Genomic DNA, 72,089 nt, shown 5'->3' with positions numbered 1-72,089 from the left:
TTATGATCTCTTGTATATCCCCAAATGCTGGGTCATGTGAACACACACTTAATACCTTGAGATATGCAGACCGGTATGTGTTTTCCTATTGCAAACTTGAGATATATTCATAACTGGGTGCACTTTTTCCATGCGCATGCATATTTTCAGATATTAACCATTTCTTCCTAATAATGTGAACAGAGTTAAAAGTCTATCCAAGAGTGGAAATCCTAGAAAGGACCAGGCCACAAATCCAGTACCACCAGCAATTAAAGAGGTTTCATCCACATCTTCACTTCCAGCTAGTGTTGGTGCAGATGATTTTAATGGTCAATGTCAAGAGGTAAAAACAATGGACATGGGCAGGAAAGTTGTCGAAAAGGAAAGTTCTTTGTACAGCTCCGCTGCTGATGTTGACAAACAATCAAGTTTTTCTTCTAGTTATCCATTCAATGGGCGAGAGGAAAAAAGCTCAACTTCTGCCCCAATAGACAGGGAAAGGTTTGAAGTAAAGAATTCTTACGGTGGTGATTCTACCAGTCAAAAGATGAACTCTTATTCCATAGATGTTACAAATGAGAAAGTGCAAAGGGTGTCTCCCCCACGCAGAAAAGGGACTAAGGAGGAGAAATCTGAAAGATCTGTAAATTGGGTAAAACGGGATGCCAATGGTTCTGATCATTCCACTGCAAGCTCCAAGCAGCAGAGCACAGGAAATTATAGCATTACCACTGGATCGGGGCAGTCTGAAACAGAATCCTCTTCTGATGTGAATATCAGTGCAATACTTGAGGTTTGTCAAATTTTTGGATTTCCCTTGTCCCAGTTTAAAAGTTGATTGTAATGCTTTTGAGTATCTGTTTAATTTGTACTTCTGCAGGAGGAAGAAGCACTAATTGCTGCTCATAGGAAGGAAATTGAAGACACAATGGAGATTGTTCGTGAAGTGAGTTAAACCAATAACTAAAACATTCTTCTTGTAGACTAGTTTGTTGGAGCTCATCTTGTGTTGCTTTCTGTTATTAGGAAATGAAACTACTGGCAGAAGTGGACCAGCCAGGAAGTCTTATTGACAACTACGTAACCCAGTTGAGTTTCGTGCTTTCTCGCAAAGCAGCTAGTCTCGTTAGTCTCCAAGCACGCCTTGCAAGATTCCAACATCGACTAAAAGAACAAGAGATACTAAGTAGAAAAAGAGTGCCCCGTTGAGAGGCTCCATTTCTCTTGTTCAGTGATGATGTGTATGTTCTTGATGTAATATCTCCGTGTTTGTTAGCAATATAGTTTTAAAGGCTTTTGTTCATTTTATTAAAAAAAAAAAAGGATCTTTTGTTGGGTATTCAAATTAAATTTACTCAAATGTATATTTGTCCCTCGTGTGATATTGTGTCCACCTTAATGCCCTTGCAAATTGGATTTAAGTGTAAATTATTTTTTATTCCGCCATCTTAGTCTTTTATTGCCATATTATTACAAAGCCTAACTATAATAATTAAATTTTAAAAGTGTAATTCTTTTAGTTGCATGTTATCACTTATCGTATCGTATAATTTGACTATTTTAAATTTAAGAATATTGTAGACAGAAAAGTATAAAATTATAATGTTTAATAATATACTTTGTAATACTCTTTTTCCACATTTTATTAGTTAACATTTGAGTTTTACCAGTTTGAGAAATAGAATGAGTTTTACTAGTCTGAGAATAAAATTTATCAAATGAAGGATGAAACTTACAAATTTAGACTTAAATATGATTTTTACCATTTAGGAGAGTGTTGGAAAGAAATTGTTAAGAAAATACGGACCTAAACTTGTAAACTGTTATTCTGTGAGTGCATTTAATTGAACTCATGTAAATTTGGTATAATGTTAACATATTTAGTTTAACTCGGTTTCATTTAGTACAAGATGTTGCTTTACGGAAACTTGGTGATGGCTAATTGCTTCATCCTTGATTGCTGAAATATACGTTGACACTTGACACTGAATGTTTTTGAATAATGAGCATCTCTTTTTGACTGCAAATTATGACCATCTCTAATCTTTGCATAACCTGACAGACACTAGCTATCTTAGGTGTTTTGAGCCGTAAACCAGGGAGAATTTTATATCCACGGCGGAAACCAATTTACTTGCAATCTGATTTATTTTACAATGTTGATAAATTACAAAAAAATTGGCACAAGAAACACCCATTCTCTCATATCTTGTCTCTGCTTCATCCCGTCACATTCTTGTTCATACTGTCAACTTAGTACGAGCATTGTAAACGCAGTAACCATTTCCACCTTCACGATACAATCACATGATGAGATGAGAAGGAGACACTTGTCAGCGTCTTTTGTGGATCTTTGTATGAGCAAGATTCACATTGTCACTTGACACTTGTATAACTTGATACTACTTCATGTGACGCTACAGCACACATCCCATATCTTCGAATCAATATGTTTCTTTTTCATAACCAAAGCAGAAGGAAATTAACAAGGATTGAAAATTAGATGTCGGCTAGTTTACAATTATATTCTTCCGCTTAAAACGGAAACGTATATTCAACAAAATCATCAAAAATGTTGCAAAAGATTTTAAACTTATTAAGAGGTTACGGGAGAGTTAGAGTTGCATGCACATTTACGTATAGATCCTTTGATCTTGTCTCGCCGAAAATCCGATTGTTGAAAATAATGTATTAAGGCCAATAGTGACTTTTGATGTAATTATTTTTAAAAATAACAAACCTAGTGTACATATCAATTTCTGATTAGGTGACAAGTAAAAAAAATTCACAGGAGAAATCAATGGGTATCGAAATAATTATATTTTATTCAATATTTGTTTCTTTATTGTTCTCTTTATTTTAAAAAATACAAATCCTCTTGAATTATTAAATTAAGTAGGATTTGTCTCCACGTTCCAACGTCTAGGATCTACAGTTAAGGAGATCTTAAGTGCCAATCGTGAAAAAATGTGGAAGTGAGACAAGCCGAAATATTCTCTCCTGATAGCCTGGACCCTTTTTTGTTTATCTATCGTTGGAGCCAGTCATATATTTTTCTGTGTCACAAAATTGAAAGCTTAAAGCTGCTTGTTCACAATTTGTTTTGTTTAGAAAATTGGCTGCCTCAGAAAATCGGGTGAAAGAAAATCACATTCCTATGCTCTTTCCATCAACTTGTTCGTGACTATTTTACACTTTCGGAATCAAAATGAATATATTTTTATTTTTTTTACTTCATTTCATTTTGATCAACATTTTAAGTAGATCACTAATGAAGCAATAAATAAAGTGTGATATGATTGATAGGTAATGTTATTCTTTAAATAAATAATCATGAATTTGATAAAATTGTTGAAATTCTTAACTATAATTATGTTATGCCATTATAGATGCTATTAAAAAGATAAAAATAAAAAGTAAATAATCTTTTGTTTCTAATTCCTACACAAGCAGTGACCTGTCTTTTGTTATCAACAAGGGGGGTGAAAAAATTAAAATAGAAAGTAAATACTACTAGTTCCCCATTTATACATAAATAGACTGATACACGTAAAATAAAAATTTAGAAATAACATTACTTATGTGAAGTAAGGGGACCACAGTGCCCACGCGTCGTGCAAAGTACCATTTCAAAGCACTAAGCAGAAAGTCATGGCACCGACATCTCAAGTCCAAATTCAAATCTTCTCAACACTTCTTCTACCTTCCCTAATTCAATTTTATTTTCCAAATAACACGCATTTCAATCTTAAAAGAAACCCCAGCAGTGCCACAAATATAATAATAATACTATTATTTACTCAACAGAAATTCAAATGTAACAGCAAGAAAAAAAGCAATTAAAAAAAAAAAAAAAGGTAGATGTACAACGAACGTGTGAAAAGAAAAGGTAACGAGAAAGGAGAGGCAGATCCAGAAGGTTTCAGTCATCGGAATCGTCGCCGCCGAAGATGGAGAGGCGGCGGTTGAACAAGAGGAAGAGAATGAGGATGAGGAAGAGTGCGACGCCGAAGGGGGAGCCGCTGAGGCGGTGGATGGTGTCGGGTTCGCCGGTGGAGAAGAGGGCGGAGACGAAGGAGCCCCGATCGGAGGAGAGGAACTGAATGGTGAGAAGGAGAAGGATGGGCAGAAGGAGTAGGCCGAATGGGCTTAGCAGGTCCGATAATGCCTGCGTTATGGCCTGGCCCTGATCCCCAAGGAAGAAGGGCACTATGAGCACGATTGCCACCACCAGAGCCAGGAGGATCCCGTGTGGCGCACCTCCACCTTGTTGTCTCTCTGGTATCATCACTCTCTGCTTTCTCTTTCTCTTTCTCTTCTGGGACACTAACAAAGCTTGGATTTCTGAGTTTTCTTTTGCTCTTTAAAATACTATGTGTTGGATGCTTCGGGACCCGTGTTTCTATTTTTTTCTTACTCTTTCCTGCCATGTGCTTCCAAGACAGACCAATGGGAAACACGAGAATTACCAATTTCACACTTGACAAAACTTTATTCAAATATCACTTTAATATATTTTTAGTTTCTGTATTTTAATATCTGTAAGTCCGTTTTTATAAGATATTTTATTTATTTTTAGTTTCTGTGAGTATGTCTTTTTTTTTTAATTTTATTCCTTATAAAGATTATAAATAAAAAATTAAAACCTTAAAGTATTTAATGAAGAACAATACTAAATTTTTTATAACATTCTATCTATGTTTTACTTCCTTTGTTCCATATTATGTAATGTTTTAAATTAGTTTTTTAAGAGGAGTTTTTTAGCAATTAAAAAATATGCTCAAAAGAATAATTTTAGAAAATGAGATGTTAGTATTTTTAAGGGGAGTTTACTTCATATTCACTGTTTTTTTTTTTGTCCATTACTTTATATGTACTGTTAGTATTAAAATTTTTGCATTATCAATTAATTAAAAAGTATACAAATATAAATTTTAAAATAATTATCATAAAAAATACCAATCTTAATATATGATTGAATAGCATATAAAAACTGTTAACACGATTATTAATAAAATAAAGTAATCCTCTTCTAAGAAATAAGGAAATAAAAACGTGAGGGTTTTAGAAATTGGGCCGAAGGGAGCTTCGCCTTTAGAACCAGGTCATGGAACGTATACTAGGCTTGGCCCTTGCGCCTTTAGATGCATGTATTTTTTTATTTTTTTTATAGGTAAGCAACGTTTATTTTCTTTTCTTACATATTAAAGTTTAAATCATTTTAAAGTTATCTAAAGTCTTGCTTCATTAACACTCTTCTCTAGAAAAACCTCTTAACACTTAGGTATTAATTGAGTAATTAAGACTGGGTAAAACCATTTATCGTGTATGCTTTTACAATTATCATTTGAGTTAATTCTGTTTTTTTCCCTTAACATATCATGGGATAACCGTTTTCTTTCTACACTTTTAACAACCAACTCATGTTACAATTAATGAGAATTTCTATGGTACCTCTAAAAATTGTGAAGATTTTGATACTGTTTTTTTTTTTAATCAACAAAATTATCATGCCATATGTTCTCTCATTAATTAAATATTTTTTTTCAATTAGTCCTTGATTAGTTTTGTAAAATTAAAATTACAACTATTATAAATATGAAACTTTTATTAAACTTAAGTTTAAAAGTATGAACCCTAATCTCCTTCGGTGTATTAATATTGATACAGAATCACAATTCTATTTTTCTTGAGCGTAGCAATCATTCTAATTTATATTTAATCAGGTTTTTAAATTAAAATAGTTGTAACTTTAGATTTTTTTTAAAAACTTATTTGAAAAAATAAAAAATTATCTAATTAATGAGAAGATAAATAACATGACAATTTTATTAGTTAAAAAAAACAACGGTATCAAAACTCTCATAATTTTTGGGCACCATAAAAACTCTATAATTAATATCCTTAGAGGAGATATAAGTTGGATTTGATGATTAAGAGGGAAAGGAAGGAGAGGTATGTTGGGAGTTTGATCCTTCCTGCTATCGAAAATTAATATTTTAACCACTAATATTTATAAATAAAAAAATTAATAATGTTAGAGGATTAATCAACATATAAAATTAAACCTCTTGAGATCCATTATATTTGTGTCTCCTTTTAACCAAATAATTGTTGCGCTTAATACACACAATTAAAGCTCTATTAAATCACTTTGATCTACCAAGTCTGTTTATAAATCATGAAGTGTGGATTTGAAAACTACGTACAAACTACAAAGTACTCCATATTAATAACAAAACTGAGATTTTTAACTAAACGTTTTTCAATTAAAAGTCTTTGTTAAAAATAAGATGGTGATTGAACAAAAGCTAACGAACATCGATGGGAGTTCAAATAGCAACACTTTATAAGCAACTCATCTATAAAGCTAACTTCAATAAAGAAACTCTTATAAGTTGGAAATTATAATACTCCAACTTACTTTTTGTAATGTCGCCCATTTCTATTATTTTAAGCAATCTACCCAACTTTTCACTTTGAATTAATAACTTAAAAAATATTAAATGAATTTCATAATATATTTGACAATTTTATATATTATAATTCAAATTTTTAAATATATTTTATAACTTTTATATATTTAAATATATTTATTTGTTATAAATTTTAATAATAATGTAATTTATATATTAAAATAGATATTAATTATAAAATTTAATTATATAAACTAAATATGTAATGCACGAACTAAAAGGTTAATAAATATAATATATTAACTTGCATTTTTGGGGGTGTAAGATATTCTTGCTACTAGGAATGAAACAATGCATCTGAAAATATTTAATGCTACAACCAGATATGGTATACTCGCCACATACCACCACTGTCTAGTGTCCGGTGGTATATATCCAGCCATTAACATTCAACACTTCTTCCACTCCCTTAGTTGAAATACATTATTTCTTTTTAAATTAAACACGAACATATTTCCTGATGTAAGGGTCATTATCCTGTTAATTAACTGGCCAGGCTCTAGAATTCAGAACCAATTTTCTTAGGATGTGGATCCTCTGAAGTTCAAAAATGAACAGAAGCTGGTGCAGTTTGGATCCAACGCTTTTCATAAACAACATGCATTTATTTGAAATTTTTATCAAACAAATTTAGTGTTTTAAGGACCAAGATCATACAGATTGGAAAGTAACATCAGAAAAAAAAGTCTGAATCCAAGATCAGATATATATAACAGTGTGCAAATCAAATCATCTTAATTAAATTAGGCTGATTATAACAAAATCAAATAAACAAATTCGATTTAGTTCTCAACGCTAAATAATCTTACATCCTTTAAACTTCTTCCTTTTCTCGTAAGATTTCTTTGTAAAAACTTAATCAAGTACTTATATTTGAAACTAAAAGTAGACGTTATATAATATTAATTAATATACTATTTTTAGCTGTAATTTATTTATGAAATGATGTAAAATCTGTCACGGTACTAGAAAATCTACGGTAACCAAATAGCTTACAATTTGGTTCGGATAATATTAATAGATTGGGACTTGTTTACGGTGGATATCTTAAGTTGTTAGTTAAAGAATTAAATAAAAAAATATTTATTATGAAAATCATGAATCATATAATTTTATGAATCTTAATAAAAAAATATTTTTTTAATTCTTTAACCAATATCTTAAAAATACTTGTGAGCTTTTTTACCTAAAAAGATAAAGATGGAATCTTACTAATAATTCTTTTGCACATTTTAATAAAATAAAAAATTTGTATGTTTAATTCCTTAATTAACTAATATATGAAAGATTATGGTTAACATTTATGATAAAATAATAGAGTAAGAATTAACTAATGTTTGTATGGATGCAAGAAATATCATCATGGGCATATTGGTGAACACATGCCACTTGGCTTGCATGAAGCGTACGTTTTAGCTAGTGGTGGACTCGCTTTGCTTGTATTAAAAAAGGAAACCAAAAAAGGGGGGAAATGGAAACCACCAATTCCGCGCATGCATATGCATGTTGGAGCGATTATAAAGCCAATTTTCATCATTCATAGAACACAAAACACAAACACTCCAAAATGATTCATAGAACACAAACACCAGATCTCCCTAACCGCACCTCAGATTCACCGCCAAAATCAACGAACCGCATCGGTTACATGTTTCGCGAGCGCGTGCCGTTCCTGCTCGTGGGCGTGGCCATTGCCAGCGTCTTCTTCCAGCTCCTCCCTTCTCGATCCATAGTGTCGGCTCCTCACGACTCGTTCCTCGAGACCGAGTTGGCTCTGCCGACTCGGCGGGTGCTGTTGGAAGGGTCGACGACTCAGGAGAAGAAGGGAAGGGTCCCTCTCGGGGTGAGAGGCAAGAAGCAGAAGAGGGTCCTGGTGACCGGTGGAGCCGGTTTCGTTGGAAGCCATCTGGTGGACCGTCTGATTGAAAGGGGCGACAGCGTGATCGTGGTAGATAACTTGTTCACGGGAAGGAAAGAGAACGTGCTGCACCACATGGGGAACCCAAACTTCGAACTCATTCGCCACGACGTCGTTGAACCCATCCTTCTCGAGGTTGACCAGATCTACCACTTGGCTTGCCCCGCTTCTCCTGTCCATTACAAGTTCAACCCCGTCAAGACAATCATATCCTTCCTTCACTTTCTTTTTTATTTTCTATATTTTTTACAACTTTTCTTTCTTTGTATTAATTTATTGACGAATTGGATTGGTTGATATTGGAATCCTTGATTCTTATCTTGTTTTGGAGTGTGCACAAGACAAATGTGGTGGGCACGCTCAACATGTTGGGATTGGCAAAGAGAGTGGGTGCTCGTTTTCTGATTAGTAGCACCAGTGAGGTTTACGGTGATCCACTTCAGCACCCTCAGGCTGAGACCTACTGGGGAAACGTTAATCCCATTGGTACGTAATGTTCTGTATGTATTTTAATTTAAATACTCTTTCAAATCTTGCACCTTTTTTTTTATCAGACATGCATGCATTGTTTATACGCTAAGAAACTTTTTTACTATAATTAACAATTTTTTAAATCTCTTTTCGTTACGTATGTTATTTATATATGTCATTCCATATTTTTCTTTGCTCCTTTTCATCTCTCTTTGTCATTGAATAAATATAATTTGTGTTTATATATTTGATGGACTTGCATTAATTGCATGGTACTGGTGTACGTAGGTGTAAGGAGCTGTTATGACGAGGGAAAGCGCACTGCAGAGACTTTGGCAATGGATTATCACAGAGGTGCTGGTATTGAGGTTGGTTCTTCACAATTACACACCACATCTTCGTTTAAAAGTATATGCCATGGTACGTATTAAATGTGGCTGCAGAAATGCAAATTAAGAGCTTAAACGTAAATGTTGCGTAGGTAAGGATTGCTCGAATCTTCAACACTTATGGACCGAGAATGTGCCTTGATGATGGGCGTGTAGTCAGTAACTTCGTCGCTCAGGTAATGCTTTGGCATATGCTTTTCTAGTTAATTTTTTTTCCCCTTTTTGGGAGGTTATTTATTGGGTATTCTTACTCTGCTCACTGTTGTCGTACATTTAACTTATTATGCCAGCCATTTTAAATCTATGCAGGCTTTGAGGAAGGAGCCATTGACTGTTTATGGCGATGGAAAGCAGACACGAAGCTTTCAATATGTCTCAGACCTGGTAAATTTTTTCATAGCATATGCAGCTTTTCTGACTATCAAGAAAATAATGGGAATATTCATTAAATAGGTAACATAAAAGGTAATATAATTTAATTTGAGTAACGTTGTTTTTACTCTCTCCTTTCTCCACAACATTTTCAAAAATTAGGAAATAGACAAAAAGAGAAAAGAAATAAATATAAAATAAATTAATATTGTAATACGATTATTTTTTTTTTAGGGTATTGTAATACGAATATTGAAACTCATTCCTTTTATATTTCAGATACGTTATTCCAAAATGGCTATCCACCATTCATTAGCAAGTAATTTTAACATTTGATGATACTCAAATTTCAACATACTTTAAATAATATATACCATCGTATTCGTATTATATATTAATAAACTTGATTGTCTAAAAGACTATTTGAACTGTGGTGTAGACTTCTGGTTTTGATGAATTCTGAATCTCTCCACTCTCGCCCTAACTTAAGTTATCTCGGTATACATAATCTGAATGGCCTAGAGAGTAGAGAGCGATGAAAATGATTAACGTGAACCTCTCTCTACTCTATATGACAGGTAGAAGGCTTAATGCGGCTGATGGAAGGTGAGCATGTTGGTCCTTTCAATCTCGGCAACCCTGGTGAATTCACCATGCTTGAACTGGCTCAGGTACTCTATTTTTCTCTGTACTTAACTGCCATCAACATAATGCATGTGCATGCAAATTTAAGTCCCATTAATTCCATATAAATATATAATCACAAGAAGATAACATAAATAAAAAACAACTAAACAGTGATATTTCTTTGTTTGTGCAGGTGGTGCAAGAGACTATAGACCCAAATGCGAAGATAGAGTTTAGACCTAACACAGAAGATGACCCACATAAGAGGAAGCCCGACATCTCCAAAGCGAAGGAGCTTCTTGGTTGGCAGCCCACTGTGTCCCTCCGTGAGGGACTTCCTCTGATGGTCTCTGATTTCCGGCAAAGATTGTTTGGTGACTCAAAACTCACTGGCGGCAAAGGTGCATCCGAAGCAGCATAGATTAATATAAAAACTATGTGAGGTAGAAAAGAGAATTAAAAGTTAGCAAAAATAAACATTATATATATAACAAAATTTGGCTTGAGTAGCTCATTTTGAATTACATTAGATATCTATATATTAGGCATTCAGTGAGATTTATATATACTATACCTCTGACAGCGAAATAAACAGCATACCTACCAATAGAAGAAGGTACATTTTTTTTGTTGTATTTGTATATGTGTTTTGCAATCATATACTGAGGTTTTTCCTCTTCTTCTTTTGTACAGTTCTTCTGATTTACTTTATCTCAAGTACCAAGATTTTATTAGATGGGAAAAATATATGGACACCCAATACTAATCATAAAATTAATTATTTGATAAATATCTCCAGAGGGCTAGACATCGGTTGAAATATGTGGCTAGGAGTTCAAAGCCCTGTGAGAGATTATATATACTTTACAACCTTAGTGTGTATTCATATAACTTTAATACAAAGGAGTTGCCTTTATATATATATATATGGGCTTAATCTTATTCATTATATTGTACAGATTGGATTTAAGTCCATGTAACGTAAGAGATTCCAAATCACGTAGGCCATTTTGCATAGCACCACACACGGTATAATATTAGAAGACTGATTTTAATAAACTCATGTGACATGATCATGTAGCCACATAATTGATGAAAATGCACATTTTCTTCATTAACATTCTGTGGCCACATAAATTAATTGTTACACGTGCATGCAAACAAGTTGAATTGCATGTCCAAAATATATTCATTCTAGGCTGGCAAACATAATGACTTTACGTGCCAACACAAACTGTAAATATTTATTTAAACCTTCCAAATATTCCTACAAATACATAAGCGAAAATTAAAGGACTAATTAACTAACAAATGAAGAGGGAAATTATCACAAACTAAAACAAAATTTTAGAGAAACAAAAACTAAAATAAAATATAAAATATCTACAAAATTTCTGTACATATTTTTTACACTTAACACACTTTAGAACAAACAAATCACTCCCGAATTAATTATAAATATGGCTAAATATATTGCATTTCAACGAGTTAATTCATCTTATCTTAACGCATATTTGTCTCCTTATAATTAATATATTGTTACACTTTTTGCATTTTTTATTTCTTTTTAAATTATACATTTATGATTTATATCTTTTCTTGGTAAATTGAATGGGGATTTCGGATCACTTTAGACACAACCGTCAGTGTACTATATTTTTAAATTTTAGGCTATCGATAGACTTAATGACTAAAAAAACATCTCCATCTCTTTAAATACAGTAGATAGCAGTAGATAAGATTGGAAAGATGTCCAAATCATGTAGGTGGCCCGATTTTATTTTTATCATTTCAATCCTTGTCATGGTTGCGTTGAATTTGAGAAGTAATGCAAAATAAACCATATGTGAATTATTATGTCGTGCGAACCTTGTTGTGTTGGCGGAAATGAATTAAACTTTCGCATTGGTGATAAGAAAATATTTATAATTTAGAAATGAACCTAATTAATATATGCAAAGAACTATTTTTCTTGTTAGTTGTGCGGGTAGCAATGAAAGTAATCGCCGTTTATTTTGATAATTTTTTAATATATTTTTATAAATTTCTCTTTTTTGCAGAATTTTTATAAATTTCTTCAAGTTGTATCTATTTGATTTTGATATTTATCCAAAGTGATAAATTAAAATTTTCACATAACTTTATCGTTTAAAACTCTCACAGTCTCACATACAGAGATCGAACTATTTTACTGTTTTTTTAGTTATGCGCGCGTCTCGCAGAGAAAATAAAATCGCCGTTTCCTTTGCTAATCTTGATGAGTATGAAATATTAAGCTGAACTTAAACTAAAAACTATAATCGTAGCCACACATGTACAGGAGTATCTGATTTGATAATTGAAAATATTATCTTAATTTCTTGGAAGGCAACGTTAGATATAACTTCCTCAACCTGTCTTTTCTTATTTCAAATTTACTGTGTAAATTAAAACTCATGTTGAAAACTTACTTATAGTAGTTTTAAATAATCTTTTAACCAATGTTCAGCCAGATGTGCATGTGACTTGACTTGAACCATGCACATCATTGGAAAGTGGATTCGCATGCTTATCGTCATAGTCATTAAAATATATATATTGTTTAATAATAAGTTATTAACCAATTTAGCACGATCGCTAATATTCATCATATGTTGTTTAATAATAAGTTATTATCGTTATTTTATTATACTTAAATTGACAATTTGACGTTTGTGAATTGTGATCGATATGATGGTGTTATCATATGAAGTTTAATTTTGATCAAGTGTAAATTTTAACGTTTGCAACACTTTGCTCTTATATTATTGATATTTAATAGGCGAGGTTACGCAGTGGCGTCTGATGTTTCGGTGAGAGTTGGATTGGGTAATATTGGGCGTAGGAGTGGAATCGTGGGAGGTGTAGAAGAGAAGCCTGTAACAAGAGATAGTTCAAAAGCCTACTAAATGATTGGGCCCCAGATCCAGTAACAGGTTGCTACAGGCCCATTAACAATACCACTGAAATTGACCCGGTAGAGCTCCGGCGGAAGTTGCTCAGATCACCCCACTAGAGCCTAGAGGAGCTGCTGGATACCATGACATGACCAAATTTTACTTAGGATTTGGTTTGGTTTGGTGGGGTAACCTTGTGTTGTTGTTCCAAAAAAATTGGGTTTTTCTTTTATCCAAAAAAACGGGTTTTGTTGAAGTATGTTTAAGTTAAACTATTTCCGATGCACCCTAAAAAGTACTTTAAAGCTAAAAACAGTGAGGACTAGGTTATGCTTCTTATTATGTTTTTATTGTATTTCTATGCATGGCAGCGCTATCTTTAGTTTCTGCCTATCTATCTATACAATACTGATGTATTATACATAGAGAATATTTAATTTTTTGGCTTGTTATTCTTTTTTTGTTAAATGCAACAGAAGGGGGGCAAGTACCCGAAACGAAAGAACAAAACTAAGCTAAAAGCACCATAGAAACTTGTTATTCATCTTTTTCTTATTCTTAAAACTAGAGGTATTCATTTTTTTTTTTCTTTTGGGGGATAAAATTAAAATAAAACAATTAAAAGTTGATTTTGTCGTTTCTGTTACTGACAAGACAAAAAAAAATTCGTATATAGCATGTTCCAAAAGTGAAAATAAAAAAGTAGCTACGAAATTATGAATCTGAAAAGTAACTATTTGTAACCACCAATACCCCGTATCTGGTTGCAGTTAGGAACAGATATTGTTATTGACGGTGCTCACACACCATCGTCATGATTGGAATTGAGAAGGATGATGCAGCGGTGTTTCGGTTAAAGACAGCTTGATCTTCATCTCAGCTGCAATATTGTGTTTGAACCAAAGATGGAAAAGGAGTGCAACAAAGTTGTCGCTGTGTGTGTGAAGTTCCATGAACAAACCAAGGAGGTAACAAACAAACACTCAATCAACAAAAGGTTTCAGAACAAAACATTTCAGCAAATAATTAACGAGTCGACTTGTGAGTTTACATACCCTATCTGAAAAAACTTGTCGGGTAAAAAGTTAATTTTCATTGAATTTAATATTAAACAAATTGTAGTAAATCATAATATAGAATTTTTAAACAAAATTTCCAATATTTGTTTGAGAGGAGAAATACGAAAGATGGAAAAAAATGAAACTCATAGGAAAAAACAGTTTTCCAATTGGCATGCATGAAATCGGTAGGAAATAATTTTTTTTTTGTTCTTTCTAGTTTCTTAAAAATTAAATCATTTTTATAAAAAATTTAAATAATAATAATTTATCTTAAGAAAAATAATGAAGCAGAAAGTATATTTTTACTACTTTTATTTATTTAAATATTCTCAGTACAAATTATCTATTCATTTTAATTTTTTCTTTTACTAATCCAAACAAGTAGAGATAATTTTTTTTTATTCTTCTTTATATATATCCAATCAGCATATATTTTATATTCTATTTCTTTTTCATTTTTATCTTTCTAACTTATTTCCTTCATATTTCATTATATATTTTACTTTTTTAATCCAAAACAAAAAGGTTTTAAACTTCAATTATTTTTTACATTCATACATCATGTCATCTAGTTGATCATTCATATTTATTTATTCATCTTATCATTAATCATGTCAACACCAACTTCTTCAAAAGGTCTCTACACCAATATCACAATGCATGTGATTTAGTCGATCATACATATTAACATCAGCATCGATGCTTCGGGATTCAAACTTAGTAGGTTGCATACATTTGAAAAAATTAACCATATGTAGAAATAATTTATTAAAAATTATGTTTATTTTTTTTACAAAATATTAAAAATTATGTTGTTAGCGCCCCCTGTTACAAAATTACCACTATTTTACATACCACATCAATTTTCCAGTGATCAATATCAATATAAATTGTCAATGCAGAAAGCCTATTTTATTATCGTGAATATCAGACAATTGAATGGTCCTTCAATTCTATACTAGGTATATAAATCAACTAGAATCAACAAAGTTCGGTTGCACTTATTGAGTTGGTCGGATTAATTCAAAGCAATGAACAGTTCAATTATGATTCAGTTTTCAAATATTACAAGCTTATGTCATTTAGTACAAATCACTCCTCCAAGGACAAAGAACTATTGTCTCTTGGACGGTTGGACCTACATATATGAAAGTTTTTTTTTTTGCATCATTTTTCTTATTTTTATTCTAACATTATTTGCGTTTAATACACTTTTGAAAACTTAATTAAATTTAGAATATATTACACTCTTAGAAAATTAATTTTAAAATGAATTAAGTTTCTTTCTTTGGACATACTCTAAAAAATAAAAATTTGAAAAAACAATTAATTGATCATATTTAAAAATGTAGGGTGAATTTTAAAATGGCAGTTAAAAAGAAACAAAGATAGTACCATTAGCAAGAAAAGATGTTAGAAAAAGCAAGCACTGAATCTGTAAGGCATGTTATGTAGCGGAGCCCAAATTTGAGAAAACAGAAAATAATTGTGGACCCATGGACCCTCAAATAATTATACTTTTTGTCATAGAAGCTTAAGAAGTGAGAAAAGCATGGTTGCGAATTGCTAGTCCCATTAGTTCAACAAGTAAACGTAGAGGACAAGCCCGTAGGCCTATGCCATTCGAATTAGTGTAATAAAATCGGTTGAGATGACTAATCGCTTGATTCTTACGTTGTTTAGAGTTTTTCGTCTGGATTTATCAAAAGATATGATGAAAACACTAATCTTTAAGTTACAATGAAAACAAAAAGTACTTTAATTTTCATGAGACATACAAGGAAGAAAGGTGCAATGTTTTGTTTGTCCTGAATCTCAAGACTAGATCAACCTTAGGATCGGACTGAAGCATGCCCACTACGCTACGCATGCTTCACCAAAAAATTAAATTAGCTGGACTTAATTTAACTTTAAAGAATAAATTATATATGTCTCTTCTCTCCTAAAATTTAAGAAAATTATAAATGATTTTTTTTATAAATGTCTTTTCTCCTCTTGTAAAACTTACACGTGTCTCTCATAAGGTTTAAGGAAATTATACATATTTTTTTTTATATTTTTTAAACTTATACCAACAACTTAAATGTCATAAATATTTTATGATAACAAATTATATGTATTGACAATTTTGATTAAAAAAACATATTTTTTCGTATTCATAAATATGGAAATATTCAAAATCTGTTACTGTAAAAAAAAATTATTTTTCATACTCAAAATTTAAATTTGTTACTTTTTGGTCCGGATGAGTAATCCAAATCTACTTATATATTATTGTAGAAAGTGTTTGATTTTCAATGTTTTTTAGATCGCTTATATGTATAATTTACATTTTCTATAACAACGTATATGTTAGGATGTGTCAAACCTAATTCTAGACAAAAAGTAACAAATTTAAATTTTAAGAGGATAAAAAATAAAAAAAAAATTGAACATCTCTATATTTATGAGATTGAAAATCATTTTTTTAATGGAAATTGTTAACACACATAATTTATTATTGTCAAATGTTTAGATGATATTTAAGGAGTTCATATAAGTTTAAAAAATAGAATAAAAACGTATTTAATTTTATTAAACATCAGAAGACACATATGTAACTTTTTCAAACTTAAGAAAATTATGTGTATGTTTTTTTATAAAAAAAAAATTTGTAATTTTTTTAAATCTCGAGCAGAAATATGTAATTTACTCAAATTTAAAGCATGACCTTGCAGCATAGCGATGAGTACGGTATATTTGATTTACGTTCAAGGATTCACTTAATCTTTATTTATATGAGTACTAATTAAATTTTATTAATTCAACCATTAAATACTTATAGTAATAAAATTACATTATTAATATTTACTTACATTTTAAATATATATATATATATATATATATATATATATATATATATATATATCATACGTAAAATTAAATTTATTCAATGAAATATCAGTTATTTAAAAAAATATAAACTTAATCTATTTAATAATAATTTATAATTTAAAACTTATATTTAAAAAATAGTAGATGCAAAGAATTATTGAATGAAAAAACTTTACTTAAAATTATTCTTGCAATAACCTTATTCATTTCCATCTCTCTCCCTCTCTCTCTACATATATAATGATTTTTTATAGTCATTAATAAAGATAAAAAATATATTTTATAAATAATTTTTAAAATCAATATATACATGTATATATTTTTTTGTTTTTCTAGTTATTTTCAGCCTTATTAATGATTATAACAAATCATTTTATATTTTATTTTTTTGATGTTCTGTGAGACTATTTTTGTTATTTTTCCTACAATACTTTTAAAAAATTTAAAAATGAACAAAAGTAAGGTGTTGTTAAGAACAATGCAAATTAAAAACACAAATACTAAATTATATACTAAAATAAAGTAGGTAGTAATATATATCGAGTTAATATTTCAAATTAAATTAAATTTAATGAGATTATATGGTTGTCAAAAATATATATATATATATATATATATATATATATATATATATATATATATATGTATGCACAAATTTTTTATGTTTTATACCACCGATTAAGTTATAAAAACCTTGCTTCAATTAATCCATGTATTAGTTTTTAGGTGTTATAATTTAGTAAAACATGAAATTTTGAATTTCTTAAAAATAATTATTTTAAAGAGTATAATTTCTATGCATCATTAATGTAAAATATTATAATGTAAATTAATAAAAAAATATTATTTGATTTATTTTTAAAATATTTGTTGTAGGAATAAATAAACTTACTATACTTAACTATTTATGATGAGATAACAATATAAAAAATTGTTTAACTATCATATTGTCTTGGAAAATTTTAAAATCATGAGATGTAACAAAATGAAAGATGAAACATTATACAACAAGTCTTGAAAATTTGTCAATCAATAAATTAAGGGACAATTTTTTGTCTCTTCATCTCCTCAATTGGCTTCTTCCTTTATCTCATTCTTCCTCTTTTATTTTTTCATTTCTTTTGTTTAAACTTGCTGTATCATGCGTTAACTATCATATTGTCTTGTTATTCTTGTAGTGTTCTGGTTTGTTTGAAACAAAAATGTTGAAGAGCTCATAATCACGTTTGTTACATCCAAACGAACTTCGTTTTATCGTAACATTATCTTTGATAAATTTGTTTAGCATTATTTTCAAACCATAATTTTGTCAAGAGCAACTTTTTATTGATTTTGTGGAGAAAAAACTCAATTATATTTTCATGATTTTCGTGTGTTTCAATGTTCATCTACTCTGGTCGGAATTGTATTGTACTAGAGATGGTTTCGCTTTGCCATTTTCTGGCCAAAATAGGCAATGTAAGGCTGTGAAAGGAGAAGAGTAAAAAAAAATGATGGGTGAGAATCTTTGGTGATATAACACGATACGGGTATCCGGTTTCATTCACACACAACCCTTATTTAAATAGGTAAAGTTACTTGTGATTTAAGTATATAAAGTAATTTTGTACACTAGATCGCTACTAGTCTTCCAATATCACCAGTAAGTGTCCTGCTTGGTAAAATTAGGGGTGTTATCCCTTCCTAGTTCCTACTATTTTTGGTTACCAAAATAATTATTTTAAACATGATAAAATGAAACAAAATCAACAAAATATTTTTATTCCATCTACTTATGCATGATAAATCCGAGTCTTTATCTATAAACAACGATTTTATAACTTATCCTAGTCATATAACATCAGTATTTAATTATATATTTGTTTATATTTTGTTCATCTCAAACATTATTACTTAAATTCAATATCAATCTAAATTTGGTATAAAATCTTAGTAATAAATTTTGATTTGCTATATTGAATATTTTTTTTTCTGGATGGGCTGAGCAAGAAGTCCCAGACCCAATAATTTATTTATATTTACTGCATCTCAATCACTGGATAATTTATTGGTGACCTTATTAAAAAAAATGCTTCACAATAATAGTTTAAAAAATGCGTTAATAATAATTTTGGAAAACTAATATAATTACATACAATTTAATATTAATAACTAAATTAATCAACTTTTTTAATAAGCATAAATTAGCCAATAATATCTTATAATTAGAAATTGATGAAGTATTTAACAAGTTAGTTCATATGAAAATCTAATAAATCTATCAAGTAAAACTTTGAAGTAATTAATATAAGATTGTTTTTTAATCGACAAATATTAATATCGTTGTTTTTTAATCGGCAAATGTTAATATCATTAATTTTTATTAGTGAGAGGATTAAAACTCAAGAATCTCTCCTTCATTTTCTTCTCCCTTTATCACTAGATCAATCTTATATCTTTAATACTAATAATACATAAAATTCTGTTTAGTCGTCTTAGAGATAATTGTTTGAGTTTTATGATTGAGAAATAAATAAATTTTGTACTCTTTTGCTATAGTTTTTTTTCATTGAACTTTTCGACTAACTTTTTAATGACACAATATCTGATAACATGTTAAAAAATAATGTACCTTTCTTTCTTCATTAGTTTTCGCCAGGTTTTTTCCTAGTAACATTTATCCTTTCACGAGACACATACGTCAAATAATGAACATCTAAAAAGAAATATTATGAATATATTTAAAACTGGTTGTTCATATTCCTCTTGTGATTTCATATTCCCTCCTCGTATGTTATAACTAACTATTTATGGTTCACCTTCGTATGTTTTCTTTTTACAGCAACACCTTCATATGTTAAATCATATATAACCTTTGAATTATAGTTTTGTAGTTATACAGTGATATCATATTTGTGAAAACACAACAGAAACTCTCTATTATATTATTCTCTTTATTTTCCGTCTCCTGTACTTCTAAACAAATTATAGTTTATGTTAATTTCACAACATTAATTGATGTATTTTTCATATTAAGGATATTGATTATGGATTTAAAAATGAAAAGATTTTATTAAAAACTATTATTAACGCATTTTTACCATGTTTTCTAATTCATTTATAGAATATTTTTAATAAAAAAAATGTTTATTAAATTGTTAACATATTTGTTAGTCAAACTTTTTTTTTTAAAAAAAATTCTCTGCAATGAGATTATTTTTGGTAAATTTTAATCGGTGTCCTTAGGACTTAAAAATATCAATTAAGGAATAAAAATGAATTTTTTTTACTAAAGAGTTACCAATACATTTTTATCTTAATTTTTAAAATTTAACTTGACATAAAATACAAAATTATATTTTATAATAATTTCTTTAAAAAAATATATCCAGGATAATTTTGAATTGATTCACAGTATAACTTTTTTGTACCAATAAAACATCAAAATCAAACTCAAATTTTTAATATAACTTTAATTGGATTTTCAATAAAACATTTTTTTATTTATTTCATAAAACTGCACCCCCTATATTTTTTTAGTATCTACAACGGTCGTCTAGTGTTAAAACTTAATTATCCTTACTCCCGTGTTCCGGTAAAGGTGGACTGACATCTCCAATTCTCCACTATTTCAGCATTATTTATGTACACTAACTACTAGCACAAAAAATATTATTTTGTATCCATACAGTAAAATTACTCAATTCACAGACTTTTTTTTGGTCATTGTACTTATTTTACATTTTTCTCTATTTTTTTTCCAGTCTCTTTTATTCATATACTAAATTGTACAGCATTATATATTTATTGGGCAAATATGATTTTTCTTTACAACAACTGATGTATATTTAATGAGTTACGGAAATGCTAAATGTTGCGCATTGGGATTCCTAGACATTTTACGCGAATAGGGGACGATTATTCAGGTTATGTAGCTGTTAATAGAGTAACACTCTTTTCCCAACCTTGACTGGTATTCCTATAAATTATTCCGGTTCACGTCGATAAAGATACTTAATTAAGTAGTTTATCGTTCTAAAATGCATCAATTACATCACCGTGTAACCATTATTCTGTTCGGACTTCTCAGGCACATGATAAACCGCTGGATTTCTATACAACTATGCAAATGGAATACTCGAGAGATAAATGCGTTAAACAATTACTAGCTAGCGCTGTCAATTAGGTGCAAACTATAACACTTTTGAATAAATGCTACGCTCTACTATGACTTTTACAAGATCTACTTCTTCAATTTCAATACTACCAATCCCCGACCAGGGACCACATCTGACTCCAACCATGTTGCATTTGACCAGTTAAGGAACTCTTGTAAATTAAATGAGGAGAAATTTTCGGAAGCTAAAGTACAATAGATTAATAATCACAAGTTAAATATACATCATTATTGATTAACAACTTATTAAAATGCATAGAACACATAACATATAGCTCAGAGTGATTCTAAAGATATTCCCTATTGTGGCTACACCACCCCAAACATGTGTATGCATGTGAATAGTGATTTTGTGGCAAATAAAAATTACATGTCTTTGGCGTAACATCACAATGTGCAATTACAAGAAGGACACTACAAAAATCACAAACCAGTGTCATAGTTCAAACAAGCCACGTGATGACAGAGAATGCAATGCATCGAGATTTTCTCCTCGAAATTTCCCTCTTTTCGAACACACTCCATTCACTGCCACCAGCAAGGATTCTGATTTCCCAGAGAATTGCCCATAGCTGATCATAATTCACAAAGCGGTATAGAGAATAAAAGGAATGAACTTGAAAGTATTAGATTACTAATGAAGAAAATTAAATTAAAACCCATCCACATGATAAACAAAGTAGTAATAATAGTAATAAACAGTAATTAACATCATAGTACTAATGTGTATAATAGACCAAGTTAAAGCCCTCGAATGGTTTTTCTTTTTCTTCTTTGCTCCTTGTGTTCTTCTCAGTTCTCAGCCTCTGACAGCAAGCAAGGAAGGTATAGCAGATAAATTTGGCGTGGCATTCTTATCACTGGCACCTCTAATAATATCCCTTCGGTTACTCTCTTTAGAAGAAGGTTTACCGCTGAAAGCCCTCATGGGACTCGCAAAAGCCCAACCCCAACTCCTACCTCTGTTATGAGAGAGTGCTACAGTGGCCGATTTGCCATTCACAGCAGCAGCAGCAGCAGCATCATCAGCAGAAGAAGAAACCCAATACGAGGAAGAAGACGAGGATGAAGAAGACGAAGTCATCATGAACCCACTAAACAACCCTCCACACCGGACCCTCTCTTTCATGCAATGGTGGTGGTGGTGGTGTTCGCCGCCGCGGCTCACGGCGGAGGAGCCACCACCAATCCCCTTAGGCTTACCTTCACGCTGAGATTCCACCCTCCTGAGAGTGCAATCTCCAAACCCAGTAGAGATTCTCTCGAAGAAGTCCCCAGAGAAGCTTCTGCTGCCACACCCAACAGATCTAGATCTCGAAACCTTGCGCTCAAAAGAAGAAGCAGAGGCAGAAGCGGTGTTGGGACTGTTAGTGTTATCTTGTTCGACAACAATGTCAGTCTTGAGAGAAGAACCAGAGCAACGCTTATCTTTAAGCTTGACAGAACTAGAACTTCCCGGAGCTGAGTTAATGGTAGAGATCCTTGGAGGGTTGTGGTCTCTGAAGCTCTTGGAGTTGAGTTTTTTGGATGATTTGGAAGAGAGATAGAGAAAAGACCAAAAGCCGTTTCTCTTCCTGGGACTAAAACCCCCAATGGCAAACTCGTCGTCGTCATCGTCGTCGACGACCAAGGAGTGGTTCCTTCGGGGAGTGGCGGTGGATTTGCTGCGCTTGAGAACGATATTATCGGAGGTTGCTGAAGGGGGCTTCTTCTTCTTCTTCTTGGGCAAGAGAAAAGGGAGGCGAGTTCTGCGAGGGTAGTATTGATAATCGGTGGGGTTGTTGATGGGGAGGGAGGAGGAAGAGGAAGAAGAAGGAGCGGGAGCTGAGGAGGCAGCGGGGGTGAGGGAAGAGGGTGGGAGGTGGGATCTGAAAGAAGGGGAAGAAGGAGGAAGGATAGGGAGAGGGAAAGAAGAGGAAACAAGCTTGCCGAGTTTGTCTTGGAGGCAGAAGGCGCAGATCCCGCCAGGGTTGTTTCTGTAAGGGTGGTCGCTGCATTGCATACCGTCAGGCATGTCGTGGTCCTCGCCCACGCCAACTCTTGCTCCTTTCATGGCTTCCATGCAAATCCAAATTCAAAGACAGAGAAAAGAGGGAGAGACTCCCCAGGAGCACGTGGAAGACTGACTTGGGTCATGTATTAAAAAGACAAACCAAGCCCCTACTTCTACTATTATTATATTCTTTCACTTTCACCCTAATCTAAATCTAATATTACTTTCGCCACAGATTCCTTCACACCTCCTAACCTTGTCTACAATATTTATATACACATTATTTCCTGTTTCTTCATACATAAATCTAACGGATAAAAAAGCTAAATAAAAATAAAAACAAAATTACTATTATCTCAAAAATATTTTTTCACCTAAAAATCAAAATATATGTATTTGTGCGTGTTCTATTGTCGATCCTTACTTACGTTTATGTCAATCCTCTTTTCAAGAAACATCACATTTCTTGTTTTTTTAGTGAATCTGTGTTGGATTTGGTACTACCACATTTCAAGAATCAAACAAATTCTATCTATCAATCTTGAGCATGTTTCTAAATCTGTTGTAAAATTAGGTTTGAAACAAAAACAATTTTATTAACGGATTAGGATATTATTTTTACTTTCATTTATTGGATTTACATTTAAACGCACGTCACATCATTTTTTTCTGCAAACCAATCATATAATTTTCATGAACTAATTTCTGTTAACTTTTCTAATAATTTATGATGGGTTTTTCATTTATAAAACTTGGAAAAAACATTTAAAAGATCCAAATTTAATTCTGCATGATATTAGAAGACATTAACATTATGTTTAGTTAAAGAAAAAAAGATTAAAAAATAATACAAGTATTCGGTTGTGGTTAGAGCAAGACAAACGTTCGAGTCTTCACTTTTTTTTAGAATAAACATAAGTATTTTTATAAACATTCTTTCAATTTGAAACCTTGGGACATCATCATGTTTCCTAAATTTAATCATCAACCAAAAAAAAAAGAGAAAAATACAAAATAAAAATGTGATCATATTAAAAAAAATTGGGAAATAAAATTTTCATTTTTTTCTATATTTCCTCTCCATTCAAAGGAAAAAATAATCATCCAAACTTTGTAAACCACCAAGTTAATGTCCTATTATTATTATTATCATTCCAACGTATTACCCTTATTCTTTGTCTCTTTCTTTGGTTATAAAATTGTGGATTCGTGAGAATTTGAGAATAAAAGAGTTTGATGAGCGATTGCAAAAAATGTTAAAACAAAATTTGTCCTAAAGATATGCAATGTTGTTCAGTAATAACAGTAGAAATATATGCAAGTTTGAGAAATCCATTTTCGCCAACGAAATTACACAAGTCAGTTGGCTGCACAGTAATTGTTCAACCACCTAGAAATTTCAACAAAAATCCAAAAACCAGAGACAAAGGCAAGGGCATCATCGTCATATAATGATCAAAATAAGGAGTTTTTGCTTTTATTCGTGCTGTATAAATCAGGATGTTGATAATTATGAGAAGATAAATCTCGACCCTACTTTGAAGTTATGTTCCAAAATAAATTTCGCATTATTAAGCCTGATGAAAAAGCAAGGGACAATAGGAAATCCTTAATTGCAAGAAGATCAACCCAGGAGTTCCATATGCAATGACATCCATAATTTTGTTTACACTTTCTTTATTGATACGACATCTATATCAAATTATGAGTCTCATGATCATGAACACTGTTTAACATAACGGATCGAAAACGTCCTCCACTCAAATTAGTCTATCGAGATTATTTTCAAATAATCACTTATGCTCTATTGAGTGAAAATGAGAGAAATAGAATAAATATAAATAAAACGGTGGGTGTCTTTATTTTTTTTATAGAATTATATATTCAAAGGAAGAAATCAAATACGATCAAATCAACCCAGTGATGAAATGCTCTAAAGCAATTGAGATGCTATATATATTTTGTGTCTATTTCAATGAGTGATTATAATTATAAATTTAGATAATTTTATAATCGAGTGGATTTGAAGAAATATGATTTTAATACAAATGTGCAGCGTGTTTAGATTAAATTTATGGTGAAAAATAATCAATAATTTTTCATGATGAAAACAAAATAATAAATAGTTACTTTTACTTTTTCATGATAGCATGATAATGATGTAAAATTAATTTTTGGTTTTATCCAAACACACTAGTGATTGTTTCGATATATTATTAAATGTTACTTATAAGTGTAAATGTTAATAAAACACGTGAATAGTAATAAATCAAATGTTATGATATTAACTTGTAAAGAATTATAAATACGCACAATTGGATCTATACCATAAAAACAACAAAATATTACATCTACATCCATCACAATCCTGATTTGGATGCAATTATGATTCAATCCAATTTTGTAAGACATGTTTGCGTCGAGGAGTGATAAGAAAATTCATATCTGCAGAGATACTCGAGCAGGCTGAGTTGGATCTAATTAAACTCATGATGTAACTCAATTTTTGGTTCATCTAACTCAATTAAACAAAATCTCAATCTAAATCAATTGTAAATGATTTTTGTTGGGTTAAGTCAACGGATCAAACACATTTAAATTTTAAATTTTTCTGCTACTATAAAAATTCAATATTTTTTATAAATTAAAATTTTTATTAAATGGAATATTCAATATATTATTTATAATTATTATATGTAGTCAAATAATAAAAAAAAATTAGAGGAGAAATCACATTATTATCATAATCATCACATAGATTAACATATTGTGTTAAATATGATTTAAAAATTAAAATATAATAAACAAATACTATAATCATGAAGAAAAAAAACAAAAATTACAACTATTACAATATAATTTGATAATTTCAATGTTCTCAAATAATCAAATGATCAATGTCAATGGAAAATTTAACTAAATCTAAAATAATTTGAAACAAATTAAAAAATAGAATAGATGTTATACAATCAACTTTGCTATAACATATTTAAACTTTTGAAGTATAATAGTAATTTATTTTCTAAAATTTATAAATATATATTATATATGTTATATATAAAAATGAATAATAATAATAATTTAATATAAATCAACGGAAACTCAAATATTAAAACATATGGCCCAATAAAAAGTTTTACAAATTTGAATGAAATGGGTTGATTTTGAACCAAATATAATAAAGATCCAATTTAAATTATTTGTGTTGGTTTGAACCAATTTAAATTTTCGAATGATTCGTACTCTTAAATATTCCTATAAAATCATGTTACAAAATACATTTGAATACTTAATGGGTATTCAAACAGAAAAAACATTTTTTTTATATCTTATTAACTAAAAAAATGAGAGTAGATAATAAGATGCCTGCGTCTACAATTACCTGTAATTTTAAAATTTCTTTAAATTATTTTAAAATTTATAGTCAAATAATTTATTTAAAATATAACATTATATATTTATTTTTATTTATGTTTATATTTTAACAAACATTCAAGAATAGTTGTAAATATTCATAAAATACATACAATATCTATTTAACAAGGGAGAGAAGATTAATTACATGTGTTCGCCCCACCCTATGTGATCAAGATCAACCATGTTTGTGTCTCTTAACCGGATTCTAAGTCTCTCCAAAGGCTATTTCAAACACATGCTTCGTCCACCACAAACTCGATATTCCTGTGAGTGTTATTGGGAAGAAAATGATCAATTGGCTTCTAAAAGTTTAGACAGAAAAATGGTATCTAATGTCTCAGTAATTCTTTAAAGAAGGACAGCTATTATCTACGTGATCCAGCAATGTTCAAAAAGTTAGCTTCATAAAGTAGATAAATCTATCTGCGAAAGTGAAAAAGGAGGACCACAAAATTTTGTGTAAAAGGTATATATATATATAGGTTGCATATAGATGCGGCATTTCAATTCATCATAGGCATAAGGAGGCACGAAAAAAAAGATCGTGCTAGCTAATCATATTAAACTTAGCATAGTTCAAAAAAACATTGCATGCTAATGATGCTATCATATATGAAATATTGGTTGACGCACACCTTTCAAGTTACTATTTCTTGGTTCTTGATCGAGGGGGCGCAAGGGGGATTCATTGCTTCAGTTTTGAATTATTGATTTCCAGCATTTAATTGTGCGTATTGATACGTATGGATGGGTGGTAAGCTTTGATTTTTCTTATAACTTGTGGCAAAACCATTTTGAGCAGAATAATTCTTTTACAGTAAAAATTTCATATTTCGGATTATTAATCATGTTTTAAATAATATTTATTTTTCTAGAAAAACCACGCATCAAATCAAACACGAAGAATTTAAAAGCTAGTTCAACAAGCTTATCATAATTCAGCAGGATACATTTATAAATAAGTCTCATGTTTTTCACTCATTATTCGATCAGTCAATTCATTCATTAATTAAACTAAACATAACTTTATAAAAATCACTATGCGAGCTCCTCAAATTTTTATTATGAAGGAGGGTTTTCATGTGAGAGTAAAAAAAGGAAGTGAATTTTGGTCGTTAGATTAAATTATGAAATGCTAAGACTTAAAAGTTGTCATATGATTTTAATTTTTATATAGTTACGTGATTATTAATAACTTTTAGTGATATCTAATTATGTATGATGTATTTTTATATTTACTCTTTTCACTTTCACATACAATACTTATCTATATATCTTTTAATCAATTCATAGTTTGTAATTTGGTAATTTTGGGTGTGTTAAAGACAATTGTGTTGCAAAGTTTATAAATTTTGAAAACTGTTGTGTCCAATTTGTGAAAGTCGCCATGCCAATCAAATTATTTATTTATTAGCAAGAATATCTAGATATTTTGCTTGCCAACAAGTTTTTTTATGATAGTTCACATTTTTAACTCTCTTATTCATCTTGATATAATATAAGTTATTTTCCTTAAAAAAAGGACAATTGTAAAGTTATATTATTTCAATAATTAATATTATTATTATCCGTTCTAATTAGAATCAAATTTTATTTGAGTGAGCATATGCTGAAAAGCGATTTCAAAGTAATTAGTTTCATCTAGATACAATAACAAAAATCGTCATTTTACATAAAATTACAAAAAGAGTAATGTATGAAGTTGAAAGGGGGGAAAAGTTGTTAGGAAATTTTGGGAATATTGTGAAAATACGTTTATCTATATGCACTTATATGTTCTGCTTAAAGATAAGTATAATATGATATTAACGAACTTAAATGTTTTGAAATTTTATTTCATCTACTTTTATAATAATTATATTTTGAGGCATGCAGTTGCATGAACAATAAATAAAAAAAAGAAAAATCTTGATATAGTTTTTAAAGCATTTTCACTGTTGTTTTTCAATGGGAATTTGGTAATTGTTTCGACAATCCAAATCTTCCTCTACCCTCTAGTAAAAGCTATCTCTATAAATATCATGACCCGAACCAATTCATCATGAAGAGCAAAAGAAATACTCAAGTTGGAAGAGAAACCACCCATATAAGTAATTCTATAGTCCTTGAAAATAGCTGGATCAGGGGTACCCTTAGCAGCAGCCCCATCAATGTTGCATTTCATCAAATGATGACAAAATGGCGATTTCCACGTAACTTGAAATGTTTTGGAAGCCTGATAATGGACAAGGATCTTTATAATTTTAATTTTAAAAGTGAAAGATAATATTAATTATTATTTGGTCAAATATATTTTTATATTCATCTTAAAATTATTTATTTTAATTTTTACATATGTATCATGGCATTATAGAGAGAGAAATGAAAATTATAAATGATAAAGAATTGATCAACAAAACATTCTAAAATATAATTAAAATTATATAATAATTTAAATAAAATTAAGAATACGAATTACTCCCTCCGTCTCATAATAAGCATCGTATAAAAATAAAAAATTTATTTCAAAATAATTATTATTTTAATTTTTCAATATAACATCAATTATTATAATATTAATTATATGAGTTTAAAAATTATAAATTAAACTGATAATTGTAAGATTAATTCTACAAAATTATTTTTATTAATTTTTCTTAGTCTATAGAATAATATTGGACGACAAGACACGAAGGAAGTATATCTTTTAACTCTTGTGTTACAGACTTAAGATACATTTAGAAAAAGTTGGAAAGCACTAATCAATAATTTAATCTTAAAAGCAAAATTCTTAAATAATGATTGAATTAATTAATGTATAAGATAGTAAAAGGGTATGATGGAGATCCACACAGTTGGTTGTCTGTTGTGAGGATCCCCCGTGAAGCCAAGTGGAAATGTGGTTAGATGTGCCAATTTTTCTCTGTTCAACCAAATGCAAGTTGGGCAGTTTGGACTCTCTTCTTTACCCTTTATTTGATTCTGATGTTGTCTTCCCAAATCCACATGATATTTGATTGAAAGGTTACTCTCATTCATGTCACGATGTGTCCCCATCTGTGGATTTTTCTTTCTTCGCTCCTTCACTTTCAAGTCCCTACCATTCTCTTCTCTTCTCATTCAAGTTCCAAATGCTTGGAAATTAAATAAGGTCACTGGGCCACTTGATCCTACCTTGCTTAGAAAAATGTATGGTTCTAGCAACTTTAATTGCAAAGGCATCTAATTAATGTACAATCAAAGGGACATTTAATTTTATCAAGATCTTGCACGTTTTTACAAGTAATTGTAACGGGTACATGTAATTTTTCTACTGAACATTACTTTGCCTCAAGCATAGGATAATATACCTGCAAGTTTAAGATAATGATCATCCTTAAGGACAAAAAATGATTAATAATTTTTCACATTCATGTTGGGTCTTTACAGATCCAAGATATTACTAATATGGATCAACATGTTGGTTGAGCGGACAGATCACACAAAGCTTGTCTACCCTAAGAGAAAGAAAGGAGGAAAATTTTATTTCCTTTATAATGCAAAGAATTATTAAGGTACTATGAAAGCCAGCATTATATGTTATTCCAAAGGAAGAAGTATACTGTTGTTCTATAGTGATTTTGACATTTCTTGAGCACAATAAACAAGTGCAAAAGAACAGATTAGGGGAACATATATGTCTCAGATCACATGATTGGAACCACCAAAATGTTTATCGGCAATGCTTAGTACACGTCCAAAACAATTATTGGTCCGTATTAGTCAATTACACAAATTATTTATATCGGGAAATATATTAGTAGTATACACACTAAAAGACTTGTAATCTGTAGATATAACTTTTCTCGTATGAAGAAAAATTATGTAACGATGGAAGAACATGAAAAATTATATATGTAGACACATATATTACTCGTTTATTTTAAAAGTAATTCTATGTTTATTTCGTTTATTATCCTTTTATAAATATGAAGTTGTTGTATCAATTCAATCGTCAGTCACTAGTGTGTACAAAAAAAAATCTTTAAAAAATTAAGAAAATTTGGCGGATAAGATATTGTCCTAGGATCTATTTTGTATAATAATCTAACTCTTTGCATATAATTTGACAAATTAATTCATGTTGAATTTGATAAGTAGTTTGCATCAAATTCTGGCTAAACTACTTAATAATCATTCATGATTAGTGCACATCTTTTGTGATTTTATAACCTGAAACCAGTTTAGTATAAGTTTAAAAAGGATACACATCTTATACTTATAGAGAGAATGAGTTAGTTCTTTAATGGAGAGGTATGCCTAGAATTTTGACCTCCAAGTCTATAATGTAAGTAAAAATCAAGAGGTTGAAGATAAAATAAGAAGAAAAATCATGTATACTTTCAAGAGATTAAGATTGTAAATTTTATACTCTTTACTCTTGGTCACTAACGAAGACAAGTTATTGAACTCTTATTGAATTGTAGAATATTCGATAACAAAGCTTTATCATTTCTTTTATGTTTATTTTAAATTAGCAGGGAAAAAAGTTCCGTTTTGGCCTAATGACCGTTGTATCATAGAACTTATTACAACATCTGAGAGGTATTCTTGGTTCTGACTCATATAGGTCTCAAAGTTTTGTCCTCAAAATACACTTTTATGGGTTAAGGGAAAATAATGCTTACAAACTACCATTAATCTTAACTCATGAATGATGTGAGATTTTTTGTGTGTATCAAAATAATTGTCTCGATCAAGGTTAAAGATTAAGAGAGCTTTGTAATTTGGATGTGATGCCTAGACCTTGATTCTAGTGCTAGTATTTTGATCTTATATTCATTATATCATTAGACTTATGCATTTGAGATATTATTTGATTTGAGTAATAAGACTTTCATGATTTTGTCTTTAGAAAAGACTTTAATGAGTTAAAGATAAAAAAAAAATTATAAGTTATCTTTAATCTAAACTCTTAACTATTGTGATATTTTTTTATTATATCAAAACAAAATAAAAAACATCAAACAAAATCAATTTAATTTGATCGTTTTGTTTTTTCTTACCTCGAATTTGACTCATAAATACCCATATAAAATGCATAAGAGTATTGTTGGTTATACATACATAATCTTTTTTAAATTTATTCTATACTTTTTTTTACTGCTCAATTTATTCTATACTAATAATACAACCTTTTCAGTCACATTGATAAATGATAAAATTTGAGTTAGCAGTGAATTAAAAATACATGAATAGAAAGTAAGAAAGAAAATAACAATTAAAAAGCATGCTGAAAGCGCAATGACGGAGTTTGGCGATGAATAATTAAATTGAGTATGTCTGAAAATTACGTATAGAAAGGCTAAAACCGCAATAATAGGGAGCAGTTGTACCTTTGGGGAACAATGGTATTAAAACTTTACCAATAAATGCAACAAAAGAAACGTGCATTTCACTTGGATATGCTTCTTGGTCGCCAAATAGATTTCACCTGCGGATCTAAATAAGTTAAACGATCACCTATTTGAGTTTACTTTCTTAGATGTTCTATCACATGTCCAAACCACTTTAAGTTTAAAGTTAAACTCAATTATTTTGACTAGTCAAATCTAAATTTTCCGTACTATCTTTTTTCCTCAGCATCTATATTTTTTCAAAGAAAAATATATCTAAATTACTGATAAGTCTAAATTTTGTGTACTACTTTATTCGTTTCAAAATAATTGTTTTGTTAAGTTATTTTATATGTATTAAGAAAAACTAATAAATAAATAAATCAAAATAATAATTTTGTAAAATTAATCTTACATCATCACTAATTTATTTTTAAATTTTATAGTTCATCATTAATATATAAGGGATATAAGTAAAAAATAATATATGATGTTACATTAAATAAATGACAATTATTTGGTAATATATTATTTTTTCTTACACAATAATTATAATGAGACAAAAAATATCTTTTTCCAAAGATAATTATATCAAAAATACTATTAGACATTAAATGTGAGCATCTATTACAATGAAAAAACACTATACAATTCACAATAGTTGACAAATAATTTATGAATAAATACAATTTTTTTATTACATTAATTGAAAATTATAAATTTATATATTATGCTGTGTATATTATTTCCTTTATTTCAAGAGTTTTAATAGGTATACATTTTCGCTTTAAAAGTTTGTATACTATCAAATAATTGGGAATTGTCTTTAATATATGACTTTTAAGATGTTTATAAAAGTCATAAAATTTATGATTGAATAATAATGCAAAACAAAATTACATTATTAATGCATATATTTTTTATTCTAATTTTAATTTCAATAATTTTTTTAATAGGTGATCATAAATTTTACTGAAATTTCTATTATTTTCATGATTGAAATTTTTATTTTCAAATTTAAAGTTATATTTTCAAATGTAAAGTTATATTTTGATATTATTTCACTTCACTTTTTAGTATGAATCATCTATTAAACATTAAATTATTAAAAAAAATATTCGACCAAAATTTTGATAAATAAAAAAATAATTAAATAATAAATGAATTATTCAATATCAGGTTCAAGCATTATATTTTCTTAAATAGATGAGATTAAGCTTTAACTTTAGTTAATTTAAATAAAACACTTAAATTTAAGTAACATTTTCTCATGAGAAAAACATAAACTCAGTAGTCAAGTCTTTAACTCGACTTATAACACCCCAAAATCATGAAATATATTACTTGGTTTGATTACATTTTAACTCCCACACGATTTGATAGCAAAAGAAGTTAAATGGAAAGAAATAGAAGAAAGAGAGATGAGTAAAAAAACTAAGTAAAGTTTTAAATTATTTAGTTGAGAAAAACAAAAATATTTTTTTTGTTAATTTCTTTCTATTTATTTTGGTTTAAATCAAAATGGAATTTTAAAGAAAGATAAATATGTTTTATATAAACTAATACTCTAATGGATAAGTTAAAAATGGTAAAAGATAAATTTGGTAGACTAAAAAAACATATTTTTTTAACCACTTTCCCCCACTTGATTGAAGATGTTTTGTGTGTGATATCTACCAACTTTATTCTTCTTTCTCTTGTACTTTCTCATATATCCAAACAGTTGTGAACTCTTGCTTTTCTTTGTTACTTATCTGATTCCTCACCTCTATTGTCTCTACTCTCATGCAAATAAACAAAGTAACAGATAGTAAGTCTCTAACATCTTGTTAGTTATAAGAAACTATATTGTTATATTCTTAAGAATCACATTTTTAATAACATTATAATTAAAATATTGAGACGGATTAACAATCAATTATACATTGTTTTTTTTTTTCACTCAGGAGGAATCCCAGGGTTTTATTGCTTGATTCACAAATTTTTCATTATCATATGTTAGTCAACAACCACCTCCTTTATTACTTGGCTTGAAGCCAGCCGCCCCGGCGATCTGCCTTTGATTGATTTTAATCAATTAACTTTTTATTTTCTCTTTCCTTATATTCTATTTTACTATTTATTATTATTTTACAATGACAGTAACAACTAAGAAGATTTGAACCTAATACTTTGTGCAATATCCAAACCTCCAACTACTAAGTTGTCCCTAATGGGCACCATTTTTTTTGTTTTTGTCATTGTTGTTGAGTAACAATATTACTAATAACACAACAACGTCTAATTTCTTTAGTCAAGATCCTGTTAGACATCTTGATGACGGGAGATTAAAATAAAGAAAAAAAAATCTTTAAATGACTGAAATCAAAACAAAAATCCTTAAAGGATTAAAAAAAATAAAAACCTATTTTATAGGAACCAATGAGTTATTTAAGCCATTTAAAACTCAATAAAGTAACTCTAACCAAATTATACACATTATATATTAAACAATACCCAACTTTTAGTAAGATAACTCAAACTCAATTGAAGTGATTATTCTTCTAAATGAATTTTCCAGTTATTTGACAAATCCTAACTAGATTTGTGTTTTTTCATAAACCCTTTATTAACCCCAATTTTGAAAGAATTGGCATGTTGGATGCTAATTTGTCTGCATGTAAAGGGGGTTGACATGACCAATACGATCCAACACAATTGATAGATGATTAAATTCTTTAAACATACTAATAAGGATTCGATTCTCTTATTGTACGTATGGAAAATATTTTGTTAAAGAAGACATAATTCACTTTAGTGATCTCTGCATCTTAAGGTTAGTCTCATGACTTTCAGCTATGAGAATACATTGCTTCCAAAATAAATAAATAAATAAAAAAGGAGGGGTACGCATGAAAGGAAGAGAGTAATACCTTCTCTTTATATCAGATTTTATTCCTTTGCGGCGGAGGTTGCAACTTACTCATCGTCTGAGAAAAAAAATCACTAACAATAAACCCATCAACAAAACCCAAAACCCATCCCTTTACCCCTTGGGCCTTGGGCTCAACAAATCCTCCTTTCATAAAAGATCCATCTATTGAAAAAAAACGCCGCCAAAACAATCATTTTTTAGCTATGGGTCCTTCCAAATAATACAAAGTGGAAGAAGGTCTAGTTTTTCTTTTTTCTTTTGGAAAAAGAAGAAGATCTAGAAATAAGTTAGTTAGGTGAGTTTAGAGGCGAATCTACAAAACAATCAAGGAAGGAGTCCTCAAAAACAATCCATCATTATATTAATTACTGTATATATACTATCATTAAATAACGATAAAACTACGTATCTTAAAAAAGAAATAAAATATAACAAACGATATTTTCATTATGTTTTATTTAATTATACAAAATAAATCTAAAAAATTAGACATTTAAATTAAGGAGTGAATTTAGAAAATAAACTGCATAAATCAACTATTAATTTGAAATATGTTAAAATATAAATTTACAAACTTCAACTTTATAGATACAAAATATTTTAGGTATTAATAACGGGATAAATTGAGATTAACTAAATTTAAAGAATAGTATTAAAAAATAAAAAATAAAAAGACGAGTAAAGTACATCGTACACTTTTTTGGTATCTCCCAATTCACCACTATATTCCTACCATTTGAAAGGATATACAACGGGAAAAGGAACATTGAATCAAGCAAACACGTAATGAGCTATTTATTTCTTACAACGTGAATTTGCCAGCTCCAGAGGCCCTCTGCAATAGAATAGTGCAAAATCTTTTACAGGGCAGTATAAATGGCAAGAGGGTCAGAATAATCTACATTTTGATGCAATTTTTTTTATACTCTTATTATTTTAAACTAAAATGTGGATTCATCATATGCAGAAGGAAACGTCAAAAACTGTATTCATCATATATAGTTTATTATTTTAAAATATACTTATTTTTAAGGAACCGTCTATTCTGAAGTGTACACCGTCAAAATGAAGAGGTATGGTTAGAATGAATAATGGAATATTGTACTCCAAAGAAAAAGTACGAATGAATGGGTTATTTCCTCAAGTGCATAAACTGATTTAAGGGTTCAACCATTTATTTAATACTAGGAAGAAGAGAAATTAAGGCTTGTTTGCTTCGCTATGAGTTTAAAGCAGATATTGAAGTAATGGAGTTAACTCTTTTAGCCTTTATTCTAATAAATACTACAGTACTACCAAGCATAGTTTTAATAGACAAATTCCATTAGACGATCTTGACTTTCTGGCTACAGATGCAAAGTGTAAGTGAAGTGCCCTTTAGACCTCAAAATTACCTTAAGTTACTAAACAATCCAAGAATAACATGACAAATAGTTTGCTTGAATGAAAAGGAAATAAATGAGCTTAGGTTACTCATTAGTGGAATTCCTTTGGCAGCTCTTGCAGCCAAGTAGGCACAAGCCTTGAAGAATTGTCCATACAACTCTGACCATTTCTCTAATCTTGAACATATGTACTTGGATCCAAGAGAGTCAGACCAGAATAGGATACCTCCCCTAATGAAATCAATCCCAAAATTTAGAACAAGTACAAAGTTTTGAAAGTGTGTCAAATAAATAATAAGACAAACCTCTAAGGTGGAAAACCCATGCCCAAGACAGCAGAAATATCAAGATCAGATGCTTTGACTGCAATACCTTCATCAAGGACTCAACAAGCCTCATTCACCACAGGAAAGAATATCATTTCAATGATGTCCTTTTCTTGTAACTTGACAAGCTGTCCAGGTTGAACCACATCAGATCCAGTGGAATTTATTGACTCTAAATTTTTCTTTTCTCACTAGCCAACAAATATGATATGATTTAGGAAGGATAAAAAGACCTTAGGATCAACGGAGAAACCAGTAAAGCTCCTAGCCTTCTGGATATAGTTTTTCAATTCAGGATCAGGACTAGCCTTGCGTTTATCATCATACAAATAAAACCCTTTGCGAGTTGTTTCGCCTGTTAGAAGCACATGTTAAACAAAGATTGTCAGTGAATTAGTTTGGTAGAATACAACAGAGCATTTCATTGTTATATAAATATATTCCACTCAGATATCATCAGAATTCCAATTGATGCAGAGTTTAGCTTTACCAGCTCTCTTATCTTAGTGGAGAAGGGGAATAAGCATTGATTTATATGTTCGCTCAGGAAAATTCTGAATAAATTGCATGCCAGTAGCAATCGCCACACCAAACCCAACAAGGTCCACCAATCTGCATTAGTAAATATGTGATAAATCAGGCACTTAAAAAATTCATTAAGAATATCAAGAATTTATCCAAGCATAATACCTGAAAGGTCCCATGGGTATTTTAAATTTGGTTATTACTCTATCAATTTGATAAACATCTGCACCATGTTCAACAAGCAAGAGACCTGCTTGCGTATATGGGAAGAACATCCTATTAACAGCAAATCCTGCGCAGTTTCCAACCACCACTGGAGTTTTCTTTATCTTCTTTGAAACATCTAACACGTCAACTATCACTTAGGGAGAGGTCTGCTTGGTACGTACAATTTCCAGAAGCAGCATAACATGTGCAGGACTAAGGAAGCACAAGTCAGATATTTAGATCAGAAACAGAAAGCCATAGCAGGGAAAAAAATAGTTTTCAAATACAAGATACCACCTGAAGAAATGGGCTCCAACAATTCGACCTTGAGAGTAGGGACTAGTGAGAGCCAACTCATAAGAATCTGTTCTCTCCTTTAATCCTATTGATACCAGCATCTAAGAACTTCTCATTTACTTCTTTCAATATGACAGGATAGCTGCCAAGAATTAAAGTTGTTGCTATTCCAGAGCCCATTAGTCCTCCACCAAGGATGGCAACCTTCTTGACGTATCTTGGAACCAGACCACGATCTGTAACCCCAGGTATCTGTTCATGTCAAGAGCTATTGGGAAATTCATATCCATAGAATTTATACAAAAATTTAGAACTGTTAGAAAAGTTGTTATTTTGTGTCTGCTGTCCAGCTTTTTAAACTGACTTTTGTTGTCTCTACTTGTAAACTGACTTTTGTTGTCTCTACTTGTACTTAGTAGACAATATATTAGGTGCACCTTTTTTGTACGTTTCTCTTTTAATTTTCTCTGCAACTCTCTTTTATATACATGTATTCAAACCTGCTGAGAAGTGTCTCAAGCAATTTTATACACAAAACCTTTGTTATAAAATCAGGCTAGCTACTGCAGCTTCACAACCTTATTTGTCCTTACTCCTTATAAAAGATGGATTGAACCTAACTCAACCCCCTAACCTTGGCCAAGGACGGAGGATAGCTCAAACCTTTAAAAAGTATTCTGACTAAAATTCCTAGCTAATGTGAGGCATCTTAACACCCCATTCACATCCAGGTCTAGGATGGGGCATCTAAAGTCTCCAATTTGCAAGATTAAATATTTGCAGGTGACACAACATCAGGACTAGATACAATCCTATACCATATTACAAACAAACCAAGTCAAACTTAATCCCAAAAGTTAGTTCAACGTCAAGGTTGATCGATTACCCAAACGCTTAATACAAAAAAACATTTCAATGCTCTAGACCAATTACTAAACAACTTTTGTAAGGTCCTTTATGGGAAATAAAGGCCAAATTCAGTCCTTGGCCATAACTCTCGTAAAAGTTTAAAGTATGTTTTTGAGCTAGAATAACCTTCGTAACTAATTTTGTTACTTGGAGGGGGAGAAATAAGGGTAAAATTAAGACACAAAACCCCATCAAACCTTGGATGTTCATCTTTGAGAAAAAAATACGTGAATTAAGCTTTTGCTAGTATCTGACTTTTTAAGTCTTTCAGATGCATCAACTTCCTACAAAGATCAATCACAACGTCACACACATTTCTGCAGCAGTAATATAAAAGGGGGAAAAGGCTAAGGGTATACTGGAGACAGATAACAAACTTCCAGAGTCCTGCATGGGGACCAGCAACTACTCCTGCTTCAATAACATTAATGCAAACCAAAGGATGCTGGAGATTAGGAGCCCATTTTAGAACTTGAGCTTGTGCAAATTTCAAAATCTCTCTTGCTTCCCCAAGGGGTTCTAATTTGTCAGTCTTATAAAGACTAGCAATCCATGGTCGCCGGCAGCCCACGATATCCAGGGCCCACTGGCATGCAGTGTTTACCAAATCATCTGGTGACACCAAACCATCTACAAGCCCCAAACTAGAAGCTTCCTTCCCTTTAACTGGTTTTGAAGTCTTAATTCAACAAGGGGGGAGGGGGGGAAGTGGTGAAGAAATTAATTGAAAATCACTGGACAAGCACATTGAAGTCACAACCTCTTGAATACTTTCTGTAAAAGGAAAAATATAATGCCACTCAAAGTGGAGAACTGGACCAAAAATTTGCTGATGTTCTGCCAACAAAATTCAAACATGGAACAGTGAATATGCTATTTGATTAATCACCAACCTTGAGTTTGAATACACCAGCTTTTCAGATCAGTTCTTCACATTGAACAGAATAGCAAAGTTATAAAAAGGAAGCATAAAATGTAGAATACCAGCATCATCTCAAGAGCCTTTGTCAAACCAACAAGACGAGGAAGTCGCAGAGTTCCTAAGACAATTTAACTTCTAAGTTAATAATACTAATGAAAAAGTTCATAATAAGGACAATTAGTCATAAGACATGCACTGTTAGAGTGTCTCATTCACGGTCTAACTTTTCATTTTTTTTTAAAAAAAAAAATCAAGTTGTGCTAGGGAAATTAGCCAAGAGTCTTGGAGAGAATCTTGGATCCAGTTACTACCTACTAATCCAGAAATTATTCCAAGCTGAAGTTCAGGCAAGCCTGGCTGAGCAATTGGGGTTATTGCATGCCTATATGAGAAAAAGAATTGGTAATATTTTGTAAAAATTTATAAGGAAAAATTTATTCTCCTAATCAATTGGTAATGCGTACCATTGCAAATTCTAAGCCCCCACCCAAGGCTAGGCCATCTATGGCAGCAACCAATGGTTTCCAAGCCGCTGAAAAATGAAGCGAATAGATTTAACATAGCACAAAATGAAAAATGAATAGCAAATAAAAAATTTCATAAAAACAAACGTAAGATTCAGTTATGATGCTGTAGTTACAAGCTAGCTGGCCAAGAAATCTATACATTTTCCACTGTCCAGTGACAAACAATGGTACCACTTTCAATATCAAATGCTGCCTAATTACTAAGTCTATATTGTTAAATTGAGAAAACTTAAGTGCCGTCCCTTCCCAGTTATTTGAAAAATCTCAAAGCTTAGACTCTGTCCAATTAAAAAGCAAATTGCAATACCAGTAACAACAATTGCCATGACATCGTCTCCCTGTAGAGCCTGGTCAAAATTCTCCTTAAAACGGCGCATTACTAGAGAGAAAAAGAGATTAGCAGCATAGAGTAATCTTAAGCAATATGAAGAAAATAGAGTGATAATGAAAAATGTGGACAAGGAAACATCAAGGTCTCAAAGGATGCAATTAATCTGATTTGGGAACAGGAAAAGTGGAAGGAAGGCACAATGTAAATGCGATGGAAGAAGGGAAAAGTATAGCATCATACGATGGTGATGATTGCAACCTCCATGAGCTACTCATTGAATTGGTTTGACTTTCCAAGAAGAGGTGTCTGTATGTTGTGTTCGTTCAACAAAAACCTATGACATCATAGAATCTATGCTTCTATCGGCCGATTCATGTTATCATCACTCACTCCTCAAAATTATAATTTTAATGCTAGTACTAGTAGTTGATAGATTTAGGTACAATATTTTGAACTTTTTATAAGGCACTGTATGTCCTTTCACTTTAATAATGACTCACCTAATAAAAATAGCTATTTAATATGCACACTCAAACGATAAAAAATCATCAGTTCATATGATTTCTTAAAAATTTATCATATAGTAGGTTTTCTTTTTTCTGATTGAAATGGCGACTGACAAGCCCCAAAAACCGGTGTACAGCCATATTATTATTTCATTATTTCCAAGGCAAGACTATCATTTTCCGCACGATTTATCACACAAACATATATTACTATCATATTTTTTAACACTTTTTTATGTATTTTTTCCTTGAAATTTATTAAAAATGCACATTCCACTCTATTACTACATGAGAGAAAAATATTAACAACACACTACTCAATACACTCGTCCACACATTTTCTCTTATGAATTAAACATATTAAAATTATAACTACATGCTACGATTGCTTAATACACTCATTATACACTCTGTTATGAATTAAATATATTAAAGTTATAAAATTAAGAGAGAATAAAATATATAACTCACTAAATTATTGTGTGATTTCCAATCAATTTCTACTTTAAAAAACATTAAATATTATGCGAGAAAGTGATGCTCATAAAAGAAATTCTTTCTGCTTTTCTCCCTCCCTCGAACTAAAGATCTTCACCTTCCACGGCCTTGTCAATAGCGTCGCCTCCAACAAACCACTCCCCTTTTTGACATTTCTCACGATTTTGAAACCCAGATTAAAAAAGTCGCCACCCCAGTGCACCACAAACAAATACTGATTTTTTTTTTTGGAAACAATGACAACATTTTGAAACTCAGATCTGGAAAACTTTAGAAAAATTGCCACTCCACACAAAAATAAAATCTTTTCGAAAATGATTTGCAAGCCTGTTCTATCATTAACAATTTGAAATTTGGAAAAAAGAAGTCCAAATCTAGAATCGCATCGTGAGAGATCAACTCATTTGGCATCCCTTATATGCCTATACGAAAAAAAAAATAATTATCATGAAATTGGTAGGGAGTAATGCACTAACAAATTTAGATCAATAAATATAAAATACCACATCTAAATTGATTTTTCAATAAACGCACCATATCGTACTAATTTTGCTTGTGAAAATATAATAATAATGGTAAAATCTATTCAATTTATCAACAAAAGTTAGCAGAAATAATTAGAGATCGAAGAAACACTTTCACCTTTTCTATCCGTAGGTTAATAAATCATAACCAAATTTTTTTGTATAAATAACCATAACAAAATTTGTTTGCAATTTAGATCTGTATACTAATCTTATAAATTGGAATTTGAATACTCCAATTTAGACCTAGTATTTTGAGGTGTCATCTCCTTGCTATTTTTTTTCACACAAAAATATAGTTTACATTTTTCCAAATGTTTGAGATTATCAAGATTTAACTTCATAGCAAAACTGAAGGTTATCTTATCTAGGTCTTGTATGAGATGGTTAAAAACTTAGATTTTGTCAAATACTTGTTTTGAAACAAAATATGTTTGAATAAAATATAGTTTAGTTAATTTTCAGTACAAATTATTTTAGTATAATTTATAAAATAAATATTTTTTTGTAAAAGCAAATTATTCAATTCTCTTATTTCTAATGCTACTACAATTATCACCCCTTGTCACCGTCATTAGTTGAACAATGTTTATTATCATTCCTTTATTGTCCTTGTCACCATCCTAATTTATCCATAATTGTCATCATAATTATTGTTAAAATCACCGCCACCACTTCTGGCCAAGCCTGGTTAATTGAAGCAATTACCCAAGGTTTAAAACCACTAGAGTTATTTAATATTATATTTTAGACACTCAAGCAAACAATTTTATGGTGATATTGAGCTGCCAAAAAATTAATTGCTGCAAATTTAACAATAATCAAACAAATATCACATCATCATTTAACAAGATTTGACGGTTGAAATCAGTGACTAAAAACAGTTAATCCTACAAATTATAGTTTGTGCTTTTCAATAAGATACTTTTTTCAACAGTGATTTAATAACATTGATTAACATTTACCTAACAATAATCAGCAGCACTGCAACAGTTAACTTATGATGAAACATACAAAGAAGAAACCATGCTCCACGCTCCATCACCACCTACATTTTCGTCGTCTATTCTAGTAACAAATAAACACCGACAATGGCTATGCGGAAGAAACACACAAATCTAAACTAAAAATACTTTTATTTTTTAAATAATTATGCTGTTCAAATGTTTTCTCATCGTACATTATAAGCTATTTCTCAAGTCACCACTATATTCCTACCATCTGAAAGGAGATATAACGGGGAAAGGAAAATTCAATCCAGTAAACACGTAATGAGCTGTTTTTTTCTTACATGCGAGACTTTGCCTGCTGCTCCAAAGAGGCACTCTGCAATAGAATAAGTACAAAATTCATTAGAGAGCAATACTAATGGCAAAGGACTGTCAAAAAATATCATATTGGGAAAGTGATATAATTCGGGTACAACGACAAAGACAATATGTTGAGTTCAAGAAGCAGACAATAATAACATTCATATTTATATGCCGTTTATTTTCTTAGGTTATCTTTGTTTTGTTGTTTGTCAAAAGGTCTTACTTGATGCAAAAAAAGTTAATTCACCAAGAAATAGAAGGAAAATGTCAAAAAATAAATAAACTTTTCATGTGATTGTACACTTTCTTTTTTAAAAAGAACTCGTCACGATGAAGAGGTATGGCCAGAATGAATTCTGGAATGTTGTACTCCAAAGAAAAAGTAATAAATGAATAGCGGTGTTGGTTATTTCCTGAAGTGCATAAACTGATTTTAAGGTTTGATCATTATTTAGTACTGGGAAGAAGACAATCTAAGGCTTGTTTGCTTTGCTAAGAGTTTAAAACAGTTATTAAAGTAAAGGGGTTAACTATTTTAGCATTTATTCTAATAAGTGCTATACTTTAGTACTATCAAGCATAGTTGTAATAGATAAATTCTATTAGACGATCTTGATTTTCTGGCTACAGTTACAATGAGTTAGTGAAGTGCCCTTTAGATCTCAAAATTACCTTAAGTATCTATATTTTCTTGAGTTAAAAACGAGTCTAATATTCCTACAATATCTACTATGGGAAAGAACAATCTGCACACAATCCCAACCTAATGCCAATGACCAAAAAAACATTGGCTAAACAATCCTAGAATAACAGGACAAAAGTTCTGTACGAATGAAATGGAAATAAATCAGCATAGGTTACTCACCAGAGGAATTCCTTTGGCAGCTCTTGCAGCCAAGTAGGCACAAGGCTTGAAGAATTCCCCATACAACTCTGACCATTTCTCCAATCTTGAATATATGTACTTGGATCCAAGAGAATCAGCCCAGAATATGATGCCTCCCCTAATGAAATCAATCCCAAAATTTAGAAAAAGTACAAAGTTTTGATAAGTGTGCCAAATAAATAATACGACAAACCTGTAAGGGGGAAAACCCATGCCCATGATAGCAGAAATATCAAGATCTGCTGCTTTGACTGCGATACCTTCATCAAGGACCCGACAAGCCTCATTCACCACAGGAAAGAATATCATCTCTATGATATCCTTTTCTTGTAATTTGGCAAGCTGTCCAGGTTCAGATTCACAACATCAGATTAAAAATTGACTTCAAATTTTGTTTCCTCACTAATAAACAAATATGGTATGAATTAGGAAGAGTAAAAAAGACCTTTGGATCAACGGAGACACCAGAAATGCTCCTAGCCTTCTCAATATAGTTCTTCAATTCAGGATCAGGACTAGCCTTGCGTTTATCATCATACAAATAAAACCCTTTGCGAGTTGTTTCGCCTGTTAGAAGCACATGTTAAACAAAGATTTTTAGTGATTAAGTTTAGTGGAATACAACAGAGCATTTCATTTTTATGTAAATATATTTCACACAGATATCTAGTCAGAATTCCAATTGATGCAGAGTTTATCTTTACCAGCTCTATTATCTTCTTGCAGAAGTGGAATAAGCATTGATTTATAAGTTCGCTCAGGAAAATTCTGAATAAATTGGGTGCCAGTAGCAATCGCCACACCAAACCCAACAAGGTCAGCCAATCTGCATTAGTAAATACGTGACAAATCAGGCACTTCAAGAACTGATTGAAAATATCAAGAACTTATCCAATAATTAGTACCTGAAAGGCCCCATGGGCATTCCAAATTTGGTTATTATTCTATCAATTTGATAAACATCTGCACCACGTTCAACAAGCAAGAGACCTGCTTGCGTGTATGGGAAGAACATCCTATTAACAGCAAATCCTGTGCAGTTTCCAACCACCACTGGAGTTTTCTTTATCTTCTTTGAAATATCTAACACGTCAACTATCACTTGGGGAGAGGTCTGCTTGGTACGTACAATTTCCAGAAGCGGCATAACATGTGCAGGACTAAGGAAGCACAAGTCAGATATATAGATCAGAAAGACTTAGCAAGGAAAAAAATAGTTTTCAAATACAAGATACCACCTGAAGAAATGGGCTCCAACAATTCGATCTTGAGACTTTGTCTTCTCTCCAATCAGATTCAAGTCAATTGTGGAAGTGTTACTTGCAAGTATACAATGAGGTGGACAATACTTTTCAAGATCAGAAAATATCTGTTGCTTTAAGGAAATATTCTCAATAACAGCCTGTCCAGACATCAAACACCATAAGTTTATAATCACCCAAACATTGGATAACATGCAACCATGATTCTGAGAACAGTAAATAAGCAAATATATTTTGGAGTTCATTATACAACCTCTATCACCAAGTCCACATCCCTGAAGCTTTCATAGTCAAGGGAACCTTTGAGAAGAGAGATGGTCTTTTCAAAATTTTCCTTGGTCAATTTACCTTTCTTTACACGGCTCTGTAAGTTTGCTGCTCAACGGGGGAAAACATTACATGAGAACAGGCAAACAGCATCAGTTATTTCTTAATTAAAAGTGCAGTGTGAGTAGGGACTAGTGAGAACTAACTAATAAAAATATATTCTCACCTTTAATCCTATTGATACCAGCATCTAAGAACTTCTCATTTACTTCTTTCAAGATGACTGGATAGTTGCTAAGAATTAAAGCTGTTGCTATTCCAGAGCCCATTAGTCCTCCACCAATGATGGCAACCTTCTTGACTTGTCTTGGAGCCAGACCACAATCCGTAACCCCAGGTACCTGTTCATGTCAAGAGGTATTGGGAAACTGATATCTAAAGAATTTATACAAAAATTTAGCACTCAGAATCAGGCTAGTCAATGCAGCTTCAAAACCTTATTTCCCAAACATTATAAGGAGTATTCTGACTATATTTCTAGCTAATGTGTTGTGCATCTAAGTTCTTAGCACCACCTTCATGTGCAGGTCTAGGATGGTACATCTGGAGTCTGAAGTTTGCAAGGTTAAACGTTTGCGGGTGGTCCAACATCAAGACTAGATACACTTTGATGCCATATTAGAAATGGACCAAGCCTATCTTTAATCCCAAGAATGTGAAAAATACATTGTGTAAAAGTTTTAATCTATGTAACATTCAATCTTTCTATGCAAAAGTTTAAAGTATGTTTTTAAGCTAAAATATGAACACTCTTTTGTCTTGATAGCTAGTTTCGACACTTGAACGGAAAAAATAAGGGTAAAATTAAGACACAAAACCCCAACAAACCTTGGATGTTCCTCTTTGAGCAAAAAATACGTGAACTAAGCTTTTGCAAGTATCTGACCTTACAAGTCCTTCAAATGCTTCAGCTTCCTACAAAGATTAAACACAATGTCACACATTTTTGCAACAGTAAAATGAAGGGGAAAAAAGATATACTGGAGACAGATAACAACCTTCCAAAGTCCTGCACGAGGACCAGCTACTATTCCTGCTTCAATAACATCAATGCAAACCAAAGGATGCTGGAGGTTAGGAGCCCTCTTTCGAGCCTGAGCTCGTGCAAATTTCAAAATCTCTCTTGCTTCCCCAAGGGGTTCTAATTTTTCGGTCTTATAAAGACTAGCAATCCATGGTCGTCGGTGGCCCAACATATCCAGTGCCCATTGGCGTGCAGTGTTCACCAAATCATTAGGTGACACCAAACCATCAACAAGCCCCAAACTAAAAGCTTCCTTCCCTTTAACTGGTTTTGAAGCCTTAATTTAAGAAGGGAAAAAAAAGTGTCAAAGAAATTATTCGAAAATCACTGGACAAGAACATTGAAGCAACAGCCCACAACTTTTGAATACTTTCTGTAAAAAGAAAAATATAATTCCACTCAAAGTAGAGAACTGAACCAAAAATTTGCTGATGTTCTGTCCTACAAAATTTAAACATATAACTGCAAATATGCTGTTTGCCTGATCACCGACCTTGAGTTTGAATGCACCAGCTTTTCAGATCAGTTCTTAACATTGAACAGAATGGCAAACTTATTAAAGGAAGCATAAAATGTAGCATACCAGTATCATCTCAAGTCCCTTTGTCAAACCAACAAGACGAGGAAGTCGCTGTGTTCCTAAGACAATTTAAAACCAGGTTAACAATACTAAAGAAAAAAAATAATAATGATAATTGATCACTAGACATGCACTGTTACTTATGGTCTAACTTCGTTTTACAAATTATTCTAGGCCTATCTAACGTGCGAACTAAGGTATTAAACCAAACTTGTAATAAATTAATAAATTCATTAAAAGCAAGCTAAACTTAAACTTCAAAAAGCTTTCTCTGTAACTCATGTCACTCAACAATGACCAGTAACAGCGGTAACAAGTATGTTTTCAAACTAGAGAATAAAAAAATAAGGTTAGGTATAGAGATGAATTTAATTTGAATTCATACACCAAATACAAGTAAATTTGGCGAAAATAGAGAGGAATCAGTTACTACCTCCAAATCCAGGAATTATTCCAAGCTGAAGTTCAGGCAAGCCTAGCTGAGCAGTTGGAGTTGATAACCGAGCATTGCATGCCTATATGAGAAGGAATTGGTAATATTTTGTAGAAAATTATGAAGAAATGTTTCTTTTCATAATCAGTTGGGAATTATGTACCATTGCAACTTCTAATCCTCCACCCAAGGCAAGGCCATCAATGGCAGCGACTGATGGTTTCCTAGCCGCTGAAAAATGAAGTGAACAGATTTAACATAGCACAAAATGAAAAATGAATAAAAATTACAGAGTTTCATAAAAAACAAAGTACCTTCAATAGTATCAGTGATGATTTCTACTGATATCCAACCAGGTTTTGGACGCTCTATAAGAAGGGAGAGAAAAGAATTAGAAAATGAGTACGAATGCAACTATTAGAACTTAGAAACACACCCAAAACTGTGAAAGTACCTTTTGCCTCTTGAATACCACCAAATGCAGAAATATCAAAACCTCCAGAAAATTTTCCCTTTGCACCTAATAAAAGTAAAATAAGATTCAGTTATGATACTGTACCTATAAGCTAGTTGTCCAAGAAATATCTTTGGTGAAGCCCAAAACTTTGCTGCTGCCTCATTTTCTTTTCCTCTAGTTCTTTGTAATACCAATAGAGCGTCTTATTTCTTTACAGTTTGAAACTTCAGCGAATCATATCATAGGAGTTAGTCTAGTTAAGGAGTTAGGATGACTACTCTAGATGGTTTGGAAGATATCAATGACCTTACCAGTTGTACAATAGGATTGGTCATAACAATTATGAATTTTGACTCTGGGAGACTTTTGAATTTGATCAAGGATAACTATTTCATTAGATAAGATCCTAAGTTGCCACTTGGTCATTGCTAATCATGGAGGGTGAGGATTTGGGTATAAGATTCAAGTGGTGGTTATCTATCGGATTCTCTTTTTCTTATTTCAAAAGTTTTATATTTACATTTATCCCTTGGGACAAACGACTTATCAGAAATTTATTAATTCTCCACTTTCCACTGTCAAACCATCATACTGCTTTTCAATATCAAATCCTAACTAATTACTAAGTCTATCTTGTTAAATTGAAAAAACTTAAGTGCTATCCCTTCCCAATCATTTGTATAATCTCCAAGCTTAGAAACTGTTAAATTCAAAAGAAAATGACAATACCTGTAACAACAATTGCCTTGACATCATCTCTCTGTATCGCCTGATCAAAACTCTCCTTTAAACTGCGCAATACTAGAGGCAAACAGGGAGAGGGATGAGCAACATAGAGTCATCTTAAGTAATAGCAGAACAACATATGAAGAAAATTGTATCAATCTGAAACATTGGTTAATTTGACCGAACAATCCCAAATCCGTTATATGAATATACAAACATTGGTACTACTATTAGATCATCAAATGCGGTCAACACAATTTAGTTTGTACTTGGATGAGTCGTTGACAAAATTGATTCGAAATGAAATTGATATTTTTAAGGTAGGGATAGTAATAGTACCATCAAAGGAAAGTGAATTAACGGGAGGGTTGACGATGGTGATGACGGCAACCCCGTCGGGTCCAACCTCCATGAGCGTGTGTCCTCTGCTGCTACCCATAGGATGCGATTCGATTCGAAGATCCAAAATTGAAGACGACGACGACGGAAGTGAAACGATAAAAGGGAGTGTCGTGAACGGAAAGTCCTGTTGAATAGGTGACTCTGCACGAAAAACTTGCTTCCAAACCAAGTATTTATGCTCTCGCAGATTTTTAAAAATATTTATTATATAAAACATAAATAATCTTAAAAAATATATATAAATAACAAAAAAAAAATTATCTCCTAATAAAAATATTTTACTTTAATTTTTTAAACCGGTGTCCGGTCAGCTTTTGCCTATGTGGCTCCAACAAGTAATCATCATATCGTGTTTATCTTAATATTTATGCTTATCTATCTACCAGTGCATATGTTACGCCCATTCTCCATTACTCTCAATCCTCGACTCTACTCGCTTAAATTAGTACTTGTGTGTTTTTTTATTTATAATGTTATTATATATTCTATTCTTTATACCAAAAGAATATTTTATATATCTATTTTTTTACCATCAAATTAAAAAGTTTATTTGAGTATTTGACTTTATATTTTGTGTTGGTAAAGTGAAACAAAACAGTGTTGTTATGAACGGATGAAATTAATATAAGTAACTCTATAAATATATTTGAGTTTGGATTTTTTTTCATAATTAATTAACATTTTTATATTAACATTTTTTATCTCTCAATTTTTTTTTGCACATTTTTATTCCTTTATTTATTTTTATTATTCAAAAAGTAATTTCAGATATAAAATAAATAAAAGACTAAAAATTAGTAAAATAATGATTAATTTTGAAACTAAAAATAGACAATTTTTTTTATAAAAAATAAAATTATTGGGAAAAAATAAAAAGGACTAAACATTGTATACAAAATTTTGAGGGACTAAAAGTTAGAATAAAAAAAGTTAAAGGACTAAATTTTTTTTTTCTATTTTAGACTGAAGTGTCATTAGCTTTTTAAAAAAAATTGAGAATTACTTAAAATTGATTATAAATTTTATTTGTTGATTATCTTGTGATATTTTGTCTCTCCTTAGATTTAGGATCAGAGTTTTTTTTAATTGTACCTTTGTCTTCCTTTCTTGGGTTAGCATGGGAAGTTTTGTATCTTGCATATTCTCAGTACAAAAAGAAAAACAAAAATGTATCATGCATCTAGTACCACTTTTTCCAGAAGTTGTTAGTTTGTGTGGGACGTGACCGCGTGAGCTCTCTTCCTTTCAAAATAAATAGATTTATTTTGGAACACAATTTTTATTTTATTCTTACATAGTATAATAATTTTTTAATCAATTACACATATAGTTAAGTCCTTTGTTATTTTTTTTACCTATGTTATACGATTGAAGTAAGATTTTGTTTTATTTAAACAATGAAAGAACTCAATTTTGATATGTCATTGGTATAAAGATTTTTACATTGTTAATTAATTAAAAATTATTATAAAGAGTTTTACATTGTTCAATTAGAAATTGGATTATTTTATGCAAAAAAAGTTATTTTATTAATATTATTTAATTAAGTTCATGTAAAAATATTCATGAGAAGTATTTTAAGTAAAGGCTAACCAACTTTTTTTAAGATTAAAATTGGGAAAAACATTAAAATTTTACTAATAAGTACCTTTTTTAAGGAACTGATAAGTACTCTTTAAAATTATTTTAACTGAGATTTTATAACAGGATGGGAATGTTTCTTGTTTATTTTGTATTAAGAATTTATTAAAAAATAAATAATTAAAATATTAAGTCCATATAAATTTATCATATTAATTTTTTATTATAAAAAATCAAATTAAAGAATACTCATAAGAAAGAGAAATTTTCCCTCCACATAGTGATGATAATGTTAAAAATTACAATAAAAATGGTAATGATAACGTAAAGATCAAAAATAAGTTATTGGTCTAAATGTTACTAGCTCAATTAATATAATTAAAAGAGAAAATTTTACTAAAAATAATTAATTAAATTTTCATCAAACAATGACGGATACACATTTGATGGTAGAGACAATTGTCCCTAGAAAATTTTTAATTTTACATGAATATATTTATAAGAAAATATTTTTGTCCCTACGGAGAAATCGGGGTTGCCTCCATGGGTTGCCTCCATAAAACTTTTTTTTTAAATGAGTATAAAAAAATGAGAAAATAAATTAATATTAATTTTATCATATTATATTTTTAAATTTCTTATCGTATGACAAATGAAAAAACAATACACCATATTTAAAATATAAAAATGTGTTGAAAGAAATTATAATTTGTAAAAATATGGGTATTTTGAATTTTCTTCATGAAATTATATATTTTGAAAAAATACTAATATTTTTATGCAAATATTATGATTTTCTTCTTTGCCCCCATTTTTTTAAAATTATGGATTTGTCACTATGAACAAAACTAATAAATATTACGCACTAATGTAAATGTGTATAAAAAAATACAGGACTAATATTATATTTCCTTATAAATCTTCTTAATAGTTTATAAAATAGTACAAATAAAAATTAAATGTATTTAATATCTTAAAAATATGAAAAAATATTTAAAATTTACTATTTATTAAAAATAATAACATTTTCTTATTAATTATCTTTCTTTTATTATGATAAGTATTGAATTCATTTCATGTTTTAAAAATATTAAATAAATTTTATTTGTATTTTTATATAGATTCGTAAGAAGTTTTCTTAAAAATTATGAGAAAATTTAAAATTCATTATTCATAACAATAAACAAAAATAATAATAGCAGGATTTAGTATTAAGTAATTAAACCACACTCGTGTAAACTATCTCTTATAAATTGGCGATTTCTAATTTGTACAGGGTTTTGTCAAAAAAATAAAAAAGTAAAAAATGTGCAAGGCACGCGCGCTTGGTGCGGATGATGGAAATGACCATCCAGTAACCTCCGACAAATAGATACTATATTCTGCCTCGAAAATCGAAATTCACGATATAAGACCCATTCCCTTATTTAATTATAAGATTATTTTCAAATAAAATTATATATATTTTTAATTTTTAGATGTATTTATTATTATTTTTTTACATATTTTTACTTAATTATTCAATTCAAATATTAATGAGAAATAATTAAATGAATAGAAATAAAAAATAATAATTTTAGAAGAATAATATAATTAATTGATAAATTTAATATAATTAAATATTTTTCTAATAAATATGAATTAGTTGAAATATTTTTCTATAATTAGGAACGAAGAGATGATATATCATGGTTGTTGTGTGTTTCCTCAACGGCTTGCCAACTCAGATGTTTTAGTAGTAAAAAAATTCCTTGATTTTGATGGGGTGCTTTGTAATCATAAGTAACACTTATCTTTCTTCATTTTAACTATTCAACTTATTATGTGTTGTGACATTTTAAATCATTTTTCTATCGTTATGTAATATAAATTCCCGAAACTAAAATTTAAAAGATTGGCGGTATGACCATTTTTCCCCATTTTTACCTTCAAGGCATTTTCATTATTAATTCTTGTTAATTAAATCTATTTTTCTCCTGGACAGCCAAAAATCCTTTGGTTCTAAAAGATTATAACCAACGGTTCTAGTTTCAAGTTATGTTATTTTCATAAAATTAGTCGAAAGTTAAAACATTAGTTAGTAGTTAAAAATTAAAAATTAAAAAACTAGTTTATATAATTTACAATAAAATTAGCTATTACAATATAAAATAACAGAAAAATAATAAAATAATAATTTATTTAAAAAAGATAACTAAAAAATTAGATAAATATATTATTGATAAAAATGAAAAAAAATATAAAAAGTTATAAATTAAAAATTAATACTTTTTAAAATATTACTTCAAGTAACATTTAAAAAATGTTAAAAACTATTAAAAAAATTATTTGTCAAATCATTAAATAAATTTTTAAGTTAATAAAAAAGCTAAAAATTAATTAAAATACCTTACCAAACATAACTTTAATTACTTTCCTTGATCCTTCAACCAAAATTATATCATTACTAAAAAAAAATCTTGAGAGACAACTTTTTTGTGTGTAAGTATATTCAAAATTATATTAAACATTTAATTAAAGGCTCAAGGCATAGCCATAATATTATGTAATCTTATCATCATAGTAATTTTTTTTTGTTAAATTGTAGTTTTGGTACTCCTTCAATTCTTTAACTTGTGATTATGCTGTCCTATTTTTTTTTTTGCTCATTTTTAGTTTAATTACATTTTAAAAAATTCACAAATTTAATCTAATTGTTAATTTTTTATGTTTTTTTATTTTATTTCTTACATTATTATACTAAATATAACACTTCAAAAATCTTATTTTTTAATTTTTAAAATCTAAAAACTTTTAATTCACCTAAAACTGCTTTTTAACATTCTTCCCGGCTTTGTTAAAACATTTCAATGTACATTAACCTTATATTTGATAGAGAGGAAAGAAAATTAGGAATGTGAGAAAATTTTGAAATTTAAATTGCAAGAAAACTGAAAGAAAATAAAACTTTAATTTATTGTTTTTTAAGTCAATTTTTTCTAATTTTTCTTTCACTTTTTATTTAATCAAACAAACGAAAAACATCATTATACACATTATTTTTCTCTTAATTTTCTTTTCTTCCAAACATACTTAAATTGCCACCGTCGATGTATAAAAAAATTAGCACTGTCATGTGATTTTCAGATGTTTTTCTTCAATATACGAAAGATAAAAGAAATAAAATTTTCAAATATAATCAAATTCAAAATAAAATTTCTCTCAGTCAACCTCACATACGAGTGGATGAGCCAAGGAGATATGCTTATGGGTTGTAACTTGCAAGATTGATACTCCCAAGATGCACGTTTCCCAACACACACTGCATTTGTAGTTTTTTTTTTTTGGGAAGGTTTTTATCAACTTCCAATTTGGTAAAAGGGATTGCCATGTTTTGAATTGCGAAATTGCCCATCGTTATCTGAGTCTGACTCACCCAACCTAGTCATGCTGTTTTTTTATTTATTTTTTTATTTTTACACATAATCCAAAATAGTCTTAAAACAGTTTTAAAAACAAAACAATATAATAGTATTGAAATTAAACAATTATAATAATATAAAAAATCTAAAATTAATATTACAATGTTAAATTTTAAACAATTTAAAACGTCAAAAAACCAAATAATGAAATGACATTTAAAAAGCAGCTATCCTTAAAAAAATCTAAAAATAATGAATAATATAGAAAATTTGTTTGATTTATTATAAATAAAAATATTAATAGAATAATATTACTAAAATATTTAAAATTATTAAAATGTAAATATTATTATTATTGTTATAAAATAGAAATATTCTATTTAAATGATATTTTTCCGATAAAGAATATTGTCAAAATAACTAAAAGTGATCTGTTTATAATGATTCATAAAGTAATTTATTCTAGTAATTTTAAATACTTTTCACTTTTAATTAATTTTATTATAATATAAGGGTTTTAATATTTATTAATAGTATTTTCAGCTTAAAATTCAATATTTATAAATTGAAATTTTAATTCATTTTCCACTGATTTTGTCATACATTCTTTCGTGATATCGAGTAAGTTTTCAATAATTTTGTTATTCTTTGAAAAAAAAATCCAAATTCAACAATTTACATTTATTTCAGGCAAATAACAACTTGTTAATAATATTTTGAGGGGAGTAACTCAAAGTTATTCTCAGAGAGTAACTCAAATGTGTTTAGTTTGTATTTTTATTTTTTATTTTTTATTTTTAAAATATTAGAATTCTGAATAAGAAATAAAAATACTGAAAAATATGTTTTCAAAAGGAAATATATTTTTAGATTTGCTTAAAATTATATTCCTTGCCATCATGTTTTCATTTTATCCAAAATGAGGTTTTTGGTTTCAACTAAAAACGTTGAAAAATGCGATTTTAGGGTGCGTTTGATTTGTATTTTCATTTTCTATTTTTATTTTTTGTTTTCATTTTCTAAAAATTGTTTTCATTTTCAAAATATTAAAATTCTGAAAATATATTTGGTTTGACTTTTTATTTTCTGCTTTCAAGAAATAAAAACATTGAAAATGTGTTTTCAAAAGGAAATGTATTTTTAGATTTGCTTAAAATTACACTTTTTACCACCGCATTTTCATTTTACTCAAAATGAGGTTTTTGGTTTCAACTGAAAACACTAAAAATGAGATTTTATTGTTTTCAGTTTTTGATTTGTTTGTGAAAATATTTTCATTGAAAATAAAAACAAAAATCCAATCAAACACATTTTCATCACTATTTTCTATTTTCAGTGAAAATGAAAACAAAAAACAATCAAACTAAACACCCCCTATTGTTTCCAGTTGTTGGATATTTTCACTCAAAATGAAAACAGAAATCCAACCAAACACATTTTCATCACCATTTTATATGTCCAGTGAAAATAAAAACATAAAACAAGTCAAACCAAACCTTCGTTTAAGAATTGCTATCTATTTTTATCTTTTCTTTTCCTTTTTAAATTTCATGGTTCTAGCAAATAATGAATAACAGTCTCGGGTTTTTTTTCTTCTTTTTTTTCCATATCAGCCTTATGGGGGTCATTCTCATTTTTCCTTTTCTTTTTTATTTCTGCTGGATCGACATAGTCTCCCTCAACCCCGAACTTCAGGACTCGGAGAATGAATTTGCCTGTGGCCCAATTTTTGTTGGACTGGCTCTAATTGCCACCCCCTCCAACTCCTTAAAAGCTTTTGTTATATCTACATTCATTTTGCTAAATAAACTCCAACTTACATAGAGACAACGCTTTTCGTCTCTAAAAGTACTTTTTCCGTCTCTGACCAATTCACAGACGTAATTGATAAAACTTATATTGGTTAACTTTTAATCTTATATTTGGGATCAATAATCCGATTTTGTTTGGGACAATACCATTTACAATAAAAAAATTGATGAGCCATGCATTACCAATCGAAGGCCTCACAGATTCGCAATAGGTATCAGCCACCAAGACTTGCGAAAATCTCCGCCGTATAAAGAGGACGTGTTGATGGGAAAGAGAAAAGCTTATATATATATATATACACACACACAGGAGCCAGGAGGTGCTATTCATTAACGAATAATGCTTCTTTAGTAAAGCTTAAAATAATTTTATGTTTCCAATCAATGAATGTGGATTTACCTGATAACGTACGTGTGTTAGACTGTATATATACAACAGAAAAAGTAATGTGAAAAAAGCAACAAGAAATGTGATCTTACAATTTAATAAGCTGTCACTGTAAATTTTTTAACACTATCACTCACTTAATTAGTCACTTTCCTATATATGATTTCACTATTAAAAATTTTATTCCACAAACATTGTTCAATTCAAGATTTATTTGACTCTGTTACAATGTTATGCGACTAATGTCTATCCTTTGGGTGGGCATACCAACATGTGGTCCTCACCACGATTCATCAGTTTGAGAAGATGTAGTTTAAATGCTTGCTAGCTTATTTTGGTGCAATTTTTTAAAGCCGTACGTGCACTTTGATCCAAAGCTTTCTTCTTATTTTATATTATCAAATAGATATATCAGGTTAACAACATTGAGTTATACAGTTTATAAGAGATAAAAAATCATAAGTTATCGTCATTTTAAAGAAAATCAAATAGATACTTGTTTTTTTGTACAAAAACCAAATAGATACTTGATAAAGAAAGTATCTGGAGGTCATTTTCTAAGTTTAAAATTGCATTATTTTATCCAGAGAAGGGGTTTATTTTAGGTTTGGAGAAATATTTTCATGATTATTATTCTTAAAAATATAATTATGATATGTATGACTATTTTTTTTTTAAAAAATCTGTGTAGTTAGCAATTCAAAATCTTGAAAATAATTAAAATGTGAGGAAATATATTCGATTTATTTAGACCAAATGAACAAATGTATGTTTGACACTGAAAGTCTAATAAAATTACTATTGTTAATATTCAAGATCAATAATTAAATTAGAATAATTCTATATCAGTTTATTTATGTGTTTCATGGTCTATATATGTTATACAAATTAAATTTTTATACAGTCAATTAGTAAAAAAATAAATATACTAGACATATTTTTTAAAGTGATAATATATAACTATATATAAATGAAATATGGTATTTTCGTATGCACATTTTTATATCTATTTTATTCCTATAACTATATTAATAAGTTTTTATTTTATTTTTGTAACCATCTTCATAAATCACTCACTAACTTTTACTATTATTTTTTATTTATTTTTAAAAAAATATGAAATCAAATTAGACACGTAGTGTCTGTTTTACCTTAGTTATTATTATAAAAACTCAGTAAATTTATAAATAGTCATACACAGCGATTTATAATTAAATTATAATATAAAAATCTTTACACTAAAAAATACTTTATATTATCAGTTTATTTTATTTAAATTCTATCATTTTTCTGCCGAAATATATGAAATAGAATTGACTAGTGTATGGTAAGATTTATTAATATACACAGATTTAGAGACAAACTTTACCGAATAACTTCCCCCTGTGCTTTGCTCAGTCTCCCCAGATTGCGATCCAAAACAAATTAATATCATTAAAGTTGGAGTCGAATCACAATGTTCTATTGACTCGAAGCTAATGGAGACAAGGCAACCGACCATGGCATTTGCCAACGTAATCTTTCTTGCCACTTGGGCTTATTTTATCACTCGAATAAGAATTACTATAAATTAAAAAACTAATTCCACATCTGTTTAACTGTTTGTTTAGCATTAAAAAATGTATAAATTTATAATGCTATATGTACCCAGTACCCTAATTAATTCAAATAGCAAGTGCCTTCCATCAGCACATGAGGGTGGTGGCTAGAAATATATCAAATGTGGCATTGTACTTACCCCGACAAGTCCACAAATGCGCGTCACATAAGGAAACTTGATCAGTGTAGTTCATTGTCATTTTGGTTAAAAACAATCACGGCTATTTCTTGCCACAAGCCCCAAGGCAAACCCAGTTTGTGTGGTGCATGAGCATTAAGATTCATCATCGCTCACGCTCAAACGTCTCCTCCATCTATTTTAATTCATCCATAGACATTAAACATTAACCAATTAATAGTACTTGATTTCAACAAAGCAACCATAATAAGATGCCAGAAATACCCTTCCAACTGTCAACAACAACTACTACAAATTAAAAAAACAAGTATTTCTCTGTGGGTCCTGAGCAATTTTAAAGCGAAAGCATTGCAATAACCACCATAGGGAAAATGCTCTCAGGTGTCAGCTTTCGCACTGTTATAGTAATAAGTTGGACCTCCCCCCCAAAAGAAAGCCGAAAAGGACATTTTGGCTTCATACTAGGAAGCAAAAAGGACAAGGGGCTGTGATGTCATTAACAAAATAAACCATGGGTAAAACTGGAATGTGGTCGCCAAAAATTACAATTCTCCTCCCATTTCTGATGCTCTCTTCTTCTTTCTTCCTCTAAAAACAAGCACCACCTCGGTTTCTTGTTCCTTTCCGGTGGTGATGACTTGCCGTTGAGGTGGAAGCACTAGACGATGTGGGCCTCATGGCAGCCAAAGAACACTTCTCTTTCTGAATAGCTTCTTCCTCGTCCGTGAAAATCTGCTTGCACCTGCAATCCACGCTACAAAATGCCCTGTCCCCTCTACAATATTCATATTCCAAAACATACCCAAAAAAAACACAAAGTTCAATAACCTTCTTTAAAATCAATGAACAACAACAAAAGATCTAGACATTATAAGATCGATCTGAGCTTAGAGTGAAAAAATATATAACTAAAAACATAAACGACAACAACAACAAAAGCCTTATCAGTTACATGGATCACACACGATGCTATATACATATATAATATGACGAAAATAAAAAATAAAAAGAAAGAGAAGGAAGGGTATATATATGCTTATATATATATATATATATATATATATATATATATATATGTTTTTATTTTAGTTAATAAAAGGACTCACTTGTACATGTAGATGTCTTTCCCTGGCAAGAGTCTCTTCCCACAAAGAAAGCATTGGTCAAGAAAAGTGGGTGGCTGAAAAAGAGAAGAAGGTTGAGGAAGAGGAGGGGAGGGTTTGTTGTGGATGCTGCTAAGCATCATGGAGGTTTTGTTAATGACTTGGGGTGTCTTTTTGTTGATGCAACTCTTCTGGGCTTCCAGCACTACGCTAAGACCCACCATCTTTCATTCTATTCTATGCTTGCTTTCTTTGTCACTCTTTAATAAATTCTTGGTGGTGGATGAAGAAATGGTCGAGGAAATAACATAAATAGAACAAGAGAAGGAGAAGGAAGAAATAGTACGAATTAGAGTGGGTCCCCTACAGCTATAGAGCAGTAAGAAGGAGCGACTAGCGTAGGCAAAGATTTGACTGTTGTTTTTGGTATCCAAGTGCCACGTACTAGTGTTTTTAGTTTCTATTTCATTTTCTAAATATATATATTTTTTGGGGGGTGGAAAATTGGGCCAGTTTTGTCCTCTAGGGTTAATGTGTTTGGTAGCAATGGGGGCATGTATCCATTCATTCATGGATCTACTGATAATTTTATCATGGTAAGGAAAGGGAAGGGGGAGAGGGGAATGAATGACTGAATGCCCCGTCGCATTTAACTTTAGTGAGAGCTTTTAGGTGAAGCACTGCATGGGTTGTGTGAGTGTGACTGCATTTTTGAACGTTTGAAATTCAAGATAGATAAACACACCCTTAGGGTTTGTCTTTGTCTCTTCCCAACACACTTTTTTGCAACCAGCCACACCTAATTCTTTTACTTTTAGTACTACCATACAGGACATGGGAGTATAAATGACTGCCCAATGTGCATCCATCTTTTTCATGGAAAAGTATATATAATCACATATAAGTTAATCTTTAATTAGTTTAGAGTTTGATAAAATTAATTATTTCTTGTTGAATGTGATTGAAATAGCTAAATTAGTTTCAATAATATACTTATATCAAAATATGTATTTTTTATTAAGATTAAATATATAATTTAGTTTCACAATTTAATCCTCACACGTAAAAATCTATTAAATCATTCCTAGTGTAGATATTATGGATTTGGTCTTTATCACCATTAATTTCCTTATGCATTTTTATAGGCGTTGTACATTTTTAAGAAAACACTAGACACAGGAAATAAATTAAGAATGCATGTGCTAAATGCTTATAGACCAAAATAAAGAACATGCATAGAAGTTAACCGTCAAAATGGTAATGTTTACACGCGTGTATAGAGACCAATTTAATATATATATATATATATATATATATATATATATATCAATTTGAGAATTCGCAACAGATATAGCGACTAAATTATATGTTTAACCTTTTAATAAAAATGTGAGTTAATTTTGTAACTTTGAATTAGAAACTAAACTCTAGAATTTAAAGTTTGCAACCATAGTAGTTTACAAAATACAGTATTCAAATATTCTTCTAAGTAGACCTTTTATAACAATCTCAACATGTGAGTGCCGTTGTGTTAAGTAGTCTCCTCGTTCTGCCACTTTTAATCAACAAAAAAAAAATGTTCCACTTTCTTGTTATCTTTCATGTCTCAATTAAAAAGTAACACATTAGTAAAAAAAAATAGCAACTAATAATACAACATTTTAAAAATGCATTTCAAAATTATCATTACTTTGTTAAATTTAATTTATTTTAATTATAAATTAATACATTATAACTATTTTTAAAAACTTATAAAAAAAGAAAACAAACTGTAAAAACAGATGAGAAAATAAAATAAAAAAATAAATTTAATACATTTTTATCAGTATAACAGTAATGACTTCTATATTATAACAAAGAATAAAAGGTAAAACAATAATGGTTATAAGGAATAAACAAAGTTATACACATAACTTCTCTTTTCTAGCATTCATCATTTTCGTTTCATTGAAATTAAACTACAAAGTTATAAATGAAGACAATTGTAAAAATTTTATTGTTCATTGAAGATTGAGTTGTTTTCACTAGGAGGGCTAACTAGACATCTTCAAGTCAATATCTACATACTACAATTATAAAAAGAAAGAAAAACAGCTCCACCCAAGCTACTAGTTCACATGGGCTTGATTGACTGGAACGGATAACCGCGTATCGATAATCACTTGCAATTCATACATGATATATGACTTAAATACTTTTTTTTTTAGTTCTTGTAGTTTAATTATTTTTCTTATTTTTTTCTTGTAATTTTTTTATTTAGATATAGTAAATTATGTTTTATTTTATTTTATTTTATTCTTAAACAATTTAGATAGTATTTTGAATAGTATTTTTTTTTATCTAAACTACTTTAAGGACAAAAAATAAAATAAATATAATTTATAAAAATTAAAATTATTTTTTTAAGGACAAAAAGTAAAAAAAAATAAAATTATAAGGACTAAAAATGCATTTATATTATGATATATCTAACCAAACTGAAGCAACAACCAAAATCCGTAGGAAGATTACGAGAAGTGAAATTATACTAATATTATAACCACAAAAATGATTGGTGAACGAAACAAATCTATTTTACACCTATTAAAAGAGAGATGAAAGAGAGAAGTGTTAAATGGATTTCATGGACTCACCTAACCACATATTCATGAATTCAAACCATCTATGAAGATCAGACAATTTATATTTAAAATTGAATTTACTAAGATGATATATGAACCATCAAATCTAGTTGATCGCGTACGTGAATGTGTGTTTTTAAAATGTGAATATAATAAAAAAATGAGATAGAGAGAAATGATTACTGTTGTCGAAAAAAAGAAGAGAGAAATGATGTATGTTAATTAAGTCTTTGAAATGGGTAAATGTTCATAATACTCCAAAAAAATTAAAAAACAAGGTCTATGTATGCATAAACATATGTAAAAACAAGGTCTATGTAAGATAAAGTAGTTTTGAAAGCACTATTTATAATGCTCTGCACAGCAAATCATTATTTATATTATATCAATCAAGGGCACTGATTTTATTATAAAAAATAAAAATAATTTTCTGTCCTCTTAATATGGATGGATGTAATGCAAAAAGTAAAGTGTGAAAAATAGTTCTGAATTATATATATTATACGCTCTAAAAAGGAATGGGTACCAAAAGTAAGTTCGGCTCATACTATACCAGGTAGCGATTATAATGATCATTCGCAATATCCCCATTGCTTCCATCGATTACTATACTTCTACCTGCAAATAGTCATTGATGAAATTGCAACTTAAGAAAATCCATTTTATTGAACAAAAGATTTGCCGAAAAAAATGCATGCAAAAAATTGTCAAGGCGAGCAAATTAAGTTCAAATTCAGAAATGAAATTTACAGCTAAAACTAGTTCTTAACTAATACTAACACCTGGTCCCTCAGGGTAGTTATCCCAGTTGCTTAGCCCTTCATACTATAAAATGTTAAAGAAGATATAATTACTAATAATTAACATAAATCTTAATTTAAATGCGATCTTAGTCCTTTATATTTTTCGATCTTAGTTCCTTTAAAATCTTAATTTTTAGTCTATGTAAATTCACACTTTAAAAACTAAAATTAAAAAAAATACAGGCGTACAGATACACTAGAATTAAGAAGAAAAAAAAACTCATTTGGGCCCATAAAAGATTAGTTCAACTGAGGTTAAGCATCAAGCCGATATGCTTTGATATTAGAATGAAACATTTTCTTTTCCGCTGAACTTTATAGTTAGCTTTCCAATATGAGTATAATAACACTTGGAAATTCAAATGTGAAATATAAATGCATATGCCTTACATAAAAAATTAATTAACAAAGTAACAACTATATATAAAGAAAAACTTTGTGCGGAAAAAAAATTAAAACACTCAAACTAGTACATATACAATCGTAATGATTGTAAAAATCAATAGTAATTGAGTTGTAAAATCGTCCCACTCTCACTCATCTTCTTCTCTTGTCTTTCTTTCGTGTTATAACGTCTTTCGTTATAATAATCATTTATAATAAAATACACGTTAAGACGTCTACGCAAGTAAGATTTTAGAAATTACAATGGTATGAAATATTTTAAATATTATAAATAAATTCAAATGAATAATTTTTTGCATAAATATATGATTTTATTTTCAAATATGAGCATTTAAAAAATACTAATCAAACTAAACAAAATTAAGTGTTAAGTTCTCCTTTGTCTCAAAAAGTTTATTCTTTGAAATTTGAGAAGATAATAATCCATTCAATAAAACAAATTCTAAAAAGGTTCACAATAGTGTTGTTATTATCCGGCACAGTAATCGGAAAATTAAATTAAAAATTATATATATATATATATATATATATATATATATATATATATATATATATATATATATATATATATATATATATATAAAAACAACTACAAATTATTCACACAATAAAAAATCACACAATGAAAGAACATTTCATTAAATAAATATTAACATTTCATTGCATTCAATTCATGAACAAATAAATATCACAAATACAATTTGGTAATCCTCTGAATCATTAAACTCAATTCTTTGATTTTAGAATGAGTGTGGATTTTAGATTTTTTAAAGGAACCATGAGCTTATATCTATACAATGACATCTTTTCCATCATAGATGAAGATATTCATAATCTCTTCCACATTCTAGATGGAGGTATCTCAAATTTCTTCTCTATCCTAGATGGAGGTATCAAATATCTCATCTTTGTCCCAACTGAAGGTATCAATCATATTCAATTCTCATAATAAAATAAACATACACTATTATCACTTTGTAGAAGATGTGACCAATTGACACATATTCAAAAATATCATTCCAAATAACTACTAAATAAATACTCTAATTTCATACACACTAATAATTTATAAAGTCATATCCCAAATTATAGCATTGCATAAGTCAATTAATAATTAATTATGAAATAAAACTCACACACGTATCAATATATATTTTAGTGGATACATATGATAGCTAAACATAAAACCCAAGCTGCTGATTCAAATAAATTATAAGACTTAATATGTAACTTGTGAAGATTTGTACCTTACAAGATCCTTTTTTGTAAAATTAAATTAGACCTCGAGCACAATAAAAATTACATGTTTGTATGATTATATTAAATACTTAAATAATTTCACGCAAGAATAATATGGAACCTAAATTTTACAATCATCACATGTATTAATTCATACCATGAAAGACGTGTTTCCAAAAATATATACCATGGAAGTTTTTAAAATATTATTTTACTCAACTCTTGAAATATAGTAATTCACATCCTTAACTTATTTTTCCTCTTTTTTATAATAATTTTTTTCTCTTTTATTTATCCTTATATAAGTATAAGGATATATAATCTAAGATTTGATCCACGAGATATATTTATCAATAGATTTGACTAATCAATTTTTTTTTATCTTTTTTACTATATTATATACTTTTATCTAATGTTATTTTATTAAAGAAAAAATTTGTACAAAAAGATTATATGTAAAGAAAATTAAACATTCAAATTAGTAGACACACAATCGTAATTATTGTAAAAAATCAATAGTAATTGACTTGTAAAATCATAACGATTGACTTGTTTTTAGAGTGTCGATACACAAATATGCAAACTAGTATATATACAGACGTAATGATTGTAAAAATCAATAGTAATTAACTTGTAAAATCGTCTCTCTCTCGCTCACTCACGTTCTTCTTCGCTTTCTTGTGTGATTCACAACATATAACTTGAAGCAAAACAGAATTGCAACGAAATGTGTAGATAACCAGAATTCACAATATATAACTTGTAGAAATTATTCAAAAAAAGTAAAAAAAAAAAGTCACCCGCTGCAGCAACCACCGAATTCAGACTTGTCCAGTTGCAACCAAATCAAACGTATGTTTGTCGAAGTAAGAGCTATTCCCAGGAGATGTGTACCCTGAACAATGCTTCATGAAAGAGTATTTTCCTCAACCCAATGACCAAAGGTTCGAGGTGGTACACGGTTACATTGGAGGGACCCATTTCATCGTGAAGAGACTCAAACCGATGACACATGGAGCAAGAGGACCAACAATTTAGTCATTTGTCCAAGAAGTGGTGGAAAGGATTACTATGGTGATCCTCAAAGGGAACTGTGTAGTGTGATAAATAGAGATTTTGTGATATTTTTGAGTGATTTTTCATGTCAATTTGATTTATTATGACACACTTTCATTGGCAAAACTCAAACTATGAATTACTTTTGCTGCTATACAAGAAAAAACCTCAAATAACTAGTCTGAGGAGAATGCTGCCATGACTGCAAAATGTGTGTTGAGTTTAAAGGTGGTAAATAGAAGAAATAGGCTTTCTTAGAAAGAGACTTGGAAAACAAGAATGAAACAAAGAATAGAATAGGCTTTGAAGAGTATAATGAAAGTAGGAAGTGATCGTTGTTAGTTTGTCTAAGACAGGTGTTTAAGAGGTTTTATGTGGGGAAAAAACTAAAAACCACTTTTTTGGAGTTATTTAGGCCCTGTTGATAAGACCGCCATTCTGTTTCAGAGGTATTAATGTTGTGGTTCAGAACTTCCAATATGGATTTGTGAATATGCAAAGCTGACTTAAGTGAACCTTTACAGAGACAACTTTGTACGGCGGGTGCCACAAGATCCTACTCAACATTTTCTCCAACATCGATTCAACAATTGCACTGCAAAGGAGGGTCAAATCTGGAGAATGACTTGGGCAGCTGTGGTGTGGAATGTTTGGGGGATGAGAAATAGGTGTATATTTCAAAGGGAGGTCGTGGATTATGAACGTCTAAAACAAGATATAAAATTCTCCCTCTGGTCGTGGCTGAAGATGGCTTATTCAGAATTCATTTTTTCATTTGTGGTTTGGCAAACTGACCCTGGAACTCGCTTGAATATCATTTTTATAAGCAAACCAATGAATGCTACTGTGAAGCTGCTCGCTGGGCAGTTTGGCTCGGGTTGCTACCATAGGTCTGTGGCTGTTTTAATTGTTGGGGCGTTGTCATGGGCTGGGGGGAACACAACATATATGCATGTTGGGCTTTTTGTTAGTTATGATGTGTGATCTTGTAATGGTGGTAGTAATAGGATATTTGGCATACATATTGCACAAATATTTAATAACCAACAACATCGCAGGGAGTTTCTATATCTTTCATGTAAACATTTGGGTACATCTTACATCCACCAATTTTATTAATATTTATCGATAAGAAAAACTATCACAATCACCACCACCCCGTAATAACATCATCACTGTGGCTATTATTATTTCTACCCATATCACCACCATTAATAATTATACATATACATCATAATCAAAGAAATACGATGAAAAATATAATAATGGATATTTGTGTGTGAAGAGACTTTTTATAAATCTTCCAAGAACATTTCGCTTCGTATTTACGGCACAAAATTAAAAGTTGCGTCTACTTTGATACGTCCTCAAGACTACCCAAATGTCGAGTTTTCCCATTAATTATCCTGGTGTGTCATGTGTGTATGGTCAAAGAAAAAACTACCACACATTATAGATACCTATTTATACATCATAATCAAAGAACTACTATGAAAAGTATAATCATGGATGTTTATTTGAGAAAGGCTGGTCCGTGTTGCTTTCAAATTGGTACTTTAATTTCCGCCAAATTTGTTTGCATGCGACCATATGTATGTCGAGTCTATTCAAAACTCAAAAGGGATGTGATATGGTAGGGGAAGTAGGGACGTGTGCCACTACTCACTACATGTATTTTGTATATTGGAATATAAGAGACTATAAAGAAGATCTTCAGTGGCTCAAGATTACTTCTTCAATGTGTATCTATATTAAGAACATCTAACAAAATTACAACTAGCACATAACTAGAAAAAAAGATCGACAGTGATGTTTAGTTTTCTCATAAATGAACGTACCATAATGATATTCCTCTCACTGTGTGTCCCCACACATGCATGCTTTTCAACGCATGCTAGCACATGCTTAATAAAGTGCAGATAATTAAACCCAAGACTAAACAGATTACAAAGTAAATATAGCAAAAGCTGTTCCATACGCATCTTCGCGAAGGATAGGAGCGAGAGGGGGAAGGGGAACATAAAAAAATTGGCAACAAAAGGTTCCCAAATTTGCAAGGAAGTCAGCACTCCTATTGGCTTCTCCACAAACATGATCAATGCCAATCTGATTTAGCCAAGGGAATATGAATATTTCTCTTACTATATAGTCCGAAATTAGCATGGCGGAATTGGCTCACTCACTTTGAGTAGAAGGATACAGTACTAGCTAGTCTGAGAATCCATCTCGATCCCAATGAGCTAGCTCATTAATCATTTAGAACAAAACGTGAGACATAAAGTAGTTTTGAAAGCATATTATTTATAATGCTCTGCAAAGAAAATCATTATTTATAATCAATCAATGGCACTGATTTTATTTTATTATAAAATTGTTATTTACCGTTGATAAAACATGTGGTTTAATATTCTTTTTACCCGCAAAAATTAAAGACATGAGATTACTAATAACTCATGCACTCTCTAGTGTCTCTACTGTGGTTCACATCAGTCTAGTATACCAGATGAGGTTTATTTATATTTTTAATTAATATTAATTTTTAAAAATATCATTGGTCCATTTTAAAATTCCTGTTTCACGTGGCATCTGTTTTCATATTGAAAAATAGCATTGTTGTCGTTTAATTTGATGCATAACTATTCACTATTGGAGTTTTAAAAAAACTATTCACTATTCGAATCATGTGGCTGAATAAATCGATCTGTTATATTAATCAAGTACAAATTAGATAAACCTTACTTTTACAATTACACAAACGTATATCATGGCACCATCAATCTAGACCTTGCACTGAGGCCGCAAGGAAAAAAAAATGCAACATCACAATTGGTTATGTAAATGCATACGTATAATCACAATGAAAAAAAAATTCACTCTCTAAAATCTTAGATCCTCCTCCTACATTTATGTATTTATACGTGAGAATCCACTCACAAATACAGGGGAAGGATGTAAGATTTGGGGTGTGAATAATTTTTTTTTCCAATACTAGCTAAAAGAATCATAATAATTTTAGGTTGAACTTTGCTTTGAGTAATGCCATAACTACTTTATGATGTATATTTCTTCAACACTAGGGTAAATCGGGGGCGTATCTTCTTCACTTTTCGGAGTTGTGAAGAAAGACAACACCTTCACATTTGACGGCAGTTTGGTCCTCATATGCAAATGTGCCACATGAACTCTTTCCCACTAAGCATGTAGCCTTCAATGACTCTCTTTCCCAATCGGTTTTGTACACCACAACAAAAATTGACACCACACATGCGATCTGTGCTGCCAGCAACCCATAACAAAGACCCACCATCCCAAGTTTCCAATAAAAGGCCAAAACAATAGCCACTGGTGCTCCTACCAAATAAAATGAGCAAAAGTTTATAACAGCCCCAACACCAGGCCTAGCACTTCCTCTGAGGATTCCACAGCTTGTGGTTTGTGGACAATTGGCTAACTCACACAGTCCAATTATAGGTAACACTGCCATGGTCAATTGTAACACCTCACTATCACTAGTGAACACTCTCCCCCACCTTTCTCTTCCCATTGTGGTCCACAACAAACCAAAAATTGAGCTTACAAGTGCTAATCCTATAGCTACCACCGTTGACAATCTTGCCCTTTCACCTTGCCCCGCTCCAAGTTCATTGCCTACTCTGGTTGACACCGATGCACTTAATGCCGTTGGCAAAGTGTACATAAGAGACGTGGTTTGTATCACTATGCCAGCAGTGGCTAGAGAAACACGAGGGTTATGAAGGTAACCTGCTGAAATTGTCATCAACTCGTACCACCACCATTCCAAGCAAACAGCTAGACAACTTTGTATCGAAAATTTCATTAGCACACCCCATTCCTTGGCAATAGTACTAGTGCTGCTACATGTTGTTACATTATGTGACATGTGACGAGGCATTAGTAACGGCACGTGTAAGGACTCCTTGCGGACACGCGTATAGAACATGTACAAAAGAAGGAAGAAAAGGTTGCTAAAATTGGCTACAAAGGATGAAATAGCAATTCCCGGTACGCCAAGGTTAAGTTTGAAGGTTAGAAAAGTGAGGGTTGGAAGGTGTAGAAGAATGGATAGTAAAGTGCACCACAACAGTGGCCAAGTTGTGCCTTTGCTGCGTAGGTAGATACGAAGAGGGTGGAGGAAGCAATTGGCAATGAGGTCTGGAATGGCGAAGCAGCAATAGAGGGTTGCTACTCGGGTTATGTCTGGATTCTGACGAAGACAAAGCATGAGAGATTCGAGGTTGAGCCAAAGAAGAGAAATGGGGAGAGAAAATAGCAGTAGCATGAGAATTGTTCTCTGCAAAGTTAGAGAGAGTAAGGAGAAGTTTCGAGAACCGAAGGCTTGGGTGCAGAGTGGCTCCATGCCCATGGCTAGACCTGAGAGGACAGAATAACCGGTTATGTTGGTGAAGCCTATGGCCAAAGAACCTCCAGCTAACTCCAGGCTTCCCAACCTTCCCATGCACACAACTAAGGTCATGTTTTTGAGGTACCCCACAAGGCTCATGGCTGCTATTGGGAACCCTATGTCTGTCATTCTCTTTGCTTCCTCCAATACCTGCATTGATGGTAAATAAAATACAAACGTACGTGAGTGATCCATATTTGGTATATCAACAAGTTAACTTTTACATTGGCTGGTTGAAGGTCATAAATGAAGAGTAATGATATTCGTCTACCTACATTGGAATAGACTGATTGGAAAAATAGAGATAAATGGGAAGTTAAAAGAAAGAAAATATGATATATGTAACAAGTGATGTGGCAGGAAAGAAAGAGAAATAAAGAAGAAAGTGAGAAAAACAATTAGGTATATACTTTGAATGAACTATATGTTCATGGTCTAAAAAAAAAAATAATAATCCATTCTATTATGATGTAAAGATTAATTGAGATAATGATGATTTATCAGAAAATAGGACAGGATTCAGATGGAAGAGAATGGAAGTGGATGACAAGTATTTTCCTAGATTAATTAAAACTCAGTGGACCATATTATTTAGTGTAGGTGTACGTATGTGGAAATCATAGAAAAGGAGAGGAAGGTTGTGAAAGGATGGAATGGTAAATTAAGTTTCCTACCTCGGTGACTGTCGGGTATGTGTTTTGGGATTTCTGTTCTGCAAGCATCTTAAACCTTTTGGTTAGTTTTCCTTTTTCTTTTTTTTTTCTTGTTTCTAGCTTTGTGTGTTGAAAAAATTATGAGGAACACAAGGGGATAGTGGTGGGGGTGTTTGATATATATATTCCTCTCCTCCGAAAAACACACTCCTTCAAAAAACAAAAGTGAGCGGGACCAAGAGGAGTTAGATATCGAGGAGAGGAAGCAAGCAAAGTGGGTGTGATCAGGAATTAAGCAAAGAGAGACTCTTTTATAAGGTTTCAAGATGTGGTCGGTTACGTATGTTCGTTTGTTAGCATTGATTGACAAGCTCAAAAGCTAGCTTTAATAACTAACAGTAGTTTTCAATACTAAACCAGCTCCTTCTCAATGGATTGTGCCGAAAGGAAGAGAAAGATAAAAATAAAAATAAAATGTTATAAGTGATATGATAGAAATGGAAAATAAAAAAGTAACAAAGAGAATGAATGAGATGGAACTTGGAAGAAAAACGAAATATATGTTTATAATAACTCTTAAAATATTATCGTTAAGAAATATATATCTGTGACTCTTTTCTACCGGCAGGAAGAACGTGATAGCGGAAAGAAGGTGATAGTCTGATAGATAAAAAATAGAAAAATATAGGTTAAATTAGTTTTTTTATCTAATTTATCTTTTTAAGGTTGATTTAATTTTCTATTTTTTTTATATTCAATTTAATTTTCTAATTTTTAAAATTAGTTCAATTTAATTTTAATATCTAAATTAAATTTGACTGGTCTTATTGTCTAAATTTAATCATGTCGTCTAAATAAATGTTTTGTGACGATTTAAATTATTTTAAACAATTATAAAATGTGATTTCTTAATTATATTGGTTCAATCTAAATGACATGATCAAATTAAATTAATTTTAAAAATTAAAAAATTAAATTTAATTTTAAAAAATTAAATAATTTAAAATTAAAAAATAAATTAGAAAATCAATAAACTAATTTAAACAAAAGTATATAAAAGAGTTATAATTAAAAAATAGTATTAGAATATGTTTAAAGATATTTTTAACCCAAGACTAAACATTTTTTAGTCAAAGTATCCTTGTTAATATTAAGTCGGAACCAAAACTCAAGATACTTATCGATTATTTTGGAACTGCTATGATACCTTATTAAAAGGTCACATAGATGGTATTCAGATTAATTTGCATTGAACATCTTAATAGGGATAAGTTAATTTCTCCTTGTTGTGTATACGTTAAAACAAAACCAAATACCAAACGGATACGAATAACTCCAGAATGTGAGAGCAATGCTGCAATAGTAAACAAAAAAAATACCTAATTTATAAATAAACCGTGTGACATGTTGATCAATTGATGCTGTAAACTCAAGTCCTACTTTGTCATTTTTTCAAATATATAGAAGCATCTGCCCGGCCGAAAAAAAAAAAACTCATATGTATGCTGTATTACTTATCCTCCTTTATTTTTGAAAGGAAGATATTAGTTGTGAATGTGAGCCAAACTACTGCCACTGGAT

At 30.3% G+C, this 72,089-nt stretch overlaps 7 protein-coding genes and 1 pseudogene across 8 annotated transcripts in view; 2 read left to right on the top strand and 6 right to left on the bottom strand.

Moving 5' to 3' along the window:
* LOC100778915 (kinesin-like protein KIN-13A) overlaps positions 1-1,426 on the top strand; it is a 7,981-nt gene extending 6,555 nt beyond the window's left edge. For both annotated transcript variants that reach the window (XM_003529516.5, XM_006583960.4), the window contains exons 10-13: positions 1-73; positions 184-775; positions 863-928; positions 1,009-1,426. The exon at positions 1-73 is cut by the window's left edge and continues 146 nt beyond it. In XM_003529516.5, coding sequence (XP_003529564.1) covers positions 1-73; positions 184-775; positions 863-928; positions 1,009-1,191 — 914 coding nt within the window. In that variant the 3' untranslated portion in view covers positions 1,192-1,426. The remainder of the gene's footprint in view (positions 74-183; positions 776-862; positions 929-1,008) is intronic.
* A 2,332-nt stretch (positions 1,427-3,758) lies between these two features.
* Positions 3,759-4,644, bottom strand: LOC100778375 (uncharacterized). The gene has a single exon (XM_003529515.5). The coding sequence runs from the start codon at positions 4,268-4,270 to the stop codon at positions 3,905-3,907; it is 366 nt and encodes a 121-aa protein (XP_003529563.1). The 5' UTR covers positions 4,271-4,644; the 3' UTR covers positions 3,759-3,904.
* Positions 4,645-7,838: 3,194 nt separating this feature from the next.
* LOC100804048 (UDP-glucuronic acid decarboxylase 2) lies at positions 7,839-10,870 on the top strand. The gene is made up of 7 exons (XM_014778223.3): positions 7,839-8,583; positions 8,715-8,862; positions 9,136-9,215; positions 9,329-9,412; positions 9,546-9,620; positions 10,187-10,279; positions 10,429-10,870. The coding sequence occupies exons 1-7, from the start codon at positions 8,026-8,028 to the stop codon at positions 10,654-10,656; spliced, it is 1,266 nt and encodes a 421-aa protein (XP_014633709.1). The 5' UTR covers positions 7,839-8,025; the 3' UTR covers positions 10,657-10,870.
* An 11,002-nt stretch (positions 10,871-21,872) lies between these two features.
* On the bottom strand, positions 21,873-23,476 carry LOC100802982 (uncharacterized). Its single transcript, XM_003528586.4, has one exon. It carries the CDS (start codon positions 23,301-23,303, stop codon positions 22,041-22,043), a length of 1,263 nt encoding a protein of 420 aa, XP_003528634.1. The 5' UTR covers positions 23,304-23,476; the 3' UTR covers positions 21,873-22,040.
* Positions 23,477-35,339: 11,863 nt separating this feature from the next.
* On the bottom strand, positions 35,340-42,731 carry LOC100802461 (glyoxysomal fatty acid beta-oxidation multifunctional protein MFP-a-like; annotated as a pseudogene).
* A 264-nt stretch (positions 42,732-42,995) lies between these two features.
* LOC100777319 (peroxisomal fatty acid beta-oxidation multifunctional protein MFP2) lies at positions 42,996-49,451 on the bottom strand. The gene is made up of 18 exons (XM_003529513.5): positions 49,224-49,451; positions 48,888-48,959; positions 48,156-48,221; positions 48,016-48,069; positions 47,865-47,932; positions 47,702-47,783; positions 47,272-47,327; positions 46,663-46,965; positions 46,493-46,579; positions 45,831-46,005; positions 45,591-45,712; positions 45,314-45,477; positions 44,981-45,235; positions 44,780-44,901; positions 44,521-44,642; positions 44,269-44,417; positions 44,055-44,193; positions 42,996-43,202 (listed from the first exon to the last, which is right to left on the bottom strand). The coding sequence occupies exons 1-18, from the start codon at positions 49,321-49,323 to the stop codon at positions 43,164-43,166; spliced, it is 2,175 nt and encodes a 724-aa protein (XP_003529561.1). The 5' UTR covers positions 49,324-49,451; the 3' UTR covers positions 42,996-43,163.
* An 8,959-nt stretch (positions 49,452-58,410) lies between these two features.
* On the bottom strand, positions 58,411-59,717 carry LOC100776779 (FCS-Like Zinc finger 15). The gene is made up of 2 exons (XM_003529512.5): positions 59,312-59,717; positions 58,411-58,980 (listed from the first exon to the last, which is right to left on the bottom strand). Exons 1-2 carry the CDS (start codon positions 59,530-59,532, stop codon positions 58,794-58,796), a joined length of 408 nt encoding a protein of 135 aa, XP_003529560.1. The 5' UTR covers positions 59,533-59,717; the 3' UTR covers positions 58,411-58,793.
* Positions 59,718-68,124: 8,407 nt separating this feature from the next.
* LOC100801932 (protein DETOXIFICATION 55) lies at positions 68,125-70,892 on the bottom strand. The gene is made up of 2 exons (XM_003528585.5): positions 70,530-70,892; positions 68,125-70,005 (listed from the first exon to the last, which is right to left on the bottom strand). The coding sequence occupies exons 1-2, from the start codon at positions 70,575-70,577 to the stop codon at positions 68,533-68,535; spliced, it is 1,521 nt and encodes a 506-aa protein (XP_003528633.1). The 5' UTR covers positions 70,578-70,892; the 3' UTR covers positions 68,125-68,532.
* Positions 70,893-72,089: the final 1,197 nt, after the last annotated feature.

The sequence above is a fragment of the Glycine max genome, chromosome 7 (genome assembly GCF_000004515.6).
Source record: "Glycine max cultivar Williams 82 chromosome 7, Glycine_max_v4.0, whole genome shotgun sequence".
Taxonomy (NCBI): domain Eukaryota; kingdom Viridiplantae; phylum Streptophyta; class Magnoliopsida; order Fabales; family Fabaceae; genus Glycine; species Glycine max.
Note: the sequence above shows the minus strand (reverse complement) of the source record. Positions and strands in the feature narration are given on the sequence as shown.

Excerpts from the sequence above, each read along its gene's own strand:
- LOC100804048 (XM_014778223.3), top strand. The coding sequence starts at position 8,026 with ATGATTCATAGAACACAAACACCAGATCTCCCTAACCGCACCTCAGAT. Across the intron at positions 9,621-10,186 it reads TTCAATATGTCTCAGACCTG|GTAGAAGGCTTAATGCGGCT; the intron begins GTAAATTTTTTC and ends TCTATATGACAG. Across the intron at positions 10,280-10,428 it reads CCATGCTTGAACTGGCTCAG|GTGGTGCAAGAGACTATAGA; the intron begins GTACTCTATTTT and ends TTGTTTGTGCAG.
- LOC100777319 (XM_003529513.5), bottom strand. The coding sequence starts at position 49,323 with ATGGGTAGCAGCAGAGGACACACGCTCATGGAGGTTGGACCCGACGGG. Across the intron at positions 48,222-48,887 it reads CAAGGCAATTGTTGTTACAG|GTGCAAAGGGAAAATTTTCT; the intron begins GTATTGTCATTT and ends TACTTTTATTAG. Across the intron at positions 43,203-44,054 it reads CTGCCAAAGGAATTCCTCTG|AGTGCCTCTTTGGAGCAGCA; the intron begins GTGAGTAACCTA and ends ATTCTATTGCAG.
- LOC100802982 (XM_003528586.4), bottom strand. The coding sequence starts at position 23,303 with ATGGAAGCCATGAAAGGAGCAAGAGTTGGCGTGGGCGAGGACCACGAC.
- LOC100801932 (XM_003528585.5), bottom strand. The coding sequence starts at position 70,577 with ATGCTTGCAGAACAGAAATCCCAAAACACATACCCGACAGTCACCGAG. Across the intron at positions 70,006-70,529 it reads CATACCCGACAGTCACCGAG|GTATTGGAGGAAGCAAAGAG; the intron begins GTAGGAAACTTA and ends CCATCAATGCAG.
- LOC100778375 (XM_003529515.5), bottom strand. The coding sequence starts at position 4,270 with ATGATACCAGAGAGACAACAAGGTGGAGGTGCGCCACACGGGATCCTC.
- LOC100776779 (XM_003529512.5), bottom strand. The coding sequence starts at position 59,532 with ATGGTGGGTCTTAGCGTAGTGCTGGAAGCCCAGAAGAGTTGCATCAAC. Across the intron at positions 58,981-59,311 it reads AAAGACATCTACATGTACAA|AGGGGACAGGGCATTTTGTA; the intron begins GTGAGTCCTTTT and ends TGAATATTGTAG.